This window comes from Daucus carota, chromosome 4 (assembly GCF_001625215.2).
Source record: "Daucus carota subsp. sativus chromosome 4, DH1 v3.0, whole genome shotgun sequence".
Lineage (NCBI taxonomy): Eukaryota > Viridiplantae > Streptophyta > Magnoliopsida > Apiales > Apiaceae > Daucus > Daucus carota.
The window spans coordinates 23,843,914-23,916,002 of NC_030384.2; the positions used below are offsets into that span (position 1 = coordinate 23,843,914).

At 32.2% G+C, this 72,089-nt stretch overlaps 4 protein-coding genes across 5 annotated transcripts; all 4 read left to right on the forward strand.

Moving 5' to 3' along the window:
• Positions 1-5,014: 5,014 nt before the first annotated feature.
• Positions 5,015-24,946, forward strand: LOC108218849 (NAD-dependent malic enzyme 62 kDa isoform, mitochondrial). Its single transcript, XM_017391980.2, has 19 exons — positions 5,015-5,408; positions 7,367-7,463; positions 8,525-8,643; positions 9,678-9,845; positions 10,226-10,354; positions 12,045-12,105; positions 13,048-13,151; positions 13,579-13,662; positions 14,079-14,185; positions 16,379-16,490; positions 18,128-18,241; positions 19,358-19,423; positions 20,397-20,469; positions 20,552-20,638; positions 23,545-23,599; positions 23,684-23,755; positions 23,937-23,999; positions 24,087-24,201; positions 24,584-24,946. The coding sequence occupies exons 1-19, from the start codon at positions 5,229-5,231 to the stop codon at positions 24,656-24,658; spliced, it is 1,881 nt and encodes a 626-aa protein (XP_017247469.1). The 5' UTR covers positions 5,015-5,228; the 3' UTR covers positions 24,659-24,946.
• A 5,328-nt stretch (positions 24,947-30,274) lies between these two features.
• LOC108218909 (phragmoplastin DRP1E) lies at positions 30,275-37,794 on the forward strand. The gene is made up of 15 exons (XM_017392071.2): positions 30,275-30,586; positions 32,078-32,141; positions 32,242-32,349; positions 33,062-33,163; positions 33,611-33,661; positions 33,749-33,810; positions 34,532-34,622; positions 34,727-34,791; positions 35,008-35,202; positions 35,288-35,407; positions 35,491-35,561; positions 36,099-36,324; positions 36,421-36,471; positions 36,583-37,026; positions 37,297-37,794. Exons 1-15 carry the CDS (start codon positions 30,446-30,448, stop codon positions 37,423-37,425), a joined length of 1,920 nt encoding a protein of 639 aa, XP_017247560.1. The 5' UTR covers positions 30,275-30,445; the 3' UTR covers positions 37,426-37,794.
• A 2,874-nt stretch (positions 37,795-40,668) lies between these two features.
• Positions 40,669-45,890, forward strand: LOC108219535 (UMP-CMP kinase 3). The gene is made up of 8 exons (XM_017393029.2): positions 40,669-40,921; positions 41,911-41,971; positions 42,534-42,588; positions 43,831-43,948; positions 44,490-44,646; positions 44,803-44,883; positions 45,397-45,504; positions 45,590-45,890. The coding sequence occupies exons 2-8, from the start codon at positions 41,942-41,944 to the stop codon at positions 45,662-45,664; spliced, it is 624 nt and encodes a 207-aa protein (XP_017248518.1). The 5' UTR covers positions 40,669-40,921; positions 41,911-41,941; the 3' UTR covers positions 45,665-45,890.
• A 1,195-nt stretch (positions 45,891-47,085) lies between these two features.
• Positions 47,086-48,982, forward strand: LOC135152109 (uncharacterized). 2 transcript variants are annotated; one of them, XM_064091946.1, is made up of 2 exons: positions 47,086-47,851; positions 48,893-48,982. In XM_064091946.1, the coding sequence occupies exons 1-2, from the start codon at positions 47,221-47,223 to the stop codon at positions 48,895-48,897; spliced, it is 636 nt and encodes a 211-aa protein (XP_063948016.1). In that variant the 5' UTR covers positions 47,086-47,220; the 3' UTR covers positions 48,898-48,982. The 2 variants fall into 2 exon arrangements, with proteins under 2 accessions (XP_063948016.1, XP_063948015.1); XM_064091945.1 differs by having other exon boundaries at positions 48,777-48,920.
• The last annotated feature ends 23,107 nt before the right edge of the window (positions 48,983-72,089 follow it).

Sequence of the window (72,089 nt, forward strand, 5' to 3'; positions counted from 1 at the left end):
GTGTTACGGCCCTGATTGTTCTCTCTCCTTATACGCAGGGGAACATCGTCATCCCTATCAGTCTCATCAGAGGAGTCGTAGTTCGTAACCCATGCATCATACTTGGTCATTCCACGAGAATTGCCTATATTAAGTCCACTTCCTTCAGCAGCATGCGGTCCTGTGTTTCGTCTTTGATTACATAAGGGTTAAGTTACAACGACAGTTGAGTAATGGAATCTTGTTGTCGCTGAGGTATTGGTCAAAATGGGCAAACTACCTATAATCAGCGGGATTAAAGTCTGAGGTTCGATGGTCTGACTACTTCCGGTGAGGGTCAACGTGACTTACGATTCTATAATTAAGGGAAATAAAGATCTAGCTCCTTGGGTGGTGAGTGTAGGACTTGCCTCTACAGTGGTCGATGTGGCTACCTGACTAGTGGGTGGATCCTGAGTGAATGGTGGTACTTCGGTCAGTATCCTCTCCGGATGATGGAATATGAACTTTTGAGAGTAACATTCTCTGTGATCTCATCATGGTTGTCGTTTTTTCCCACAAATAGTGCCAAATAGTGTGGGGTGAGCTTCGTGCTTTGACTACTCTCATGAGTTGGAAGTCAAACGGTCATTGCGAGATGCTTACGTATCTTTACCGAAGTAAGGAATCAAGTCAAAAAATGTAGTTTTAGTTTGAAGGGTAGAGTCCTTTACATAGATATCTCAAGTGTTTGGTGTTAGAGTTTGTGATAGGATAAAATTGATCTTTGATCATTATCCCGAGTCGTTGATGGTTATCCAAGACTCTTAATAGTCATCTCTGAAGAGTTAGAATTCATCTAAAAGTATGAAGTTCTGGATTCTTCTAGTTAGACTAGGATAATAGGATTCTAGATATGGCCTTGATAGAGTGGAGGGCTCGAGCCCTGAGCTGTGACCGCCCACATATCTCATGGATGTCCAATAGGTGTTTACATAGCATGTACTAACTAATTATGAAATTAATTAATAAATCATAATTTAGGCCCTTATCAAACGGGCCTCACTTTTTGGACCTTTTAATAATCTAATCATAATTAGAATTTATTCTAACCTCCATCAAGTTGGTTAATCGATTAATTCTGATTTTCAATCTCTACACCAAAGTACTATTTTATATAGACAATCAAACTTTAATTTATGTAAACTATGGAAATAGTTGGACCTATATCCGCTAGTTAAAAAATTAGCCTTTTTGCCAAAAATATTTTGTTATAGAATTCAAGGGTTTTAAGTGCCTAGCATTTTTTTTTTATATATATAATAGATTCGCTTTAGATATCGGTAATTCAAGATTTTATTTGAATATGATCACTAAAAAGTACCTGAATTGTATATATTGGATGAAGGATCCCGACACATCATTTTAATACTCTTGTAAAGCATAGATCTATAACTTATTTTTAAAATTTTCTTTTCAGGAATAAATATTAATATTTAATTTTTAAGCGGAAAAGAATTTTTTTTTAAATAGGATTCTGTTAAAAAAATGTTGTCATAAGAGTTTTATGTTAATGAGTTGTGATGAAATACAATATTGAAAGGAAAAGTTTATTTCATACTTGAAAATCTTTCATCTCTGATGGCATGCCGGAATGTCCCACGAATATTTAGATAAAAGAATTTTGATGTCTGAATTTTTTTTGGAAAAAAGCAAAATCCGCGGGTCAAAGAAAAAAGATGAGAACTTTTATTCAAAAAAGTCTACTGACTAACCAAAGATATGACTCTGGAAATTTAGTCAATAAAATATTAGTGACCTAAAAAAAAACCTAGTTAGACACATGATCCACGGAAAGGAAGAAAAGAAAGAGAGAGATAAATAAGAAGGAAAGAAGAAATCGAGCACAAAAGTTTGTGCCAGATACCGAAACAAAATTATCAAAATGACACAATCGTTAATTAACGACAAAACAATGTTGTCATATACGATTAAAAAGCTATTAACTATGACACTCCCTTGAGAGGAACACAATAATTTAAACAGATGATACAAAAAAGATTTCAACATAATTAACAATATACAACCTTATATATCTAGCTATATAAGAATCAGAATAATCAGATTGCAAAATGTATAACCAAATAAAAGACATATATTACACATACCCAATATAATATTTAAAAATACTAAGACATTGAATATGATTAAAAATGAATTGTTGTATCTTGATTCATCCCAATTACTTTGTCAACGAATCAAAATCTTGAAAAACCGAGTAGGTGATAACAGATCCGGTAAAAAATATTATTAAAAAATAAGAATAAATTAAAATAGATTAACTATTTAGTTTTTTTACCGGTGAAACCGATAAAACTAGCTGCTAATAAAAGGAGGATAAGGTTTTTTCAAAATTATAGTTAGATTAAATTAAATTTTATGTTTGACTCCGTCCCTTTTTAGTTGTCACAATTCTATTTTTGTTGGTCAAGTTGACTAAATTTTGACCAATAATTAGAAGTCACTCACTCATTATTTTAAAAAACTAAAAATTACATTTTAAAGTAAATTTAAAGTTATTTCCGGTGACATATTTCTTTTATTTTGTGAATAGATAAAATATTAATAAATTTTAGTCAAACTTTAGTCAATTTGACCGGTACAAAACCAAATATGATAACTAAAAAGGGACAGAGGGAGTATTTTCAGAGGGAATATTTTCTGGATTTAATATAACGATAGTTATAATAACTAGTGTTTTTGCCCGCGCTCCGCGCACGGGTTTCAAATTTTTATTGAATTTTGTTGTTATTATTTCACAAATACATTTAATAAATAATTATATTTGAATTTTCAAATAAAGTATAAAGTAGGAAGAAAAAAATTATATTAGACATAACTCTCTTATACTTAAGTTTATTATATATCAAGAAAATTCAAGTGAAATTATATGTCAAACAATATTAAACTAAAATTATATATCAAACAAAATATTATGTTAATACGAACATCAAAATTATACGTCAAATCGAATAAATAGATTTGAATGACTATCCACTATAATGATAGTTATACTACATTCTTGTTTCATGAAGTATTGGGCAGTCACAATTCTACCCGACCCGAGTCTAACTCGTACCGAGCGGATTGTGTTTTACAAAACCCAAATTATAGGGTTTCGGATAAAAATTTGTTTTTAAACCCGAATAATTTTCGGACCAGGATCGGGTTTGATTCGAACCCGACCTGAAAACCCGGAACTCATTTCGAACCCGAACCCGAATATACATACATACATACATACATACATATATACATAATATCTTTTATAATATATTTATTATTTAATATATAATAAAATTAAAACAAAATTAAGATGTTTATATTTAATATTTTATATATATTTAATAATTACTCGTGTAATATCCTTCAAGTTCAGGTTTAAGATTCCTAAAATTTTCAAGTTTGGGTTAAATTTTGGTATTTGCGAAACCAATTTCGACCGACCCGATTGCTATCTGTAACAGTGATACATATCTACTATGATCAAGGTGACCTACATAAAATGTTTAATACGTACTATTAATGACGTAATATTAAAATTTATAAAAATACTTTTTACAATATCTGTATCACTATGTTAAAAACTTTAATATATATTATTCCCAAAATTAAAAATTGATATATTTGTGACATAGTTAAATATTAGACGACTCCCGGATATTAAATATTAAATAAAAATATAATTATAAATTTCAATTTTAATTTTTAAACACTTTATTTATATATAAATTAATATAATTAATGCTTAGTTATATGATACATGATAAGCTTAAAAATTATGACAATATATTCAATATAATTATTTTCTTCAATTTTCATTAGTTGTGTACAAATTCAAAATTCAAAAAATGCTATGATACATGGAATGTAGTTATTGCATTACCATTCAAAATTTAATATAATTGTCAGTCATTGATTACGCCCAATTTTAGGATTTTTAGGACATGTGATTGGTCTAACATAAATATGGAATATGATATGACATTCCTAAAATTTAAAATAGGTGTTTTTGTCGTGACTTTTTTTTTTTGAAATATGTGGCATTGATGATTTGGCACTGTTCAGGATTTATCATATAATTTGGGTTGGATTTTGGTATTTGTGAAACCCGTTTCGACCGACCCATTGATTACGCACAATTTTAGGAATCTTAGGACATCTAATTGGTCTAAAATAAATATGGAATATTATATGACATGGCAAAATTTAAAATAGAGGCCATTGACTTGGACTTTTTTTTTTGAAATATGTGACATTGATGATTTGACATTGTTCAGGATTTATAATATAGTTTGGATTCAATTTTGGAATTTGCGAAACCCGTTTCGATCGACCCGATTGCTGTCTCTAAGTAATAGTACATATCTACTATGATTAAGTTGACCTACATAAAATGCTTAATACATACTAATTAATGACGTAATATTTTTATAAAAATACTTTTGATAATACTTATATCACTATGTTAGAAAATGTAATATATATTATTCCGAAAATTAAAAAGCAACATATTTGTAACATAGCTAAATTTTAGACGACTTTCGGATATTAAATATTAAATAAAAATATAATTATAAATTTCAATTTTAATTTTTAAGCACTTCATTTATTTATATATAAGTTAATATAATTAAAGCGTAGTTATATGATACATGATAAGCTTAACAATTGTGGCAGTATATTCAATATAATTATTTTTTTCAATTTTAATTAGTTCCGTACAAATTTAACATTCAAAAAATGCTATGATTATGGAATGTAGTTATTGCATTACCATTCAAAATTTAATATAATTGTCAGTCATTGATTACGCTCAATTTTAGGAATTCAAAGATATGTGATTGATTATTCTGATACGCTTAAATAAATAAGGGAAATTATAATGACATGGCAAAATCTAAAATATGTGGCATTGAGGTGGACTTTTTTTTGAAATAGACGTGACATTGTTCAGGATTTATAATATACATAGATTTGAGCGAAATCGGGTTTTAAGGCAAAACTCTCGAATTTAATAACGCGCTTTTTTGACTTTCCATTTCAACACACACTGTATATACATACATACAATCATCAATTCATCATAATTATAATTTTTGCAATAATAGAAGCATATTTGGATCCCCTCGTCCATCTTTCGATTTCACTTTCTCACTCTGAACGCTACTAGCACTGTCCTTATATGCTGCAGAAGCATCGAGCTAGCTATGTCGAGTATGAATCGTCAATTGCGCTTATCTTCGTATCTAATCAAGCGCTTGCAGCAGCACAACACCATCACTGCTAATGAAATCGCGTCCAGATCTTTCACCACCAGCGAGTGTCATCGCCCTACCATTGTTCATAAGCGGAGCATCGATATTCTTCACGATCCTTGGTTCAATAAGGTACTCATGGCTTTCAGCTCTGTATTTTCATTATTTGTTGTTTTCGGTGCTTGATTTTTGAGATTCGATCAGTTTTATGCGCTGTGTAGTTGTAGTGTAGCCTCGATAAGGTAATACATTTCGATAAATGAATGATTTCGATATGTTTGGTTCGGGAGGCTAAGAGGATTGGTAGTGATTGGAGTGTCAGTTGATTGTGAGACATTTACTGCTTGATTTGACCAAAAATCTAAAAGGCTATTACATTAGAAAGTAGTGGATTTGAATTTAGATACGTTCTTTCAAAATTGTGAGCTCTCTCCACACATAAATCGGTTGCAAACTGTAGAATTGAATACAGATCAAGTTTATTTATGGCGTGTTACTGCAAACTATTATATATAGATAGATAGGCTCATGTTTGGCAGGTCCCATTTCAAACACATGCCAGTAATTAATATACTTTACTTGAGATGGAATAGAGCAAGTACACCTTTTTTCCTCCAAAATTGGAGATTAGTAAAAATAAAATCCTAAGAGTTAGATTAATTAAATACAACCATTTATAAGATATTAAGGCTCTAGTGAATATATTAGTTCAAGTCACCTAGTAAACTTTTGGTTATATAATGTTAAAATACACTTTCAGCTACCTTTATTTTCAGAAAAATATTCAGTAAAAGGGAGAACATATATGTTTGAGCCTAGAACTCGCTTTCTTATGATTAACTATCTAATAACCAATTATGTAATTATTTTGGAGGCAATGGTGGCGAATTTTGGTGCTAGTGCTACTAATTTTAAAGATGGCACATGTTTTGAGGGACACCCGAATAAGAGAAATTAGGTCGTTTACTGGAATGGAAGGAGTATATGTCTTCTTGGGAAGTAAATTGTTTCTAGCCTACTCTGGTTTCAAAAATAATAAATGAAGTCAATTTAACAAATTTTAAATTGGAAAGTTGATGTTCTACATTTCAATATTTGTAAACAATCCTCGCAAGGAAATTATTGTTAATATTATTGCTCATTTATTGTTATAACCTTTAAATTATATTTTTTTATGATAATATCAAGGACATATTAAATTTGTACTTTGTTTTACATTTTTGAAGGGGGAGGGAATCAAACTCTACTTGTTTTGTAGTGGGATTATTTTCATGCTACTGAGTTCCTCCAGGGAATTCCCTGACCGTCTTTAAAGTTTTGAATTATACTAGAGTGAATTGCATTTTGCAATGGTATTATTGGTATAATCAATTCTTAAAACACTTTGATCTATAAATAATAAGATCTAACTCAAAAAACTTACTTCCTTCTTCAGGTAAATAATCTCTACGCATAATAGTGTAATTGGAACTTCTTGTAATTCGATCTCTCGTAATCAACCTCTCATCTCATATATGCCTCCTTGATTTAGTGTATTTGATGAAAAATGGATCATTGGATTAAGAGATTAGGATTTTACAAGGGAAGGGATGGGGCGGGTTTAAATTATAGGTAGGCTGATTCAATCGCTTTAACTCAAGAAAACTGATAAATAGATATGTAAATATCTATATTTAATTGTTGACTAATGTTAACGGTCCAATTTGACTGACAAGCATAAATTATGTGTAATTTGTATCGGATTCAATATTAATGAGATGTGAAGTGCAATTTCCTAAAATAGGTATACATACCATAGCTAAGGGGTGCAAAATGCAATTCACTGATTATACTATACCAATATGTTTGTCAGCGATTCAAACTTGATCATATATGTTGGCTTGTAAAAGATTACGATATCAAGAGTTCCCATTGTGCTGATAATGCGCTATGTAGCAACAGACGATTATAATTAAGTAAAATTATCTTTTCTGTTCTATTTCAAGTTCAACTGCTGCTTTGCTTTGCTCAGAATCATAATTTGATATATGATTGTTATGATCGAACACGTGTTTAAGTTCTGAAGTTTGCTTTTAACAATATTATATTAGGGAACAGCTTTTTCCATGACTGAGAGGGATCGACTTGATCTTCGTGGTCTCCTGCCTCCAAATGTTATGTCAAACGAACAGCAGATTGACCGTTTTAGTAACTATCTGAACTCCTTTTATAGTTGTGTATGTATATATTTTTTCAGAACAAAATTTACAGATGAAATATGTTGGAAGTACATCATTTAGGAGGTTGCACATACACGTATACATAGGAAACCATCGCAATACAAGAAGTTTCAAATTACTGTTTAATATGTATATAGGTCACTAGAGTTGATACACTTCATTTGAATCTTAACTAGTAAAGATTTGGTGAGTAATTAAAATAAATGAAATCATGGCAGTTACTATTTGGATAGGCTAGGTTTAGTAGACTAGATTACTGAGTGAAAATTTATATCCTCAAGTGTAAGGGGACATGCATATACTTTCAAGAATCAGTCGACAAATACATTGAATGTTTTTTAGTAGTAAATTTTTTTACACATTAAACCTTTATGTAGCCCTATTGTTTAAATTAATCCTGTGAATTGCTAAATTGTATCGAATGTTTTAAACAGAAATACTTACAGTATTTGAATTAAACATAATGGATCATTTTCATTCGATCAAGTCTAATGTATATGATTACATGCTTGGGCTGTGGATGGCTTTCTATTGTTCCTTGATATTGAAAATTACCTGACATTAACCACTAAATGTAACACTGTTTATTAACTGAGAAAACTTACAATACAGCGTATTTATGCATGGATATACAGAGAACTGCAGGGATATTCCGATGTTTTGATAGTAAACTACTTTAAAAAAGAGGATAATAAAAAATTTGTAGCTATAATTAAGGATTACAAGAAGCTTATTTGGGGAACAAATGCTCAAGAAATTTTAGAGGTCTGTCTATATGGTCCACCTTACTATAATCCAACAATTACTTTCTGTTATTACAACTGGTGATGAATTGTTTTGTCATGACTAGAGAATATATATGTGCATCACGAAGGAAATGCATATGGTATACAATATATGATACATATACTGCAATGACAGATAGGACTCTACCAATCCATAGGCAGTGCCATAAAATTAAGATGAATCCAATTATGAAATGCCTAATGGTTACTTGAAACACATATTAACCTTTCTTTTAAAAAACAGTGGCAGATTTGAAGAGGCTTGAAGTGAATGCAAGGGATGGACCATCAGATCCATATGCTTTGGCCAAATGGCGGATACTTAACCGCCTGCATGACAGAAATGAAACTATGTACTACAAGGTGAGTGGAAATTTTCATCTTGTCATGTTTGTGAACTTCCCATCTCATTTAGTGTTTCTTGTCTTGCTATATAACTTCCCTGAAAAATTGAAATATGTTAGCATCATCAGTTTCTTAATTCCTATGCTTATGAACTGAACTTTTTTCATCCTTATTTTTACCAATATCACAATGGTGTTTGCAGCAATTATTTAGAAATACAGTCATTACGTCTTCCTTGTAACAAACTAGACACAGTTTCAGTACTGCACTCTGTAGGAAAGCTTTTGCTTGTGGCAGTATGTGTCCAAGCACCATATCAAACTAAAGAGCTCTATTACTAAAGCACATATCAAGTATTAGACTCTGTCTTGATAAATAGCATAATTTATGCTACTGGCATACTCATGATTACCAGGATAGATTACTATTCATAATCAAAAAACTGCCATATGTCACTTGCTATCACATGTTAGGCATATTAACACAAATTACAACCCAAATTTGGCTGGTATACTTGGCTACTTGCTATTCAGATACACAGCCATTTCACTAGAAGGAAATGGTTCACCAGTGTCTATTTACTGTTACTGCACTGTAAGCCATTTGATATGCGAATTAGTACCTTTGCTTCTACTCTGTCTGTCAAGCATATAACTATTGAATTGTTTGGTAAATTTTCATTTAGTTGCTTTTATTATTATCAGTGTTATTAGCTGCAGTTTATTTGTTTGTACTTTCATGCATTGAGCTCAGAACCACGTGCATATTCGCAACTTTTAGCATGTTAAACGGGAAGGTGGAAACATGGGAAAGAACAAGTGTTTTAGTTGCTTTTTACCACTTATTATCGTTGACTGAATCTTGGCTCTTGAGGCATGTTAGGAGTACTCATACTGTACAGGTTCTGTTTTGTATTATTAGCACTTACATCAGTATAGATATAGTACTATTTATCAATCATATCTGGCTTCGGTACAAGGAACATTTTTTAATTAGAAGTAGTTTAACCATATATTGTGTTGAACCATGCTAATGTCCCATTCTATGGTCAGGTTCTGATTGCCAATATTGAAGAATATGCACCTATAGTTTACACTCCAACAGTTGGCCTTGTTTGCCAGAACTATAGTGGTTTGTTTAGAAGGCCTAGGGGAATGTACTTTAGTGCTGCGGATCGTGGAGAAATGATGTCCATGGTGTACAATTGGCCTGCTGATCAGGTTTGTCTGTCCATAATACTTCTGCTATTACAGTCGTATACATCTTATTAAAAAGATGATATCCGATGTGTATATTTTAGATAGAATTATGCTTTCTCTATGCCAATTGCTCGGTTAGTATAAATAATGTAGTTCAGGCTAATCCCATTCTATAGATATTTTAAACACATCTTTATCTCTGTTATATGTGCATTACATATTTTTTTGAAATTCTCCTTAGTTCCCGTCTTTGTTTTCCTTTCATAAATCCAACAATGTACATGTACCTCTTTGTAAATAATCAGCACGCTGTGTGGCTTGATTTTTCCTAGTTGTGCCATTCTGACTACAGTGAATCTGTCAGTCGTAACTAACAAGTCTTACTTTATATGTTAATATAGGTCGATATGATTGTGGTAACTGATGGAAGCAGAATATTGGGTCTTGGTGATCTTGGAGTTCAGGGAATTGGTATTTCAATAGGCAAGCTAGATTTGTATGTTGCAGCTGCTGGGATAAATCCTCAAAGAGTATGTTCAAGTTTATAGCTTGTATAACACACATGCTTGTGTTCCTTATCCCTTGACGTTCGTGACCACCCTTTTTGAGATTATGCTATACACATATAATTGTATAATAAGTTGATTTTTCATTTATAAAGTACGAAGTTTAGACTTTCACACAAAAATACACAAAATAGTATTATTTGCAATTATGCCTTCTATACACCTCCAATGCGCGAAAAAAATTAGTTAGATATTGGGACTTTTTTGTAAGATGAAGGGAATATGCTGTCATCTAATCTTTCCTAATATTATATTATACATATGTTTTTTCTTGTCAGAATTGTTGATTTTTTCTTTGCCCTCTATATACATGAAAATTTTACAATAATTAATTAGCAATTTATTTTATAATACTAGTGCTTGTTCGTTGAGCTCCTCCGAGTTCTCAAGTGATTTTTCAAATTTGAATGGTAAAACATTAATGCAAGAGCGTCCTCTCTGCAAAGCATCAAAGAATCTAGGCGAATATTCGTGCACTATGAGATTAGAATTTCGCCGTGTGAAAACTAATTTTAACTGTGTTAGCCGGATTCCTGTAAAGTTAAAGCCATATTCAACTATTCTTTCTCCTTGAACCCTCTTTTACATATAAATAAATTAGTCATTGTATATAGCTTTTGTTTGTTATGGTCTCCACTAATCTTGGTCGTTTTCGTTTGTGAATATCGCTTAAGATATTGGGGCAAAAATCTCAAATTTTGAACCTGCTTCACATTATAGAATTTTTGAATATCTCCCCGACCCCCTCCTCCAGCGTCCCCCGCATAATATTTTGGGCTATTTGGTCCAAGAGGAATAAAAGAAATGGCAGAAGAACCTTGCAGTTTGCCTGGTATAGTGTGACATAATATCAAGTTTTGGGTTTCTACCTTGCTGTACAAATTTAAGGTAGGTTTTCTGATCTTAAGGTATGAGTAGTCCTCTTTCGATCTTAGCTGGGGAATGGGTTGGGTTTTTGTTCTTTTTTGAGGTCGGTCTCTTGTTGGGCGTTACATGAGGTTCTAAATACATACGAGATGAGGTCAGCGAGGCCCTCTGTCTCTTCTTCTTGGATGCATTCTCGATAGTGATTCTCGTTGATGTATTACCTTGTATATGTTGTTTTTCTTATTGCCTTTATATTGGTCATTCTTCGAGAAAAGGCGTCTGGATATCAAAAATTGGAGTTGAAATGTCCTGAATATCATGTTCTGAAAATGTGGCCCTGAATATCACTCGAAGACACTACATCATGTAGCGTTAGGTTATAAGGATAAAAAGCTACACGATGTAGCGTTCCGAGGGATATGTTATATGGGCTTGGGCTTCAAATGTCAGATAAAGTAACGTTATAAAGTAATGTTACATTATCTAGCATTAGGTTTTTGAGGGTTTCTAGTTGTTTTCCTTATGGGCTTGGGCTAACATCGTGTAGCATTTCCAAAAAAATTATAAATGCTACACGATGACGTTATAAAATGATATTTGGGGCCATATTTGTCGGATCTGATATTTGAGGCATTATTGCTTGAAATTGTGATAAAGAGGGCCAACACCCTCATTCTTCCTTGCAAGTTATTTGCCACATTTTGATTCTTTAGCCTTTTATCCCTGTTTACCCTTGTAATTTGAGTTATTTTTATAGATATCTTATTTTGCAATATTTGCATGACAGGTACTTCCTGTAATGATTGACGTGGGTACTAATAATGAGAAGCTTCTTAAAGATCCTTTATGTAAGGAATGGTGTTTCATTACAATGTATAATCTCTATAAACATCATGATTTTGCATGTTTTTCTCCTCTCTTGACTGTGTGCGTACTATATATGCGTGAAAAGTGGTCAGGTTGGATAGTGAGTGAAGAACTTTTTGTAGTTACCAATTACTTCTGTTGCTTAAATGTGAGAAGTCATAATAGTTTTTATAGTCATTGTGTGACCTCTTGGTGCTAACCAACTTCCATGGAGAGCCTTCAGGCTTTGGCTAGGGCTCCAAAAGGTAGTGCGATTGTTGTGGTGAGTGGTGACGAATTGGGATGGGAAATTAGGCAATAATCATGATTAATTAGTTTGTCATGGGATTATTATCATTTAGCTAAAGCTTTCACTTGGTTAGTCTTGTTATCAGTATTCAGTATAGGAAGAGAAGACTTGTACCATATATCTTGTCCGGGGGTAGAAGATTCTTCCATTCTTGTAGTCCTTGCTTTTGTAGAAATATAGTAAAGATCGATGGTGCTCGTTAGTTACAGTTATTGCCAGAGCTGAATCATACTATATTCGAAATTTGGTTCTGGGATTGCTACATCTGAGCTGCAACACTTTTGGAATGTTGATGCCGAGTACTGAAATAACGACATTATGGAATGCGGATCAAAGTAATTAAGAAAGTAACTAATATTTTTTTAGTATAAATTTACATCTGAAAGTCCATCAATCAATTAGTAAGCCTGAAGTTCTAGGTCGAAGAACTTGTTTGTGTTCTCATTTATTGAATTGTCCCATTTTATGCTTGTAGACAGCAGAAGTTCCACTGGGGTCTTTCTATGGATGCCATTTCTTCACTTATCAGACCACTCATAAGACTACTCTTTGTTGTTCAGATGTTATTGACCTTTGCCTTTGAACCAGTGCCTACAACGAAGCTAATTGCTTTTGTAATCATTTTTCTGTCTAGATTTGGGACTGCAAGAACACCGTCTTGATGGAGATGAGTATATTGAAGTTGTTGATGAATTCATGGAAGCTGTGTTTACTCGCTGGCCTCATGTGATTGTGCAGGTGGGTATATGATGTTTACACATATTCCCTAATGTCATTAGATGATGTTATATGATGAATTCAAAAATATGTATAATTCTTTTATTCTATATTTTATATAAATTTTGTGGTTTTATATAATATGACATAATTTTTACGGGTTGATTAATTAGTTGGTGTTTGTGTCATGACTTCGATTTGTCAAAACGATCTACCTAAGCGTTCTGTAATGGAACTAGATTCTCACCCTCAACTTATTTCCCTACCATCAATTTTACACCATAAATCTGATATCTTAAGATAGATAACTGGGAAAGATAAGAATGGAATGGAAGATATATTTGTATAAGCTTCTGTAAAGTACACAATCAACATAATCTGTTTCTGGACAACAAAAAATTACCCCTTCTCTATTTTGTAAAGTTTATAATGACTTGATATCATGCAGTTCGAAGATTTTCAAAGCAAGTGGGCTTTCAAATTATTGCAGCGCTACAGAGACACCTATAGAATGTTTAATGATGATGTCCAGGTAAACCACATTTGTTCCTGTTTCTGTAGCTTAAGGGTGATTGATTTATTCTCTTTATCTGATTCTGTGAGGCCACAATGCCCCAAACAACTAAAATCTGTGCTAATGAAAATTATTTTTGTGGTCGGAAATGGTCTGGCATATTGGGGGGCTTTTGCTCTCCTGTTGGACCAGGTATGGCTATGGGAAAATAGCTCACCTTGTCCTTGTTGCTCGGTGGTTTCTTTATTTGTTTTGAAGTGTAAAGTACCGGACTTCTGTTGTGGTGGCAGTACGACATCCTAATGGATGTAAATGGGTTAATCTTGCCTTAAAAAATATTTGTTATTTTCTTTTATGAGATTAATTTAGGGGTCTGAATCAGTTCTCTTCTCCCTTGATCTTAGTAAACCTAATTTCAGTTTGTATAAATATAGGGAACAGCTGGAGTTGCAATTGCTGGTCTATTGGGAGCTGTAAGAGCACAAGGGAAAGCGATGATCAACTTTCCAAAGCAAAAAATTGTTGTTGCCGGTGCTGGAAGGTCAGTACTTGTCTTTGTACTACAGTACTAGACTACTAGGTCTACTTCCTTTGTACTTTCTATTTTACATAAAGAAATAAACGGTGTTTGCTGCACTTATTTTTGTTATATTTGATGCTACAAGCCTAGGACTACGTTTATAGTCATCTTCTAATCTTTAGAGAAATATTATATGTTTAACTTGTAACTGGTTTTTGGAGTATGGCTTGATTTAATTGAAAACCTACTTGCCAAAACATGCACATGAAGATGTATTATAAGAATTCGCTGTGATATAAAATCTTGGGGCGCTGGAGAAGACTAGAAATTGATTAATGTTGAACGATCAAGATATTTCAGAAGGATTTTTGAATTGATGGTAGATAAATAAAAAAAACCATTACAAGCAATAGTGATTACTTAATTAATCTCGACTCTTGGAAGGGAGCTAAGTTGCTGAATTTCACCGTGGACCATAAAAGTTTGATTTTGTCAATTGAAAAAGGTGGTAGTGCAAAGGGAGTAAGAGATAAGATTAACATAAAGACTATTCAATAAGATAAACAGACCAAGTATGTTCTACAGAGGAGTATGGTCTAAGGGAATATATTTTGGCATGACCCCAACTTTTAATATTTTATGGAAAGGTTTAGAAGGTGTTCACCAGCTATTTTATAGTTTCAAATATACGATGATACTAACAATTCTGTTCATCACCTTGTTTCCCTCATAGGTTGAGTTGGGGGGGGGGGGGGGGGGGTTATGGTGTCATCTTTGCAAGGCTTCGAAAGATACTGGCAATGATTATATTGGAAATTGCTGAAAAGTTGTGATTCACGGTGGTTCCACTATCTTATATGACCCTATTGTGACTCAAAATTCGAAGTAATATAAAAGTACTGTGTATGTAGACATTTTCTTTTTAAAATGGATATTGCTGATATACATTTCCTTTTCTTCACTTTAGCTCCAAACTTGGATGAAATATAGGGCTGTAAATAAACCGAGTTGGTCATTAAGAAACTCGGCTCGGCTCGACTCAGTTCGTTAACGAACTTGAGTTCGAACAACGCAAAATTGTTGGATAAGCTTATTAAGTCGAACCGAGTGTAGCCCTAATGAAATATATCATACGGGATTAGATATGAGGATTATGTTATGCAGATAAATAGGGTTTTATATCAAATTGCCCGCCGAACTCACTAAAACATATCAAGTAGCTACCCAATCTCCACGGCGACTCGCTTAAACCACTAAAATGCTGTTATATATCATTCCGTTAACTTTTTTTAAAAAAATTAACAGTAAACGTTAAGTTCAAAATGTTGCCAATATCTACCCTGCTGACATGTCATACATGTGTCAATAACTAGGTCCGAAGTTACTAATGCAATTATACAAATTTCCTCTGAAGGAGCTTCACAGAAGGATTTGCCCTGAAACACAAAATGTAGATGGCAGTGATGCAACGAAGAGTTACACTCTAAACCAATTTTTGATGTTGTTTTCTGGAGCTATTTTTTAGAGTGATGCACATGCTTTGAGGTCTGTGCTTAGCTTTACGGGAGTAGAAGAGGGATTGAGGGGTCATGTAGTTGTAGAGATTAGTGGCACTGATAGTCCTTTGCTAAGCCAGTGTTATATATTGGTGTGTATCTCTGATTATAAATAAAATAGGCAGTGTCCAGTACTTACTCATCTGCCGCTTCAGCAATCTGTTAACACATCAGCATCATCGTTAAATTTGTTTTTAAAAGTTAACGGAATGATATATAATAGCATTTTAGTGGTTTAAATGAGTCTCCGTGGAGATTGGGTAGCTACTTCACTACTTGATATGTTTTAGTGAGTTCGGTGGGCAATTTGATATAAAACCCCAGATAAATATGCATTTTAAATAAAGAAATGAACAAACTATGGTAATTTAGTAAAGATTCTGAAACCATGCATGAATACAAATATGCAGGGAAATTTTACTGTATTGAATATTAACATAACCTCAGTTATGTTCCTGTGGTCACATTTGGGTAACAGAATTTTGTTGCATTGATATTGTGCATTTACAGAATTATATTTATTTACTGAGTACTGATCTTAGACTCTGGTTACTAATGCTTGAATTTAAGTGTGCATCTTGATTGAGATAGAATTAGTCCAGTTTCTCTAACAATCTACTATATATTATCTTTAACATCAAGTTTTTGATTGCTACAGTGCAGGAATTGGTGTTCTTAATGCTGCTAGGAAGACAATGGCAAGGATGTCAGGAAATAATGAGCTTGCTTATGAGGGTGCCCGAAGCCAATTTTGGGTAGTTGATGCCAAGGTGAGTGATATCATGATGTTCTGTACCTTGCATTTTTTTTAAAAAAAAAATGCCTCCTGCTCATTCAACTGATTAAGATCATTAATCTCATAAGCCAGCTACATATATCTTTTGATTATTAATTTTAGTAGTATGAATAAAGTTCTTCAACAGAATTAAGATAATAGCCGCGTAACGCGTTGCGTGCTTAAGAAGTGGATACAAATAATAAATGTCATTAGGCAAGTGCTACTTAAGTGAAAAATTTCATATGTTGTCTTAAAATGTTTAGATCTCAGTTATATTGGCAGTGATCTTCCTCTTGGATTATTCCGTAAATAATTCTATGATTCTCTCTAAGATGAAAGATGGGCACACTTGCACGCTAGTGTCTTGATGATGAAAAAAAGTGAAAGCAAACTAAGCTACATGAATATGATTTCGTTGTGGTCGTTTCATGCTGCTTGTTTTCCTGATGTTTTGATAAATTTGTATGCCTAGATTGTAGTATAAGACGAGCCCATGATATTCTTCTTAATTTTTTCTAGCCTGAACATTGCTTCACCTTATAAAATGCATTAGACACATGGATTTTATCATCAATTGCTCTTATGGATCTAATGAATCTTAATTTCAAATGGGAACAAGTATGTGCTATAAACCCTGTTGTGAACGTGTCCTAAACCCGAACCAGGTCAAAACCATAATTCTCTCCCCACCCCTCTTCCCTGTCCTGGCTATTCCCATGGGAACAAATATGTGCTATAAACCCTGTTGTGAACGTCTCCTAAACCCGAACCAGGTCAAAACCATAATTCTCTCCCCACCCCTCTCCCCTGTCCCGGCTATTATGCTATATGTAGTTTGGGAATCCACATTTCTAATAATTACAATAGAAGTATCAACGCAACTATCAGAATTTAAAAAAATTCTAAGAACATGATGAGCTCTATGGATATAATTTTGTAGACCGTCCTTTCCAGTATGCTCTTCTTAGTACTTCTTTTCATTTGGATTCTTTTTAAAGTGATGTTATTCACAATCCGTGTTTTAGAATTATTATAAGAGTTTCTATTTAATTATTTTGGATAACACCTTAGATAGAACTGGGACCTTAATGATCAGTGATGAACATATAAGGGTCCTATATGAATAGTGAAATAAAATTCCTTTCATGAGTGTGAGATAGTATTTTAACCTCTAAATAAGATGGATGGCAAGGTGATAGTGTCGGTGCAAAACAAAGTGCTTAGTTCCCTACTTTTATTAATTTACTCGAACTAAATGCATGTAAGTATCACAAATAAAATATTTCTAGCTATGCCTGTAATAGGTGTTAGGAGAACAGAAATATTTAGGTAAAGGAATCTAAGCACATGAAGTATAATTAGTTTTCTCCTCGGACCTGTGAGAGGTTAATGTTAAAGAAACTTGAATGAGGTTATAACAATGTTAGATGATGGAACTAGCAACTTTGCTGAAATTTTGCATGTCTTTCAACTTCTATCATATAATTTATATCTTTGGAACCTTATCATCTGGAGGGTATTCTTATGTTTTTGCTGTGGGAAATGAAATTTGAATGTCATTCTTGAACTAAGGTCCCTCATTCTTTTGGACATAGACAGTTTCAGCTAAACTGTGATTTGTGATTTTAGGGTTTAATCACAGAGGAGCGAGAAGATATTGACCCTGATGCGAAACCATTTGCAAGGAAGTCGAACGAAGTTGGGCGCCAAGGACTGAAGGAAGGAGCAAGTCTTGCAGAAGTGGTGGGTATATTATGTTTAAGATTGTGGTATTTCCTGATACTGTTTTACCATCCTATATGAACAACCACTTGTTAAATTTGTTATACTTGTACAACTGAAGTAGCATATGTCTAAATGAGCTAACGCTTTCTGTTTGTATATGGTTGTTTGATTATTTACTTAGTTCCGCATTAGTAAACAAATAGTGTATCCAGCAAGGTAAGGAATTTACAGTCAACAGTGCTGTCTGTGCATCATTGTGTGACCTGTGGAAACTTGCTAACAACCCGCCTGTTATAGCAGTGTGTTTCAAACGGAACAGATCCCCATTAGAAAGACTGGCCCAAAGTAAAATTATCTTTAAACTCTTATGGTTAATTTATATGTGATTCTCTATCGTGATTGTTTCTGTTGTTTTTGCATTAGTTCTTGAACCAACATAACTGCAATGTACTACCACTATGGAAGTGAGAGTTTAAAGGAATAGAGATTGGAGAACAAAATTTCATTACAATTGCCATGGCCTATACGTGGTAGTATACTGCAGTACCTTGGTGCCCAATGTGGGTTGCAGACATATTTGTTATAATTTCTAGGTACTGCAATATCTAGTTCCTAACCTATTTTCAAGTGGGCTAAATTCCATTTGCCTTCTTTCCACCTTGAGGGTTGTTGACATGTATCATGTTTATACACTATCATGATTGGTCCTGACTTGTTATACACTTTTACTGACATCTGCTTGTAGTTTACATTTGCATTTGAGTTCTCTTACCACCTCGTCAACTTTATTTTGCTATTGGGATGATCCTAGCATAGCAATGTTACTTTGAGATGCTATATTTTTATACTAACTTTACATTTAATTCGTAATTTTGAGGCCATGCGATTTTTAGATATATTAGGTTTGAAGGTTTGATAGATTCTTATTCGAATAAGTTGACTCGGGAATTTCTTCGTTCTTAATTGACACCTCAGTTACCTACATTTCTCTTTTGCTGCTATATATTCATTTTTCTGTGCTGTATATTCTCTAATCACGAATTGCTTTTACTTGATATGTCTGTATGCTGAGATGGCTTCTTGGCTGGTATTATAGATAATTGTACTAATAAAGAATATATTGTCTATGTATAGGTACGAGAAGTGAAGCCTGATGTACTTCTTGGTTTGTCAGCAGTGGGAGGATTGTTTAATAAGGAGGTATAAAATGTTGTAAGACAAGTTAACAGTTTATCAACGTTTTGCCTTTAATCGAATAGGTTCATTAATGTTTTGCCTTTAATCGAATAAGTCACCGAGGCCTATAAATATTCATTGGCTCTTTTTATAGTGACCAAGAAAGGAATGAAGAGAAGAGCAACCCGAATAAGTCACCGAGGCCTATAAATATTCATTGGCTCTTTTTATAGTGACCAAGAAAAGAATGAAGAGAAGAGCAATCCGCTATTAAAATTAATACTATGAGCTACCATAAGCTCAGAGATCCTCTACATTCAACGAACCTAACTTGCTCAGTCTCAGTCTGGAAAATTTCTTTTGATGTCCCAGAAATGTGGATAAAACAAACAATAGGAGGAAGGATTTTAGAATTAGTTTAAGACACGCACTGCACTTAGCTCCAAACGCATCTGGGATCTGGATACTTATGAAGTAAGGTACAGATCTGACCTATAAGATGGAAACAGGTCTCACTCTCTGAAAGGATCTCCCCAATCAGGTCCTTCAAACCTCAATGTGAGTGGTGATAGAACCTAGAACCCTGAAAGTATTTTCTCCAGTCAAATTGTCTAGTCTCTTTATTTTTTCTGAGACCTAATTTCAAACAAAACAGTAGTCTGCATAGAAAGACTTTAGGCTACTAGTTACTTGATGCAAGCAGTGAGAAGGCATTCTTGTTGTTTGGAGCCTAAATCAATACCTTGCTTTTAAGATAGTTTGGTCTTTTCAAAGAGCTTGAAAAAATAAGTAATAAAATGAGTCCGTGCAATGCCCATAAAAAAGATAGCAGCTGACTAACTTGGTCGAGGCGAACGAAAGACAGTTATGATACACTTCTAATGCAGCTAGATAAGCAGCATTTTGCTTCAATATGTTTGCATTTGTTTTTTGAAGTTTGTTCTGTATGCTTTACCATTTACCCTTCAGCTACTTAATTCATGCCATTCCAAAATAGGTTTTGGAGGCCTTTAAGAATTCAACTTCGACCCGACCTGCAATCTTTGCAATGTCTAACCCGACAAAAAATGGTAAGTTTGAGTTCTTACAAATTAAGAAGGTCAACTAAGCATCTTTCTATGATTGTTTTTGTAAATTTAAATCTTTTTGCAGCTGAGTGCACTCCGGAAGAGGCATTTACTATTGTAGGTGACAACATTCTATTCGCCAGTGGTAGCCCATTTGGAAATGTTGATCTTGGTATGTATTTTTAGTCTACATGTGTTTTTTTCATGTTATGCATAATACATTACTACGTTACGATATATATCACAAGAGATGATAGAAAGGCTCAATTCGCAGAATGCGATTAAATGCATTTATTTGCCAGGAATAGAACTAGTGACTATCTCATATACATACATACATGATACATACATATATGGAGTACCAATTGGTGACCAATATATGGAGTACCAATTGGCTCAATTTGTTTTATATTCTGGTTTAAATGGAGTTTGCAGACTCTGTGAGTGTAGGTTCCGATTTTACTAGTTTTTACAGAACATATAATGCTTTTTAGTATCCTGCACTTTTTAATTTCTCATGCGAGTTGTTGGGATATAAAGTTTGACGGACACAGATTACTACTACGGTATTGTTCTGCATGTTTTTAGGAGCATTAACACTGAATAATTAGAAACTAATCTTTTAAAAAGAATGTTAGCCGCAGGATATGATTTAATTTTTTATAAATGGCCATAGATGTAGTCTCCATAGACTCCAATAAAATTGGGTCTCCATAGAACCCAACTCTACAGTACTACACTGAAACAAATTTGTTGCTCGTTCAAATTAGAAGTATAACAGGATGTCAATTAGTCTCAGACATGATGGAAATGGATTAATGGATATCAATCGACCAAAGTTTAACAGTGGAAATGTTTAAATTGGTTAGGACCTTAAATTCTTCTCTTTGCAATTCTCTAGCTTCTGTTTGAGGTCAACAAAATAGCTCTTGTGGGTGTAAGATCTGTACGTTGCTGGTACAATTTCTACACATAAGATCATTAGTCGAACTAGCTTATGACCCGTGCGGTTATAATATTTGTTATTTTATCGCATATATTTTAATTTAAACTTATATTAGTGTGAAAATATAATTATGATATAATAATATGATTAAATAAATCTTTTATTTAACAACTGATAAATTCTTAATAGTTAAGTCCATCAAATGGCTAATTAAAAATTAGGTCGAACATATATATTTTACTGAGAATGTTAAAATATGTTTTTTTATGTTATAATTTAAGGAGATCTATAAAATCAGATATAAATCAACCAATCAATCTTTTAATATTTCGTTATTGATAACTAATATTATAGTATAGAACATATTATAAGTTAAAAGAGACACGTAAAACCAAATACTGACCCATCATACTAACCTAATTTTTAATATTTTGGTTCAATAGATAACAGAGAATATATTATAACATGTTATAAATTAAGGAGGTTCGTGGGTTGAATACCAACCGGCTCACCGAACTCGACTAACCGACTGACTAATTGAACTTTTCATGTTTCAGCTTTAAAAATATAATAGTATATTATAGATTTATAATATTACTTTTAAAGTGAGGCCATTAGAGTATTTAAAAACAATGTTAATGTATTTTGGTTGAAAAATTTCACAGGTTATTTATTAATAATTGTATAATAAAAATATTTTATTTTTATCTATATGTAGCCCGTGTTAATTGTAGAAGATCCATTTTTTAGTTTAAAAAATCTAAAAAAGATAATGTGGTTTAGTTAAAGGTAATTACTATGTTGCTTGATGTTATTTTAAATGATGGAGTTTTTTTTATTTAGAAAATATAAAAAAGATAACATATTTTAGTTTAAAAAAATAATTGTTTATATCGATAAGCCTGTATTTTGGACCAAGTACCGACTGACCAAATTTTCAATGTTTCGGCTTTAATAGCATAGTATAGATATATTATATCTTTTTTATATGAATGTTGCATGTGTTATTTTTGGAAAATCAATTTCTTAGTTAGGATTCTAAAAAAGATAATGTGTTTAGTTAATAAGGATAGTTGCTATGTTGTCCAATATTATTTTTAAAAAATTGAGTTTTTCTAGTTAGAAAATATAAAAAAGATAATAGATTTAGGTAAAAAGATAATTGATTATATAAGTAGGGCACATAATTTGGCCCAAGTACTGACCGACCAAACTTTTAATGTTTCGTCTTTAATAGTATAGTATAGATAGGATTAACAGATTGACTTATTACCTCTGCATGGTATGTTCAGTCTATATGTAGATACTAGTAGAGGGGCATGCTGGGTTCGTTTTACTTTCCTCTTAGCGCAGGTAAACTACAAATCCCAAAATTAGACGTAGAGGTGACAATCGTTTCGTTTCGTATACTTTCGTTTTGTGTATTTTTGTGTTTCGTGTACTCGAAGGTGAAACCCGTATTCGCCCGTTATTGATTTCGTGTACCTAATCTGAAACCCGTATCCGATCCGAAACGTTTCATGTATTTTTAGTGTACTTTTCGTGTATATTATATATATAAATATAAATATAATTTTAATCAAAAAATAGTTTTATTATATATTTTCCTATATAATTTTACTAAATATGAATGATATATTCATGCTTGCATACAATTCTCTACAAATTTGTTAACGTATCTCTAATATATATTTACATATACATATAAATATATATATTTTACACAATTGTTTATATAAATATATTATAACATATATATAATAAAAATTATGTACAAATATTTCGTGTACTTTCATGTATTTCGTGTACCCAAAATGAAAACCCATATCCGACACGAAATCTGTCGTGTAATTTCGTGTTCGTGTACTTTCGTGTTTCGTGTATGAAAAATCAAAACCCATATCCATTTTTTTCGTGTTGTTTCATTTCGTGTTAGCGTGTTACGTGTCAAATTGCCGGGTCTAATTAGACGTCTATGTTCAAATGACCTGGTAAAAAAGTAGGTGTAGCCCCCATCTTGTAATGTACTTTGAAGTGCTAGCTGGAGTTTTGTTTCTGTGCAGTAATGTATTCAAGTGCTGTATTCATTTGAATGTTTATACCTTTATTAAATGTCTCATTAACTTCCACAGGAAATGGTCATATTGGCCACTGCAATCAAGGAAATAATATGTACCTGTTTCCCGGGTTAGTTTTTCTTGCTTAAAAAACTAAACAATTTACGCTTATGTTTTTTCCATCCTGTAATATTAAATGTGTCTGACCATGCAGGATTGGACTTGGTACTCTGCTATCTGGAGCTAGGGTTGTTTCAGATGGCATGCTACAGGCTGCAGCTGAGTGGTAATGCTCTTTTCTATGTCCATACTTGAACTTATATATTATGTATGTTGACATTTCTGAATCAGGCAGTATTATATAGCAAGTATATCATAGATATTGTGCAGTATTTACATAAATGGTGGCATGTCTCCTGCATTATTGTTTTAAATGTTTTTTGCCAACTTCCTCATTAAAATAATAGCCTAGCTGCATACATGACGGAAGAAGAGGTGCTCAAGGGGATTATATTCCCTTCAATATCGAGGTAAATATATAATATGATATATTTTTTTTGGCATTTCAAAGGCTCTTAAAGTGCTTTCTTGATCATGTTAATACTTAAAATGTACAGCATACGCGAAATAACAAAAGAGGTAGCTGCTGCTGTGATCAAGGAAGCTGTAGAAGAAGATCTAGCAGAAGGATATCGTGATATGGACCCTCGAGAGCTCGGTAAACTGAACAAGGTATATTTGTGTGCTCAACCCATTTGTCATTTTTGTAGAGTAATATATTCATTATAGAAACTTGTGAATAAAACAAAAGAAATAGTTGGCCTGCTGTGGGAGTGAAAAAATTGCGATGAGCCAACATGTTAGTTGGAAAAAGCTGGGTGACTTAGATCAGCTGAAGAGTGTCTTTCCAATTAGGCACTTATCATCATTGATGTCTATACATCTTCTCTGCAAACTTATATTAAATATGTTTTGAGACTTCCAGTAACATCCAACATCATTCTTGTGGGTAAAAGGATTAAATAGAAACATAGAAGATGACCGATGACACCTTAATGAACTGTCGATCTCCATTGAAATATATTTTCACAATGCCATGATATCTTTGTTGCAGGAAGAACTTGCTGCCTATGTGAAAAATAACATGTGGAACCCGGATTATCCAACATTAGTTTATAGACAGGAATGAGACATAATCATCAATTAACACATACAGCCTTGCAAAATGGAAAGCCGAAGACTCAATTAGTGAAGGCTCGTGCAAAGATAAAAACCGAACAGATGGGAATGCGACATTACTTGACCGATCTTTACGATCACCAGCCTTACACAAAATTATGACAACAATATATAGCGGTTGTAATTCTTGTAACTGAATGTCAGTTTTATTTTGGTAATAATTAAACTACAGTTATTTGTGACATGTAGAATATATTTTTGAGAATGGTGTGAACAAATAAAATGTGTGGTTTGTATATTTATGTGCTTTTAGTTATTGTTTGAGATATTAATATTTATATTATGGCTGTCTTTGTGTTAATATAACACAGACTTAGTAACTACAGAGTTTTTGTAACTTCAATGAATTACCTTCTTTGATTTGATCCTTTGGTTACAAGTTCCTTGTAACGTATCGGGTTACTTTGTTTGATGATTTTAAATACATACAAAGAAGCCTGTAGTTGCTACGAACCAAGGAACCAAGTTACCTATGGTCCTCATGATTGCCCCAAGTTATATTACATGGTTCCTTATGGTCCTCAAGATTGCCACAGGTTATATTACATTTGTTTATGAGATATTTTTGATGCTACCATCATGAGGTTGGTTTTTTCATATGGTACAACTACATTTTATAGTTAAAATGGGTTTTTCTTTATAATACATATTTCTGCTTCTATACATGATACCCTTTTGGTATAAATATTTAATTACTGATACACTTTTATTGGGATTAAACGTTAGTCATACGTTAATGCTATTTGTAAAAGCATCGAAACTGATTTTTGGCGATCCTTCGTGTAGTAATAACTTCTTTAAAAGTAATAAAGAAAGCAAATAACTCTTCAAATATTCTTAAATAGAGTTTCAACCAACAATAAAGTAGCATGCAAAAGCACCAACAAAGTAGCATTCCTAATTTAAGTTTCAAATGAACTAGTAATTCAAGTTGGAAAAAATTAAGACATCAAGTTCAGTTGGCCAAGAGTTCTTAAAGTACATATATCAAGTTCTCAGTGACAAAAGCATGATAAAAATGAGCAAATGTGTTTATGAAGATTTTAGATTTCTTGATGGGATTGACGAGTTATAATAGATGGTTGAGATGAACTCTCTCAGCTATTTCTTTGGCTATTCCAACTCTTATTCACTTTCCTTTGTCTGATCTCTCGTTGTTGGATTCCTCACTAAGAAACGTTTAGTAGTCTTGGGTTCTTTTCTGGTAAGACCTCCTTCACATGTTCTTGCATTGTGGCCAATATGATCACAATTTTTGCACTTGACAATTTTACTCTTCTTCTCTTTTTCGTTTTCACTTTCATCTCTCCTCTTATTTCTACTTGGCCTACCCACCTCCCACCTTTTTCATGTAGGTGGCATCATAACAGGAAGACCATCATATCTTGGCCAATGGTCCTCATCAGATATAGAGTTTATGTTATAACTATAAGTCTGCTTGTGGGTTGCGATAGAGTACCAAGAATTGACTTTTTTTTTTGTGGGTCTATCTTGCCATGTGATTTATCTTGGTGAATTCATGTTCACTAGGCTTGCACATGTAAGTTTTACAACTGATGACTCATTTGTTGATATCCAAAACTTCAACAATTTTTGGACATATACCATCCTTACTTTAGTTCATTGCAGTTACACGGCTCCTACTCACATAGTCACATGTAAAACCTTAAATATTGATTTAGGTTTGATGAGAAGTGTTAGATTAACACAAGATTAGGTTCTGTTTTTTTGACTTTTACTTTAATTTTGGTGGAGCTCTTATCTTTGCCTTGTGTGTGAGACAGTAAGTATCCTCCAAATAATCAAGTCCACGGAGGTCATTGTTCTCTCCAACCACATTTTCAGTTGCAGGTTTTCTATTGGATTCATATCGCCTCTTCATATTTGGAACCAACTTGTATAAGAAGCTTTATTGCAAAGTCATCCCGGCCCATGTGGTAATGGTTTCTTTATCATGACACCTCTCAAATATTTTTCAACCACTAACTAATGGTGCTCCATCTTAAACACATAATAAAATGTGGGGAAATGATAATTAAACCTAATCCCATGCTCTTTACCTTTAGTTTCATAATCAGCCATAACATCTAATACGGTACATTATTTATCTATCTCGACTTTAATGTCAATCAGTCAATATGCCTACTTATCCGATCAAATCTCAAAACTTTAAAAATCATCATCCATTTTTTACGAAGAAGAGCCCTAATAAAATAAAATCACACATGTATGTTTAAAATGTCAAAGGCATAAAGAGTCTGAAAAGACATTGAACATACTTTCCCAATACCCACTTGAGGTTGTTGATCGAAACTTGAGGTTGTATCATGTGTGTACCCAATCGAGATTGTTCGAAACTCATCGCGGCAAGACATTCTTTCTCTCGCAAAACCTCAACCCCTTGTGTTATTATTAGGGGTGAGCAGGAAAAACCGAAACCGCAAAAAAAATCTAAAAAAATCGAAAAACCACACCGAAAAAAACCAAACCGCAAATAAAACCGAAAATAACCGAGACAAAAAATCGAAATTAGTGGTGCGGTTTTATTTTCGGTTTTATGTTAAAACCGCACCGAAATTAACCGAACCGAAATATATATACATACATACATATATATATATATATTAATAGTAGTAGCAAAGCACCTTAGTCATTTTAAAACTTCACATCTAATTTTATATGGAGGTTCTTCTTCCACGGACCCGTTCTTGCATAGTTGCTGAGTCACTTAAATAACCGGGCATCCAAATATTTGGAGGAGCGCTTGATCGAAAACTAGGCTATTGTGATTTGCCACAAAGCAGAAATATTTCTGCTTTTGATCTGCTGATCAAATTTTATTATGAAATATATTCTACTTTTTTTATTTATGTACTTTTTATTTGAATTTCATGATTAGTTGATTTTGGATAATTTTATTGACTTGACATCATCTAATTTCTTGTCAAAATATGTATGTGTTTTAGTTTTTATTGTGTATTAAGGTTTTTTAGATGAAAGTATGTAATATTTCCTATATCCTCATATAAAAACAGTAGTAAATAGTAACCGAACATATTGTACATGTTGAAGAAAATTTTATATTTCTTTAAAAAAATCATTATGCACAAGAGTAGCAAATAATAGTGGAAAAACCGAAAAAAACCCGCAACCGACTAATGGTTAACCGCAACCGAAAAACCGTTTTAATTGGTGCGGTTACGGTTAATGATCATTAACCGAACCGAACCGCATTCATCGGTTTGGTAACGGTTAATGTCCGGAACCGCACCAAACCGCACCATGCACACCCCTAGTTATTATAACATCTGTAATATGTGTACATAATTTATTATTTTTAACTATGAAATTCAATTTTTTAATCATTATGTGTAAATAATATTTGTATAACGTTTCGACTAGCGGATGAATGGCCCAACACACTAATTAATATCAGGATGGTATCATGTATATTGGTCAGAAATGCAGTTGTACCATCGGGAAAAACCGATTTCACGATGGTACCATAAAAAATGTTCCTTAGCTTGTTATATTCAGATATTTCAATATAAATCATTCAACTTCGTGTTTCGCATTCAAATACATACATGATTTGTTATTTTGCACATAGTTCAACCAAATTCCTACAATAATTTTAATGTTATTTTTCAGTGTTTGATTTTTGTTACTAGTTTGAATTTTAGAACACCTCCAAAGAAATAATAATTTTAATATTAATATTTTAGTGTTTGATTTTATTATTAGTAATTTAAACTTTAAGACATTTACAAAATATTTCGAGAGTGCTTCTAGGTAACCTCGATAGATGGTTTTGTTTAAAACAATGCTACACTTTATTATTCTGATTCATTTAATTGAAATTTTATTTAAAAAATATGTGATTCTTTGTTTCACTATTTCTTTTAGCTGAAATTATAGATTACTAATTTTGTAAATAATTTGGACAAATAAACTAGAAAGATCACGTTCAATAAACTAGAACTTCTTGGAGAATTAATGAAATTAATAAATTTACTTCACGAAGAGTATCTCTTAATATGATCACGACATATCTTGAATAGAAAATATGAATAATACATATAAAAAAATGGACACGCTAATGGACCATTTCTCTTAAAAAATATTTAGTCAATCGTTGCATATTATCTAGCGAGGTACTCCTGTTTAGTAGATCGTAGCTGGACGGGAGGAAATGTTCACCCTTAATTTTTATTTGTTTTGTTGAATGATTTGAGAAGTTAATAAAATCGTCCTCTCATGACACAAAAAAAACCTACAGTATATATGACCAACATCGAGAGTCCTCTAGTAACATCACATGCAATCTTTTATTTATATGTATATCAACAATAAAAACAATTTCATTATACTAAATTTTCTATTTTTTATATATACAAAAAAATCTATATACTTATATAAAGGTAAAGGAGAAGGGAGTTGAGATGACGCCTTCCAAAGAGCTCCGTTATATTTTTCTAATTTTCTGAAATTTCTGAATTATAAATATTGAAAATAAAATTTACTTTTTAGTTCGACATATTGGAAGAAAATTTCAAAATTATTGGAAGGAAGTTTCAATTAGTTTCAAGTATATTGGAAGAAAATTCGAAACTACCGTTTTGGATTTCGAAATTATTGGAAGGAAATTTTAAATTGTTAATATTAAAAAATATTTTATGGTGGAAAGTTTCCAAATGGTAAGAGAGACTATCGGAGATAAGTTTCAAATCAAAAAAATGATATTAAAATATATTTTATAGTGAAAAAATTTCAAAAAAGTAAATTTAATTTAAGTTGTAAATAATATTCGATAAGTTATTAAATAGCTCTCACCTATTTTTCTAATTTTCTAATTTGCCTTTAATATTGGAATTTTAAATATCACATACACAAACTATCTCTAATTATTTTAAATTAGTTGAGAAAATATTAATAACGTATTTGAAAAAAAATCATAATTATATTTTCAGTTCTAAACTTTTTAAAACCGAATTTTCAAAATAGGATAGATAATATTGGAGTATATTAGTGAAAGGAAGTTTCCAAATAGAGATTATAATATAGAAAATCAAATTATTTTTAACTTTGAGTTCTGTTGAAGAAAACATGAGGTCACCTTCTCAAATAACTATTTTTTCTGTTTTTTTTGAATGTTTGAATTTTAAATATCAAAAATAAAAACGGAAAAAAGTTAGAAAATGATATTGAAATATATTTACTTTACGAGTTTAGTTTATTCAAATTTGATTATATTCTCAAATTTCATATACTATATATGAATATAACAATACAATTCCACTAAAAATATATAAATACATTAAATTGTGTGATTTATTCATGATCAAAATTTGTAATATATTATTTTAAATAATCTCTATTTAATACTATAACATAATAAAGTATTTATTTACTTACGAATTCATTTAAAATTTATTTACTTACGAATTCATTTAGAATTATAAACTAGGTACTATGATTAAAAAATGTAAAAAAGAAAAAGAAATAAAGAGATGGTGAAATATCTGTCGGGCGTAAATAAATGACAACGCGCTGAGACACAAAACTCGGCATCAATATAGGCAGCGTCTGTAGATCCACACGCAGACAGTGTGTGTTTAAATGAAGTAACCATTTCAAACCCAAAAAAACCAACTTTATATACAAACACATTTTTGTCTCTATTTCTTTCAACTTCAAGTCTCTTTCTCGCCAACTAAACCTTCAGATCTGATTCAAAATGGCGAGTATGGAGAGTTTGATCGGCCTCGTCAATCGAATTCAACGAGCTTGTACTGCTCTCGGTGATTACGGCGGTGGTAATAACGCTCTCTCTTCTCTCTGGGATGCTCTTCCTTCTGTCGCCGTCGTCGGTGGTCAGGTCTCTCTCTCGCTCTCCCTCTCTCTCCCTCTCTCTCTCTCTCTCCCCCTCCCTCCCTCCTTCTCTCTCCCTCCCCCCCTCTCTCTCTCTCTCTCTCTCTCCCCTCCCTCTCTCTCTGTGTGATTTGATCTGGAACTTTTAGTATGTTGTTTGTTTATTTATCGTAGCTGATGCTGTTAATTTCTGTTTTTATATATTTGTTAATGTGATCTAGCAAAAAGATTGTTTATTGATGTGATTTTACTGTTTTATTTGAATTAAGAGGCTGTTTTATCAAATTTACATTAGGTTTGATTGGTTTGTTTGCTATGTTGTGGTTTAGAGTGACCGACGTGATCTGGAACCTTTTCCTATGTTGCTTTTTCGTTTATTTTAGTTGATTTTTATTAATGTAATGTTGACTCCGTATGTTATTAGATTTGAAATCGTTTATTATGTATTTGGAGGTGGTGGTTTCAGAGACTTGGGAAGTTAATTTAAAATTTTGTGATTTAATAGATTGCTAGATTCGAACCGTTACTTCTTCATTGATATATCACCACTTTTTATCAAATAGATTGCTCATTATGAATATTGTTTGAATTAATCAATGTAGCTAGATATTATTGAGTTAGTTTAAATTTTTAAATATTTTGGGAGTTCATTTGCAAGTTATAGGAGAGCTTGATTTGTTCTGGTATAATTATGCCTTGTCCCCCCACTCACATACAATGTTGAATCTGTATATTATTAGATTCGATGAATCTGTTAGAGGTTCAATTTATAGAGTTATATAGTAGGGAATGATTTTGTCATTTTGTAGATTTAAAGAGTTGATTTGGAGGTTTTGTACTTGAGAGAGTTCAATTTGATCCGTGACCGTAACTTCTTGGATGATTTTTGCTGGTATAGTTGTAAAATGTAATCTTACACATATGTCTGGCTAAAGCATGTGCATTGTGTATCTGGTTATATTTTTAGGTATAGTTGGTGATTTAGGGGTTGATTTTGAACTTCTGTGTTCTATTAGAGGGTTTGATCTGGTCCGGTAGTTCAATGTACTTCTTCAGTCATTATAGTTGATGTCTTGTTGATGTTGATCAGTGTAATGGTACACATTTATTTGTAAAAACTATAGTAGAATGTTCAACTTGTATGATATGAGGCTGAATTGTTAAATATAAAGTGGCGATTTTGTAGATTTAGGGAGTTTTTTGGAATTTTTATGATTCAGAGAGCATAACTCGAGCTGGAATTATAAAGTATATGATTATTGGATTCTTTTTAAGTCTAAAGAGATATGTAATGAAATCTTTCTTTAACTGTTTTGGTAGACAACCAAGATACAATAAATGTTTGTCATGCCAATGTTATTGGTTTTTTCTCTTTTACTAAACATTTAATTATTAAGAAGTATTTAACTTTTGTTGTTTTAGTTGTGCACTTGTTCTGCTATATTAAACCTGATTAATGCCTTTTTGTCTGACTTTCTTTACTTGTTTCTGAGATCAGAGTTCCGGGAAATCTTCGGTCTTGGAGAGCATAGTTGGGAGGGACTTTCTTCCTAGAGGATCTGGTTAGGATTCTTATATATTAAGTCATACTTATTTATGAGACATTACATCTATCAAGGTTCTGTGTTCTTCTATTTCTGATCATGTAATGGGTCAATGCAGGCATTGTCACAAGGAGACCTTTGGTATTACAACTGCAACAAACAGATAAAGGACAGCAGGAGTATGCAGAGTTCGGTCATATGCCACGACGAAAGTTCACTGATTTTGGTATCCAAATCTGTACAGATATTTTATATATAAAATAATTGTCACAATTCCATGGTCAAAATGATTCAACTTTTGTCATTTGGATATATACCTAATTGAGGTTTATAAAAGTAGTTTTCTTGATAGAAGCGATATATAAATAGTATAAGGAGCGTCTTCAATTCTTTTTTCTATATGTTTTAACAGGTTTTTGTCATAGACACATGGAAGATTGAAAGTCAATATTTGGTAACGACTAACCATATTAAAAAATAAATAACTGGATCTGCTTTTTATGTTAACTAATCTACCCTTTTTAGTCATCAAGGACCGGCAACATTAGATTGCATTTTTTTTGAAAATTTGATCTTCCATCTGTGTAGGCATTCTCTTCCTCCTACATCTCATCATGTATAGAAGGTCGGAATAGGCTGTAACCTCTACTGTTCAGTATTATCTAAGGCTACGATGTATGAGAATGAGTTTTATCATTGACATTTTGTGGACAGTCTTGTTCTCTAATCTGATCTTGAAGTAAAATATTAATGTTAATTTCATGGATGTACTCTAATGTCTTTGGTAAACATAGCAGTAGTTATTCTTTTTTTTGAAACAATTTTGATGTCTTGGCTATAAATTATAGATGTTACTTCAGGAACAAGCTGATTGATGTGCATTTGGTGTTTAATGATGTGTGATGTTTAAACTGTATTTTCCACATTTTCTGATGCAGCACAAGTTCGCAGGGAAATTGCCGAGGAAACCGATAGAATAACTGGAAGGACAAAGATGATTTCTCCTGTCCCAATCCATCTTAGCATTTTCTCCCCTAATGGTAAGTCATTCTATTCTATGGTATATTTTATTGAGTCGAACTAAGGTAGCTTTATGGAGAGGTTGAATATTTTAGAAGTAAGGTTATTGTTTTGACTGTGATGGGGGAAATGACAATAGTTCTGATGATTCATATTTTTATTAGCTCCATACTAAAAGGATAGTAGAAGTTTGACGCTTTTTCCGTATTTCTTAAAGTCTGTGAACTATACATGCTAGAGCAAGGGGCAACAACATTTCTTTAGAACCATAACAGCATTCTTCTAAGAATATGATGCACCTTATAACTATGTTTGTGAGTAATTGGTTTTGTTGTGTATAATTTCTTAGAATTGCACCTATGTTTTATTAATCTTCTCTTATCACAACAACATTACACATGTTTTATCTCTTTTCCTGTTATGCATTTGTGATAACTCCCCTAACATTATTTTTTTCTGTATTGCAGTTGTAAACTTAACATTGATAGATTTGCCGGGTTTGACTAAAGTTGCTGTTGGTATGTGTTATTTCCTTGTTATTTTTGATTCTATTCTCTTTACAGTTCTTGAGAGTTTCATCTGACATGTCATATCGTTATTTCCAGAGGGACAATCTGAAACTATTGTTGAAGATATTGAAAACATGGTTCGAGCATATGTTGAGAAAGTAAGTAAATACTGCCTGCATAGACAAATGTGATTACCATGATTCATGAGTCGTGACATAGATATATTGCCTATTATTCGTTTTTATAACCTTAAAAGTGCTTCAATTTATTTTAGCAAGTCATTTATCTGTTCATATGTACAATTTTAGCTCAAAAGTGTGACAGACTTAGTCAGTTTTGTTCATGTTTGAATGCATATTGTGCCTCTAATCATCTATTATAGAGTAATGAAACTGAAACCTAGTATGATGTAACATATCGAAAAATAATAAATAGTAGTGCTTGTGCTAGCCACTGAGAACATATGAAATTATATAAATTTATTTGTGATACAATACTGAGCTTGGTAGTGCTGCACTAAACTGAGCTTGGTCAAAGCTTGAGCGAAGTTTGTACAGCCAAATATAGGCTTTGTTTCAAACTCAGTTTCACTTGGCTATTTTATAGATATGTTGAGCTTGAAGGAGTAAGTAGTAAGCCAAAGCTCTCTCAGCCCATCTTTGAAATACATGATTTAAGTGGGGTAAATAAGGAAGGACCATGCATTCTTGAAAATGTGCTATTATAGACCTTATTTCTGCTATTTTTTACTGGTTCTAGAAGCTCTGAGATAAAGCATACCATTTTTTTTGAAATATGTACATATAATCTTCGTTTATTTTTTTAGTGCATAATTCCATCTCAATTCATGCCTAACTGCTAAGTATTTGGCGTGTCTAGCCTAACTGCATCATATTGGCAATATCTCCTGCCAACCAAGATATAGCAACATCAGACGCAATTAAGCTTGCCAAAGAAGTGGATCCATCAGGTACTCTAAGCATTTCTAATTTTTTATAGTATATTTGTTCAAGTATATTTTCTGAAAAGAAATTATGTGAGCCTACTTACGGGATTTTGTGACAATATAAACAGGAGAAAGAACATTTGGAGTTTTGACAAAGCTTGACTTGATGGATAAAGGAACTAACGCTATAGATGTACTTACTCTCTCTTGTTTCTATTTTTATTTCATAAGTCATAAGAACGATCTTTTTTTTAACCGAACCGAACAAACCGAAGTATTTCGGTTCGGTTTGAAAGACAAATTCGGTTCGGTTCGGTTTTCGGTTATTTCGGTCCCCCCCCCCCCCCCCCCCCCCCCCCCTCCCCCTCTCTGAGATGCTGATTGTGGTTTTAAATTTTGTCTTCAAAAGGTTCTTGAGGGAAGAGCTTTGCGACTACAGCAGCCATGGGTAGGAATTGTGAACCGCTCACAGGCTGATATCAACAAAAATACTGACATGATGTCTGCAAGGAGGAGAGAACAAGAATATTTTGCTACAAGTCCCGACTACGGTCACTTGGCTAGTAAAATGGGTTCAGAATATTTAGCAAAACTTCTATCAAAGGTGTGTTTCGCTTCAATAAGTATATAATATCTTCTCCTAAACTAGACAAGATTTATATCCTTGCTATGGGTACATCTAATTTCAGCACTTGGAGTCTGTCATTAAAGCAAGAATTCCAAGTATCACAGCTTTAATTAACAAGAGTATTGATGAGCTTGAAGCAGAGATGGATTACCTTGGTAGGCCTATTGGCATTGATGCTGGGGTAAGTGGTCTAGTTGTACTCGTGAAAGTTCGTTCCTGTTGTCATATGTGAACTATCAACCTTAGTATGAGTTATATTTGCAGGCTCAGTTGTACACTATCTTGGAGCTTTGCCGTGCTTTTGACAAGATTTTTAAGGAGCATCTGGATGGAGGGTAAGTGGTTTACCTTTTTTCCTAGAATCTGGTACCTCTGAATCTCTGATGTGAAAATTTAAGTTTTTTCTTGTTGCATCAGAATTTTTTTCCCTATGCTTGTGAATAAATGATGTGCTGTCTTAGGTTTAGTCTTTCATTTCTATTTTTTCATAATCTAATCTATACTTCATATAACTTTGACCATTATGAGGGACTGATTGTCCTGATCTAACACTTAAAAGTCTGCTTATCCACACCACGGGCATTTCATTCCTGCAAGTAAAGTCTGCATCAGCTACAGGCTTTTAAGGATGGGATAGACGGTCCAATTTTCTTAAAATTACTCTGTCAAAGAGAATCTCTATTTATTTATTTTTTTGTGAGGTTGTTGGGGTTGAGAGGGGCCACCTTTTACATCAGTTCCTGATAGTTGTTCTTTGGTAATGGCCTCAACAAGGACAGTTTACTCAAAGTTGTACGTTAATTGTTAGCTTCATTCACTACGATTTTCAGCCTGACTTTTGTCCCTAATATATTACTGTTTCCAATTATCAGGCGACCTGGAGGTGATAGAATATACGGAGTTTTTGACCACCAGCTTCCAGCTGCATTAAGGAAATTGCCTTTTGATCGACATCTTTCTTTACAGAATGTGCGCAAAATTGTTTCAGAGGCTGATGGTTATCAACCTCATTTGATTGCTCCTGAGCAAGGCTACAGACGCCTTATTGAAGGATCACTAAGTTATTTTAGAGGCCCAGCTGAAGCTTCTGTGGATGCTGTTAGTAGCTATATTTTGACTGACACAGGATTTTTTTTCCTTAATTCTATCTATAAATAAGAGAAACATGCTTACTGACTATGACATCATTAATAGGTGCATTTCGTCTTGAAAGAACTAGTAAGGAAGTCTGTTGGTGAAACTCAGGTGAGCTTTAGGATGTTCAACAAAAAGTTTTTCCCTTTCTTCTGGGTGCCGGACACTGTTCCTCTTTTTTTTTTTTGGGAACTGGCATTAAACACGTACTCATGAAAACAGGAGTTAAAGCGGTTTCCAACTCTGCAAACTGCAATAGCTAATGCGGCCACTGAGGCATTGGAAAAATTCCGAGATGAAAGCAAGAAGACAGTTACAAGATTGGTGGACATGGAGTCTTCTTACCTAACTGTGGATTTTTTTCGTAAACTTCCCCAAGAAATAGGTAACCCGCCTGCCATGAGAATGGAGAAAGGGGGAAATTCGGCTCCCACAAAAGGGGATAAAGGAGATAAAGGGGATAAAGGTGGAAGCCCGGCTCCCATAAATGTGGACCGCTCTGCAGAGGGTCACTTCAGGCGGATAGGGTCAAATGTATCATCGTATGTGGGTATGGTGTCTGACACTCTCAGGAGTACAATTCCCAAGGCTGTGGTCTATTGTCAAGTAAGGCAAGCCAAACAGTGTTTGCTCAATTACTTCTATATGCAAATAGGAAAACAAGAGGTACCCTCCATTTACTGTACCTTATTTTTTTTGCATGAAAGGTGTGAATTGCACACATTTTATATTGGGATTTAACTTGCCTAACAACTTAATATTTGATAACTGCTCTTTTAGTATACATGATGAAAAACCATTGAAGAATGTCTATTAAACTGTTCAATATTTTAACCCATCGTGTCATAAATTGAACAATTATTAATTGGGCCGTGTAGATTTTTTCGTGCTGTTTTGGTTGAATATTGAAAATTTTAGTGGTTGTACTTGTTGCAGGGAAAGCAGCTTGGAGTGTTGTTAGATGAAGATCCAGCATTAATGGAGAAAAGACTACAATGCGCAAAGAGGCTTGAACTGTACAAGGCGGCCCGGGATGAGATTGATTCTGCGGCATGGGTTCGGTGAGAGTGATGGTGACATTCTATGGATGGCAGTTCAGATTATTCACGATTGTCGCTGCTAGTCAGATTATCTGATCTAACTAGCAGCTGACATATTCTTTATTCACAGTTTTTGTGACATGTACCATGAGCACTACATTTTGTTGTGTATTACGTACATGCCTCTCTATACAGATGTTTTATACATCTCCAGAATTCCACTTACAGACTTGAATCGAAAGAAGTTACTGTGTGCCTTCAAATTTCTTTCTGGATTCTTGATGGCTCAAGAATTTCTTTAAACTTTTGCGGGCATCATGATGCACACTATTTTTGTGTGTTTAGTTAATTCGAACAGGATACTCAGGAACTAATTACTGTGCCAAGTTCTGCATCTTCTGGCCATCGACTGAAATCATTTTGCTTTTTTGTTCATCAGTTCATGTATAATATGTTGATGCTTGCTGTAAGAAAATACAAATCTAAGATGGTATACAACATAGAATTTACCTCTAGATTCTTAGGACGGCAAACACTTCAAGATTTTGAGCTTTTGAAGTTCAAGTGAGCTAATATATCTTAGTGCATTGCAAATGCAAATTATAATGCCACACACAAAAGACGAAGAGTTTGGACAATGTGCAGCAATGCAAAAGAAGCTAAAGAAAACCTAGGAAAGATGGACAACAGGCCAAGAAGATAACATACAATTTTTTTCAAAAGAACAAACGAAAAGTAATAGCAACATTCATTCTAACATATATCCCTCTCATTTCTCTACGTTACTTTTCGGCATGCTATTCCAACTCATTTAAAGTATAGTTTCATAATATATTTTTTTAATTTTTTTTTCTGAATAAAAATTTGATTTTTAAACTTTTATTCAAAAAAAGAAAATTTTAGAAAAAAATTATACTCCCTCTGTCCCCCTCATTTCTTTACATTACTTTTCGGCACGCTATTCCAACTCATTTAAAGTATAGTTCCATAGTATATTTTTTAATTTTTTTTCTGAATAAAAATTTGATTTTTAAATTTTTATTCAAAAAATGAAAATTTTAGAAAAAAATTATACAACTATAAAGCACTTTATATGAGTCTCAAAATGCGTGCAGATAGTGAACGTAAACCACCACGGAGACGGAGGGAGTAATGAATTTTGGAGAATATATCTGCACATGTGTAAATTGGATAAGTTGCAACAAGGTTAGTGAGATATGATGATATGAGTGATGATGCCATTGGAAGTCGGACACAGAAATAAAGAATGTTGTCTCCTATTAATTTCTTCTGTACTCATTTGTTTATTGACAACCATCACATACCAAATTTTTTATTTAAGTATTATTGTTGCATCTACTTGATCATATAAAAGTAATAGTATAAATTTCCCATGAAATCTCCAAATATCGTTTTACTTTAATTTTTCCAATGATTTGGGAGAAAAAATTCTCCACTTTTTTCCTAAACAAATACACAAGGAATACCTTGATTTTCTTTTAACTTTTATCCTTTTATCATGGTCGGATACTAAATATTTTTTTTAAATATATAGAATAAATATAATGATAATTTCATAAGATAAAAATTTTAAAAATTATATCAATAATATATAAATATATCATAAATATATGTAATTGTGCAATGTAAATTCATATATTATAAGTCATATATATATATATATATATATATATATATATATATATATATAGATTTTATTTTATTTTTTGAATAAAAGATCTAAAAACAAATTAATATTTGATAACTAATATTAGATCGACATGAGAACCACTTCGGGAATGAGGAGTAAACTACTATATATTTCGTTAATATAATACGGGTACATATATAGATGACCAAATGTAGGAGGGTTTAAGAAATATATATTAATTTTTAAAGAAAATATATATCTATATTTATATAATAAAATTGCATAAATAATGTATAAATAATTTATACTTGAAATTATATATTAATAAATTAATTTTGTATAAAAAATTGTGCGACGCATAACACTGGTGTGACTAGAGTCGGCAATCATGATCATTGTGCAATATCGTGTATTTATACATATCATATATGTATAAATATCGTGTCATATAGTGTCATATCATATATGTCTATATTTTTATTTCGTGTACTTAATTTAAAACCTGTTTTCGATCCGAAATGTTTCATATTAGCATGTATATTATATATAAAAATATTAATATAATTTTAATCAATAAATATCTTTAAAATATTTTTTAATACAATTTTTTTATCATGTAATTTCGTATTTCATGAACCTGTACCCGTATCCTCCCATACATGATTCCACAAAAACCTGCATCCTCCACATGATTCCACAAAATCCTTTTGTTTTTAATTTGATTTTTCTCATCAATCAGTTATTTTTTTTTAAAATTCTATTTTACAGTATATTTCTTCATCTCTCAATAATCAATTTGCATACTATATTTGATAGATTTCGATGTGATTTATAAGTATTTTATTTTGATTTTTAATTTTTATACCAAAAGATGAGTATCACCTATATATATATAGGCACTTGCTTAAATGAGAATTTTCTTAAAATGAGAATCGTGAGAACTTTTTTAATTTATCAAAATCTCATTTATTTGAAGGGTCCCGCCAGAGGCACCTTCACAAAAAATGTATATCATTAAGGTCTTCACCTAGCTAGCCAAAAAAAAAATAAAAAAAAATCACTGATGATGTGGCAGTGGACTTTTTTTTTGAATTTTTTTTGTGACTAGCTAGGGAGAGACTAGTTTTATATACATTTTTTATATTGGGTTCCCACTAGTTTGATATTTAGATTAGCCAAAATATGATAAATTAAATAAGTTCTCACATTTCTCATTTTAAGAAGTTCTCACTGGAGTAACCTTTTATATATATATATATATATATGTCACATATCAAATTACATGGCCGAGTTATGATCCTAATATTAATAATTACTCCATCGGTCCCGTCAATAGCATATATTTGGAACGGGAATGCGACATGTATTTTAATAGTTCAATAAAATATAGTTTTTTTAACTTAAAAAGTTACAAGAATTTTTGTTTTTATGTATAAAAATATAATATTAATATTTTTATAAAATAAAATTTTAAAAAAGTTATGAAATTATATTTTAAATTTTTTTTAAAATACGTGTTGAGTATGGAAAAATAACATATATAATTGAATGAGACGGGGAAAGTATTATACTGTATACCAAAATTATGTACACATGCCGAGTCCTGAATGGACGGTGTGATTAAACCTGCAAGAAATGGCGTCAAAACTACGAAAAGCTTCCCTGTAAATACTCTCACCGACGAAACACCCATTTTATTACTTCCATTTTGCAATTTGCGCACACCCCTTTGCCGTTTTTCCAAACTACTCCCTCGTCCCAATTCTCCTATATATACACTCAGACATACACATACATACATAAACAAAACTCCCCCGAGTTCCTCGTACTTGTTTTCTTATTACCCAGATCTCATTTTTGTCTGCAAAATGTGAGCTTCTATTTCCTTTTCATTTACCCATTTTATGTAATTAAAATTTTGTTCTTCTTTCATGATCTTGGTTTGATTTTGTTTTTTTATGTTTGAAGATCAATGCTTTTTTGTTTTTGTAAGGGATTGTGTGATCTGGATGTTGTACTTGATTGAATTATGTTATATATGAGTTTTGAATCTATTTGATGTTGGATCTGTTGTGTTTGTAATGAAATGTGTGTGATCAGGGTGGTATTTTTTTATTTTTGAAATGAGTTTTATGATCTTGATTTTATATTTTTGTAATTGATATATAGATGTTTTGGATTAGTATTGCATTGGATCTAGCTGGTTCCTTTGAAATTGATTTTGTAACATATCTAATGGTTATGGAGGGATTCTTTTTCTCTTTGATTTAGGTGTTTGTGTTTGCTATCTGTCTAGAACAATTTGGATAATGGTATTTTATTTATGTTTCAAGTAATAAATGTATTGCGGAATTGGATGTATTAGGATAGCAATTGGGTTTTTTAAACTAGAAGGTAAAGTAGAGATGGTGAATTATGTTATCAAAATGTGTTTTCAATTGCGATCTGATCACATGATTGTTCTGAGGGCTAGATCTTGGATTTCAAAGGAAGTCTTGTTTGTTTGGTATCTTCCTCATTCATTGTTAGAGTTTTATGTATATGATTAATGGATTTTCAAGGGCACACCCTAACACCCCTTTTTAGTTAGGTGGCGGTTTTCTACTGGTTCTAATTCCATTAATAATGATGGGCTGATGGCCCTTTGCATGCACAAAAATCTCCACCAGTTAAAATACTCTACTTAAATAAATGTAGTTGTCTAGACCCTATGATTAATAGTACTGTATGTGATTTTAAGTGATTAGTTCATTGGTACTTGTGTAAATTATTAAGAGTTGAGAACAAAGATATACTCTAAAAAGACTTCTAATAATTGCCATTGTGGTGTTTACTAATAAGTTTCACGGGTTTATGCAGATTTTCTTGGAAGGCATAATACTTCTCGAACATGGGGTCAGTTGTTGATTCCTCAAACAAGGTAGTCATGGTCTCAATAACTTGTTATATTAGTCGTATTTTAAAACTCTGTTCTGGGAGATATATGTCATAGTCATACCAAACTTTAATTTACATGGATCTGAGATACTGACACACCCTATTAATAGTTTCACTTCGAGGTCTATCCTGTTGTTTTAATATTCTGCAAGTTTCAAAATGCAAGTGAAGTTCAGAACTAAAGGAAGAAAAGATTGAAACTTTTATCTTATTGCTACTTAATATTTTAGAAAATTTTAGAAACTAGTAGTAATTTACAGAAATTTGTCCTACTTATCTAGTGGCGTGTAAGTTTTCTATAGATCATACATTTATGTCTGACATACAGGGTCATATGAGAAGTATATAATAAGAGTTCACTCTTCTCATCCAAATAATCCAAAATAAATTATCTAGGCTGTAATGGTGATTTTTAATGGCACCAAGTCTTCTAAATGCTATGTCCTCAGGCATAATAGATTCTGTTATGATCTACTAATATATATCTATTGGATGAGATACACTTTGTTTAAGTTCTGATAGAGTGGCATTTTTGCTGATTGCAGGAGGCCAATGGAAGTGCACTTGCTAATAAGAAGGTCACTGTTATTTTTGTTCTGGGTGAGCAACTTGAATTCCTTACCTACATATGTAGTTGCACAATGAGCCGAATTATTTGTACTATTAAAAATAATATTTGCTTTGCTACTCCTGTAATGTGGAGATCTTGTATATATGTAGCTTTCACCTGTTTAGTAGCTTAACTCTTTCAGCTGGAAAAGGTTCATATTTGTGAAACGTTTTAGGATTACTTCTATTCCTAGGAAACTGACTTCATTTCCTGTATGAACACTTGGTGGAAGGCAACAGATCTAGTCACTTTTCTCGTTATGAAAATCTAGCAAGAAAACTGTGCTTTACTTTCTTCTTCTTGTTGCATTGCACCTGTTCTAAATTTCTATGTATTTATTGTATTGAATTTGTTGCTGTGAGTTCCTAGTTCCATGTATTTTTTTTCTTGAAAAAGTTACTGGTTCCTAATTAGTTTCTGCTTTGAGCCTGAAGAAATAGTGTTTCTACCTTTTAGAAAGCACTGGATATAACAAATACAGAGTTTTGACTTAATAACTCTATTGTTCTTACGTAGGATTAAAATTAAGTGTGTAGTCAGTCTGCGAATTGCATTATCTAGTGGAACTGGTTGTAAGTTTTTGCTCAAAATGAATTGTTTTGTTGGGTCATGTTCCACATAGAACCATTAGGCATAGAACCCTTACCTTATTTTTAGTATTAGTTAGGGTTCTGCAGCAGAACTTTACATGAAAAAAATGTCTTATTTATGTATTATATCTTAAAATTATTTTTAAACACACACAACGATGCAAAAAAACATGTATTTAGATTTAGATCCTGAAAATCTATTGAAAATACAGGGTTCTGCAGCAGAATCTTAGTGGTTCTATGGTTCTATTTTAAGCATTGGTTCTCTCTTGAGCGCGACCCTTGTTTTGTTTTTTGTTACCTAGACTTAGCTGAATGTGTCAACATGGGTACGTCAAGTGAAGCACTAGTTCAAAATTAAAATTTTAACGGAGTTCAAATTTTTATATATTTCTGATGATTGATTGTCAATATATCTAATTGTTGAATTATCATTTCTACCATATTTGTTTGCCTAGTTCAAGAAAAGCAATCACCATTAGCTAATTATCACTTTTACTGGAGTTTTAACTCCATATATATATGTTATAGGCCCTTGCCAGTTTCTATGGATTCCGGTCGTCCTCAATGTCTCAGTTTATCTGTTTTGTCCTCTATGATTAGTGATGTTATTGCTGATGTATTCTTAATTCAATTGAGCAGGCGGCCCAGGCAGTGGTAAGGGTACTCAGTGCGCAAATATTGTACAGCACTTTGGATACACACATCTTAGTGCCGGTGATCTTCTCAGAGCGGAAATGAAGTCTGGTTCAGAGAATGGGTAATTTCTGTTTCTCCATTATACAGCAGATGATTCCCTGCTTTACTCCATAAAAGATACGACATTGGGGTACAAAGTTCAAGTATTACAGATCCTTCTGTAGTGTGTTTTTGTGGGATATTATTTATGATTCTTGTTGTAATTTCAATTTTGGGTTTTGGGCATATCTTCAGTGGTGGAACCAGGAATTGAAAACACCCAGGAAGTTAGAATAATAAACTTTTAGTGATTGTCCAAGATAAGGCGGGGCTCAGATATATTGATTTATTGATATACAAGGATAAAACATGTCTAATTTAAAAAAAATCACTTATTCTTTCAGCTTAGTCGGGGCTCTAGCCCGGGTTAGCCTCCCCTGCATATCTTAGGATGTTTCCATATCGGGCTTAAGTGTTATAAGTCTAAACTTCATGGTACAAGTCATGAAGAATTATTTTGAGGAACCCTGATTTTTCTGTGATAAGAGGAAGACTGCTTTTTTATATCATAACTTGGTTGTGTTCGTATGAAGTTTCTGAAATCACTTTTATCTCGATATTAGGGAAATGATTCAGAACATGATTAAGGAGGGAAAGATTGTTCCATCAGAGGTGACAATCAAGCTTCTAGAAAAAGCAATGCTGGACAATGGTAATGACAAATTTCTGATTGATGGATTTCCTCGCAATGAGGAAAATCGGGCAGCATTTGAAGCTGTTGTAAGTTTTTGTTGCATCCACGGCTATGTGTTCTTTTTCTCTACTATGGATATATGTATATATATGTGTGTGTGTGTATATATATGTGTGTGTGTATATATATATATGTAAGTTTAAGATGCATTGATTAGTTCTGAACAATTTTAAATGATGCAGACTGGAATTGAACCAGAATTTGTCCTCTTTTTTGATTGTTCTGAAGAAGAGATGCAAAAGCGCCTTTTGGGCCGAAACCAGGTTACATAAATGAGTTTCATATGCATTATAGTATATAAATGTGAGATGTTGTAAATTGTATTCATTGCATAGAATCTACATAAATTTTTAAAATAAAAAATTAAGGTCAAGCCAACTTTATAAATAGTAAATATCCTTGAATTCTGCTGATAGCTGCATAAATGTATTCGGATTATAATTTACAATTATAATTAAATGATATAACCCCATGAGTCTTGCTACCATAACGAAAAGTGTAAGGTATTCCTAGTAACGTAGTCGCATGATATTTAATAAACGTCTTTAAATAATAAATGAATTACAGTTTAGAAATATTTAAATTCTTCAATTGCAAATTAGTTTTTGTTGGTACTAATTTTTAAATGCTATGCCATCTGTTTGTTCATAGTTCTCATTGCTTAAAATTTGTAGATTAAAGCTTTTCACAGAAATCCCCGACTTCATTTCTTGAATTGTATTGACTCTTTTTCTATAATAGCCAGCTTCTTAATAATGTTCATTTATAATATGAAGGGAAGAGAAGATGATAATATTGAAACTATAAAGAAGCGGTTTAAGGTGTACATGGAATCTAGTCTTCCAGTTATCGAGTATTACAATGCCAAAGGAAAAGTTCGAAAGGTATGTTTTACTATTAGTCTTATCTAAAAAACATTGCGGCTCTTCAATTGCAGCCACTGAATCCAAATTTTCTATTTGCTCACAGATTGATGCTGCAAAGCCCGTTGAAGAAGTTTTTGAAGCAGTCAAGGCTTGTTTCACTCCCGTCGCAGCAAGTTAAATTAAATGTGAAGAGACATACATATTGAATTAAAAATCGTTGAAGATGTACACACATCTGATGTAGTTGATATCTTGTATTGTTATATCTTTTTTGCCGTTATGTAATACCTCATGAACAATCAATTCGATTTAGTTACTTTTACAAGGAGGTTACCTTACCTCTTCTATGTATGTTCCGTATATTCCATATTGATTTTTGGCAATACGACTATCAGCTTTGTTGAGATCTCTCAAGCAACATAACATATTAGCGGCTGTACTTGTTTGTGTTGGAGAGGATACTCATTTTTTAACTTAATAGTTCTGTAGAAACTTGCATTAAGAAGTAGTTAGAGGTTTGGTCCCTGTTTTGAGGCTATTTCCGAACTGTCTCGATTACTCAATATAGATATTACCTGGTTTTCGAACTGTCACAATGAAATACAGATAAGCTGTGCGCAATTGCGCATTGATAAACAAGATTTTAATTTTTTCTATATCAAATATTGATAATTTTCGATGTCAAATATAAGAGTCATTATAATACCTACGTGGCGGAAAAAGTTTCAAAATTAACATCTATCCAAACATAACTTAACGGTATTCAAAATCATTTTCAGTTCATCACCTGATTGTCTATCCAAACATAGCTTAGCTGTATTCAAAATCATTTTCAGTGATTATCTCGTGATTGTAAGTTTTTATATGTTTAAATATATGAAAACATCCTATTCAAAATTTGACATGGTTATGCTTTTATTTAAAGAATTAGAAATCTGACGATTATATTTGAACAAACTAATCTCCACTAAAATAAAAATTTCTCAAAATAAAATAATACTCCCTACATCCCATTTTAAGTGTCCACTTTGCAATTTTCACACATATTAAGAAACAATTAATGTAATGTTTTTATCATCATTTTTCCACAACTAATCAGCTTAGTTTTCATACATATTAATTACGTATCTCATTAATTATCGTGTATTGGACCTTCTCTCATTTCAAATTACACTATACATTCATAATGCTTCTAAATATATTTATGAGGGCTTGTTGGTTGTATTTAATACTATATTGGAAATAGTATAAATTTTAAATTTTACATGGGTTAAAGAGTATGACACATATTATGGGATTTTTTTTTTTACAAAATGGACACTTAAAATGGGATGGAGAGAGTAACAATATCATTTGATACAAATTCATTTTTGGATCACTACAGATATATGTGAATTCTTCGTAGTAAGGGGAGTATTCATGATCATCTTCTCCTATGAAATTGCTGATACTAATATTATAAATTCACATATTTTTAAAACATATTCGTAATGCTTGATTTTATTTATTTTTAACTAATTTTAATGGGAGCTCGCGAAGCGCGGGCATAATTCCCTAGTGCACATAAAGAATCCTACAAAAGCTCAAGCATGTTATCCACAAAAAACCTATTAGCACTAAGCAGAGAAATTCAAAAAATAATATGAGCGTTACATATATCCTAGGGGGCTAGTGCTGTGGACTGTGGTCATCGTAAATCACAAACCCAGCGCCTGTTGGTTTTCTTGAACCCAAATGGCCAAAAATTCGAAAGCTGTCGATCAAGGTCCAGATGAAGAACATGCAGCAGAGCCTCAAGAAGATGAATCACTTGATGAGACAGAGGATGAACAAGAGTCTGGTGATGATGACTCCCAAAAGTCCCTCCCTGCTTTGACTCTTGTTCCCAAACCCCCTGAGCCCAAAGCGCCTACTAGCTCCAAACCTAGCCATACAAAGCACACTGTTTCCAAGATTCATAAGAAGCGGTCCGCGGAGAGGGCTGATAAGGTTTCAAAGAAGAGGAAAGTGGACAAGGGTTTGAGAAACAAGGATAGGAGTATTAAGAAGAAGGATAAGAAAAGGGTGAGTGAGGCTAATGGGAATGCAAGTGTGGTATTGGATTTTTGGGGGTTGTTTCCGCGCTTATGTGCCTCACTCGAAACAGAGGCAGTGGGGGATTTGAAAGAGATTTTGGTAAGAAATGTCAAGGAAAATGTGGAGGGGATGATTCGGAGGATGGGTGAGGCCAAGGCAAGGGAACTCGAGGAGGGGTGGAAAGCTGTGCATGAAAAGGAAGGGAAGTTGTATGTTGAGAGGACACGTTTGATCCAAATGCAAGCTGAAGATGCCGCGGAGTCGCTCAGTAGGACTCTTCGTCGAGGAGGTTAAAATATTTATGATGCATCTTGTGAAAAGTTAATTTATTTTGTTACCGTGAATGATTGGATTTTAGGTTTGAGAATTAAAACTTGTGGTTATCTCAGAAACTTTTAAGCTCAAGTTGTAATTTGGTATTGCAATTATGGATCCCTGCATTTCAGTTTGTGTATTATCTAGTCGTTTTTATTATTTCCGCATAACCTCTTACTAGTAAAGTTACCTGATTTATTAATTGTTTACTTTGTAAGAGTAGAATATCCTCTAGACTTAGTAAGGGATCAGAAATTTCTTAAATTGTCGCCAGTTGGATGAAATTGTATACTTGCTTATGTCGCTTGCCTGTCACTTTCAACATTGTTCAAATTTCTTTGATAATGCTGTTCCAAGTTTTCTAGACCGCTGATTTCTGCAAAAATGCCTTTCACAGCATGAAGCTACCTAGATAGGGAGTCCACACAAGTTAGGTGTATGACTCATTTCAGTCTTCAGAACTAAACTAAAAATATATACAGAAAAAAAACCATACTGTTTCTGGAGATTTTGCGTTCTTTCTTTGCTCAGTCGAACTATATATAATATAATATTTCTCTCAGTTCTGTTTTACTCTAGCGGTTTCTATTTCCCTCTTTGATCTCCTTAGTGTTTATAATGTACTATGATTATAACATTACCACAGGATCAGGGTATAAGGAATAAAACATTTTCTACATATCTATGGTTCACATTTTCTGATAGTACGAGATAACTAACAAAGTCACAGGGATTATCAGCTTGTTCATCCATCCACCTACATGTTTACTTTCATTTGACATTTATTTGCATATATAATCTCTTTATAATCGTATTCTATGGCTCTATGTTGTACTGTCCGTCTGTCCCCGTAACTCTCTTTCATCTTAATTTAGTGTTCTGATCCCTGATGAATATAGGCTGGGTGCATGAATAAGACACCCAACTTAATTTTCTGTCCCTGATGATCTCTTTAAATTAATGACCTCTCTGCTGGTGCCGCCGAGCTGCTATTCAGATTGCTATTTGCTCACAGATTGATGCTGCAAAGCCCGTTGAAGAAGTTTTTGAAGCAGTCGAGGTTTGTTTCACTCCCGTAGCAGCAAGTTAAACTAAATGTGAAGAGACATACATATTGAATTAATCTTTGAAGATGTTCACACATCTGATGTAGTTGATATCTTGTATTATTATATCTTTTTTGCCGTTATGTAATACCTCATGAACAATCAATTCGATTTAGTTACTTTTACAAGGAGGTTACCTTGCCTCTTCTATGTATGTTCCGTATATTCCATATTGAATTATTGTAATACGACTATCAGTTTTGTTGAGATCTCTCAAGTAACATAACATTTAGAGGTCGTTTGTTCGAGTTTCGCTGGTATCAGGTATGCATTTTGTTCATTTCAGACTCATATATCATATATGATGTTTGGTTAAAAAATTTCTTTCATCAAACCTATTCCTCAAACCCACAAGGTATGAGATTTTCATACCCAAGGAGGAGGTGGGTACATGGGTTTCAGGAATCAATTTTTTTTTCTTTTAATTTCATTACTATTTATATCATTTCATGTAAATCATTAATACAAAATGAAATTAATGACTCATAGATATATATAAATATTAATTTAATGATATTTTAAATTAATTACAATTACTAACTCATAAATATTATAATTTAACCATATTCATTCCAGCACTCAACTAAACACCTGAAATCAGAAATGACATTTCAAACCCATACCAACTTAACCCGATTTCTATTCCAACCTCATACCCCTCTCAAACCAAACGATCCCTTAGTGGTTGTACTTGTTTCTGATGGAAATACTGGGGATCAACCAGAGGATACTTATCTTTTAACGTAAAAGTTTCGAAGTAGAAACTTGCATTAAGAAGTAGCTAGAGGTTTGGTCCCTGTTTTGAGGGCTGTTTCCGAACTGTCTCGATTACTATTCACAGATATTACCTGATTTTCGGACCGTCTCGATGACTAAAATAGTGTAGATAAGCTGTGGTGGAACAGGAATTGATAAACAAGATTTTAATTAATATTTTAATTTTTTTTATATCAAATATTGATAATTTTCGATGTCAAATATAAGAGTCATTATAATACCGAGATAATACTATAAAAATAGCCTATTCGTGACACAAAAAGGCTGAAAATTAATGTCTACACATTAAAGTCAAACATAAGTACTTAACGTACTCAAAATGTTTTTCGGCTTAATCTCGTGATTGTAAGTTTTATATGTTTAATTTTTTTTTTTGTCACAAGATATTTTCACATACGATGAATTGTATCAAAATACAATAGCCGCTCCCAGGATTTCATTTCGTTCAAGAAAGTTTACCATTTAACCCTCGGACATGCAGAGATGACCGGGGACGCTTAGATAATAAAACTTTAATATTCGATAAGAAAACACTCATAAAAGGTCCCGCTATCGTTCTTTCTTCCACCTCGCGTACCCTGAAAAATACAATACAAATAAAAACCATAATAAGTTCATACAGACAAAATAATAAAACTATATAAAATGAAAGATGAAAAAAGTCAACAAACTCATTAAAAAAATATGAATATAATATAATATTTTAAAGAATAATGAAAATAATATAAAAACTAATATAAAATAAATCATTTAAACAATCTATACCAAAAAGATAGTGAGATCTCTGTGGTTAGATACATAATAAAATTTTAATCCGAACAAAATAACTAACGATCAATTTAAAAAACATCAAAATATAAATAGGAAAATATAATTGAAAATTTAAAAAAGATCTAATATATATCTACTCAAAAATAAAACAAAATCTTGACAAGCAAAAGTATCACGATTTTAGCTAATTATCATTATTAACTCTATATAAATTTGGCATACACCAATCAACAAATCAACACTTAATGGCGCAATAATACCTCATTAAGGCACAATAAAACCATCATATATAACCCCATGAATTATGGAATTGTACAATAATCAGTAATTATCAAATTAAACACAACAATTATCTTATCAAATTATATTCTAATTGAAACACAGAAATTCAAATTAAAACATGGAGAGAAAATTCAAATTTCAAAGATAAGAGAATTTAAAGAAAGTCAACTTGTCATTCAAAAAATAACTAATATTAAGGTATACAATTACTACTATTAACAACAAACAATATCTAAAATTACAAAACTAAAACAAAAATCATGCAATAACATTAGTCAATCAGAATGATCTACATGCACTAATTAATACACCGCTATACCACCTCCATTGCCAACATCCAAGAACTGCAAACATTTCTCATGGATACTAGCGAAACTAAGTATCGAAGAAGAGGATAAAAAACAAATAAAATCTAACTAAACAATATATAAAAATGACGAAATATGATACGAAACAACTCATAACATAATAGATTCAAGCACACATTTATACTTAATCGTGAGGAAAAAGAAATATGAACCACACAACAATGATATATATATTGTAAATCAATAATAATCACATAATCATAATCATGTAATTTTATATTTTGGAAAAATAACACCTGTTAGTACGTTGCAAGGATATTGTCTCATTAGATGGACCCATGTGAATGATCACCTCGCATCTCCGATCGATTTGATGTAGTGTCAACACGATGACAACCGAGACCTAACTAATTTGATTTTTCACTCGCCGGACGTGAAGTGTTAGAAAGCGATGATTTTGTCCTTCATATCTGTTTGCTGGGCGGGGCTTTGTTGTTTAGTAGGTAACACAAATTGAAACCACACAAACAAGAATGTCTCTAGTATTAGTAATGACCATCTCTGTGAATGTGTGAGAGGGGGAGGTGAGAGGGGGAGGGGGAGGGAGAGCAAGAGAGAGAGAGAGAGCGCTCAACTAGATTATTCTAAATGAATATGAATTATTGACAAGACAGGACTTAAAGTTGTATCCAACTTTAATCAAATATTGATAATTTTGGATGTCAAATATAAGAGTCATTATAATACCGAGATAATATTATAAAAACAGCCTATTCGTGACACAAAAAAGCTGAAAATTAATGTCTACATATTAAAGTCAAACATAAGTACTTAACGTACGCACTCAAAATTTTTTTCGGCTTAATCTCGTGATTGTAAGTTTTATATGTTTATGTATTTAATTGAATTTTTTTGCTTGATATATTAATTGAAAGTTTTAATAGTCTTAGTTTTTATATTTTAATTATTTAATTGAATTTGTTTTACTTGATATGTTAATTCAAAGTTTTGATAGTTTCAAGCTCCCTCCCGTATATTATCAAGATAATAAAAAGTATATTACCCAGATTGTATCATGAAAACATGCTATTTTACATAGTAAAGTTTTTATTGAAATAATCAGAAATTTGACCATTATATTTGAACTGAGAAAAGTTCTGTGAAGACCACTATTTCATCGGAGATCTTGGAGACCACTTATATTCTGCAATTAAAACAATACAAAATTTATTGTTTTGCGAAGTATTTTCTATAAATATCAGTATTTCATTGAAAATGTTTGAAAATTATTTATGCTAAACAAGCAGAACATGTATGTTCTGCAAGATCAACAAATGGTCTGCACACTAAACATGGTTTTGCAAAATAATATGTTTTTTAATGTTTTATTTGCCAAATGTATAATATTTGCAAGATTGTAAATAAAATAATGATCTTTGTAGAACATGATTCGAAAAATAATACGTTTTGCAATGTTTTTATGGAGTATTTTAGTTGCAGTACATAAGTGGTCTCCAATGAAAAAGTGGTCTCCATAGAACTTATCCCGATTTGAACTAACCAATCTCCACTATATTAGAAATTTCTCAATATAAAACAATAACAATATCATTTGATACAAATCAATGTACATAAAAATACTCTACTACAAAACCTCAAACATATTTATCCCAATAAAATAGAGTACCTATGAGCACCAAGTACAAAATTTCAAACAATAAATATGTTATGAGCCATGACCCATAACTCGTTATCTGAGGATATACACTATGCTATAATATTGTGGCATTTTTGCTGATTGCACACAGGCCAACTAAAGTGCTCTTGCTAATAAAAAGATCGTTTTTATATTTTTTCTAGATAATTTGGAATCATTTCCTCCCTATATAAATTGTATAGCACTATTAAACATAACACGTTATATAGAGTCTAGAAGATAACACCTTATATAGAGTCTAGTACAGAACAAAGTTGGTTCCCTCTTTGCCTTTCATGATTCTGTCCCTGGAATCTACTTATCATCTTGTGTTGTTATTATTATTATTATACGGTGAAATAAAAACAATTTGAAGCACTACACTCATGGTGTTATGTATAGTGTGGATGACTCTTGTGTTTTCATCATCTTTTGTATTCTCTCATCAATAGCCAACTTTTGGCTTTTCACTATCCTTGTAACTTAATCTAGAGGGCCTATATATAGAGCCATTTGTATAAGTTTGTGAGACACAACAAAATGATAATACAAGCCTTTCTTCTCCCTCTTTTCTATACTCTTTTAGCTAGTTATATTGTAGTTATTTTCATAACACGTTAAAGCTAGAACCGGGTGTAGCAAGAAGAGAAGTTGTTTTAGCAATTTACAAGAATTTCTTATTAACACAAGGACAGGTAATCACTCCTTCTGGTGTGTTTTGTGACAAAGATTATGAGGCTGTTTGGGTGAGCTTAAAATAAGTGCTTCTTGCTTAAAATAAAAAAGTGGAGTAGAAGTTAGAAACAAGTTAAGACTTATAAGTGATTAAAATGTTTGGGAAATAAGCACAAGCCCTGAAACAAAAGTTAGCATTCCTAGCTTTTTATAAGTGCTTCTTGATTTTTTACACAAACGGTACAAACAAGTGCTTCTAACTTGTAAACCAGAAGCCCGGCTTAAAAGCCGGAAACAAACACCCCCTATGTCTGTCCTTAGTATACCATGTATGAAGAATTTGCTAATTCTCGTTCTACATCACATACTTGTCGGCCTGTCTTATTACAATTTCAAAACTTAAAAATATATAAGTGCATGCTTGTAAACTCTGTGCCAGCAGTTAAATGGTAATTGTGATCAAGCCTTTTAGATTTTTGTGCTTTCTTGTTGAAACTTTGTTTATTGGTAGCTTTTTCATGTGAATGATATGGCATATATCCCTGTGAGGTCTAATCGTAACCGTGTCAGCATTGCTTTAAGAGATAAGCACTAGGATGTCACCCTGACACTGTATGGCCTTACGGCAACACCAGGGTTAAGAGATAAGCTGCACTTAAGAGATAAGATGCACTTGACATTTCTGAAGAAATCGAGAATCATGAGCCTAGATCGATCTATGAATGTAAAAGAAGAAATGATTGGCCAAAATGGAAAGAAGCTATTGAAGCATAACTAAAATCACTTGAAAAACGCCAAGTTTTTGGACCTATTGTCCAAACACGTGCATGTATAAAACCCGTCGGATATAGATGGGTATTTGTGCGTAAAAGAAATGAGAAAAATGAAATTGTGAGATACAAGACACGCCTTGTTGCTCAAGGCTTGTCACAAAGACCGAGAATCGATTATGAAGAAACTTATTCCCCGGTAATGGATGCAACAACATTCAGATTTTTAATAAGTTTATCAATTCTAGAATGGCTCCGAATGAATTTAATGGATGTTGTAGCTGCCTACTTGTATTGGTCACTCGATAGTGACATTTACACGAAAATCCCTGATGGATTAAAAATTCCTGAAGCATATAGTACAAGACCCCAAGAGATTTACTTAATTAAATTACAGAGATCATTATACGGATTGAAACAGTCGGGTCGTATGTGGTACAATCGTCTCAGTGAATATCTTTTGAAAACTGGATATATTAATAATGTAATATGTCCATGTGTTTTTATTAAAAGGACAAAATTGGGGTTTACTATCATTGCAGTATATGTTGATGATTTAAACATCATTGGAACCCCAGAAGAACTTCATGAGACGATTGAATTTTTAAAAAAGGAGTTTGAAATGAAGGACTTAGGTAAAATAAAACTCTGCATTGGTTTTCAAGTTGAACATTTATCTAAAGGAATCTTTGTCCACCAGTCTTCATATATTGGAAAGATTCTTAAACAGTTTATTATGGATAAAGCATATCCTGTGAGTACACCTATGGTTGTACGATCCTTAAAAAAGAGTAAGGATCCATTTCGCCCAAGAGAAAATGGAGAAGAATTTCTTGGTCCTGAAGTACCATATCTTAGTGCCATTGGTGCACTAATGTATCTTGCCAAATGTACACGTCCTGATATTGCATTTTCTGTTAACCTTTTGGCAAGACATAGTTCTGTTCCAACTCGAAGACATTGGACTGGTGTGAAACAAATATTTAGATATCTTCGAGGAACAATGGATATGAGTTTATTTTATTCTAAAGACTCAAAAGTGGAATTAGTTGGTTATGCAGATGCAGGATATCGGTCTGATCCACACAAAGGGAGATCTCAAACAGGTTATGTATTCACATATGGTGATACCGCAATCTCTTGGCGGTCTACAAAGCAGACTCTTGCAGCAACCTCTTCAAATTATGTTGAATTATTGGCACTACATGAAGCTAGTCGGGAATGCGTGTGGTTAAGGTGTTTGGTCCATCATATTCGAGAATCATGTGGTCTTTCAGTTAATAAAGGAACTCCAACGGTTCTTTTCGAAGATAATGAAGCATGTATCACTCAGACCAAGGAAGGCCACATTAAAGAAGATCGGACAAAGCACATTGATCCAAAATTCTTCTTCACTCACGAACTTCAGCGGAGGGGAGATATTAATGTTTGTCAAATTCGCTCATGTGAAAATCCAGCAGATTTGTTTACAAAAGCACTTCCAACATCCTCTTTCGAGAAGTTAGTACACAAGATTGGAATGCGCAAACTTTGGGACATCTTGTAGTTGCGCAAACTATGTACAACACATGTACTCTTTTTCCTTCACTAGGGTTTTTCCTTAACGAGGCATGCTGTAAGTACGTGTCATCCAAGGGGGAGTGTTATGTATAGTGTGGATGACTCTTGTGTTTTCCTCACCTTTTGTATTCTCTCATCAATAGCCAACCTTTGGGTTTTCACTATCCTTGTAACTTAATGTAGATGGCCTATATATAAAGCCATTTGTATAAGTTTGTGAGACACAACAAAATGATAATACAAGTCTTTCTTCTCCCTCTTTTCTATACTCTTTGAGCTAGTTATATAGTAGTTACTTTCATAACACGTGGCTGATTTATGATGTAGTATATTGTAAGGTGCCCTCAAACTTTACTCTAGTGTATTACAGTAATTTACTTGACTATTGTTACCAACTTTATGGTGCACCCTGCACCTAATTAATTACTCCCTCTGGTTCTTAAAACTTTTCCCCTTTCATATGTCGGGACTGTTCATGACATGAGACAAATTACTTAACTACGTTTAATTTATAAGACTAAATATAGTCATGAGTGATCTTGTTGAATTCGTATTTACGAGTAATTTAATACGGTGAATATTTTATATTTAATACTAATACAAAATTAAAGATATTAATGATCAAAAGTGTGTCTTGGCAAACGTGATAAACACAAACAGGAAAAGTATTTAGAGATGGAGGGAGTAACTCTTCTGTATAGCCGTGGCATTTTGGACTATATATCCTAGTGGATCTCTCACTCTAATTGACTACTTCCCCGTCTCTCTCATTTTCTTACAGTTTTTTCACACTGCTCGACACGTATTTTTAAGCAATGCAAGTGCTATTTTCTTAAAAAAAAAAAAGCAAGCTCGGAGACGGTAAGTTAGTTTATATGTAATTGATATTTTCTTTCTTCTGTTCTTTTGTTGACAAAAAACTTGCCCTTTGATCTTCATATCCATAGAATGGACATATTTTAAAATAGAATAGGATATTAGCTCTTATTTATAAAAACCTCTTACATATTAGAACTAATAGAAAATAGATCACTTATTTATTCAAATACATACTATTTGTAGAAAATAGATTTTTTTGTCACTCAACTTATTGTGTTTTTAGAAACTTACCACCCAACTAAATTTGATTACTAGCATTATGATAATTTTTTTTTTGTCACCGAACTTATTGCATCTTCAGAAACTAACCACTCAGCTATAATTTTTTATTTTATTTTACTCACTAATGTTAGGCTCAGTTTTTTTTCCTCACTGGAGTAGGTTCGGATTTGATTATTAGCATTGCGTTTTCTGTGTAGTATTATTAAAATATAGTGGTCGTCTGTAATATTTTGATGATTTGTAATATGTTTGTATCTTTATATATAATACTTTTTATCTCTCCAAGGTGGTTTACCTTGGTTGATAAGAATTTTACACATATTTTATGCCTTTTTAAAAGTTTCATAAATAATTTTATTTTTTTTCTAAAAACACAATAAGTTGAGTGACAAAAAAATCTATTTTACCTACTATTTTTACACACTTTTGGAAAGATTCGGGCATATTCATTAATTCTACTTTATATAATAACAAATAGTTGGTTGATATAAGAATGGACAAAAAATAATATTTTACTATATTTTAAATGGATAAATAATTTTATTTGGAAAATAAAAAAATTATAACAAATATGGTCATATAGATACTATTATAGTTACTGATACTTTTATAGGTAACTAGAATTTATAGCTTGCGATGCCGGGCTATTTTAAAATTAAAAATATATATAAGTTTTTGGATATTGTTATTTAAATTTATAGGTAACTAGAATTTATAGCGGGTTCACTAGAATTTATAGCCCATTCATGGCTGAATATGATTTGGCCCGTACACTCAATATTTTCTTTTTTTAGAAATATACAATTCTTATTTTCTGTTTTTTTAAAACTACTAATAAATAACTAAATAATATCATTTCCAGTTAAAATTAATCTTTTACTTAATATATATTCACGTTTTCAAAAATGAGCGTAGTAATATTCACACTTGAATAAACCTTGTTTGTACATGATAAAACAAACTCTACGACTATATTTCTATAATAAAAATATACACATATTTTATATCCCTGGCATCTCATCTTATGTTGCACATATTTCTATATTTGTGATCACAAAGTCACCACCACTCCATCAGCAAATAGTAGGAACCTGCAATAAATTTAAAATTATCTATTTAAAATTTCTAATTAACTAAATTTCTGCAAAAGCATTTAGAGTTAAGTGACAAACTTAGGTGGTGTTTGTTTGCAAGAAGCGGAAGCTTATTCTAGTTTCTACTTTTCTTAACCCAAGTAGAAATACTTTTAAGAAGCTACGAATGCTAACTTTTCTCCCACAAATTCTGCTTCTTTTCCAAAATCTTTATTAACTTATTTATTTCTCAGTACTCCAGTTCTTTTAAGTTAACCCAAAGGGCCTCATAGTAAGCAAACATGGAACATGAGTATATTTTATCTATGTTTAAGTATGACCACCTCCTTGAATCTTGTTCTTGAAAAAACTCCTTTACCTTCTCTGCTTTCTTTAAGATCAATTCTTTTGCAATCTCGGTAGTTTGTCACCGCTCCTACGATATCATCATGTCATTTCTCAGCAGGACAGCTCCACACCTCTCCCTGAACATAACAGTAACTTTTTACATCAATGTATCAAATATAAAATTTCAGCCTGTATTCTATTTTATCTCAGATAGTCTTTATGTAATTGCCTTTTCTTTTACTATTGTACAACTCTCCCATCTATGACTACTCGGTGAATACGTCCAAGCTGTTTCATTCAAGAAATAACCAAGTTTCGATATAAGAAAATATAGGAACTAAATGTTTAAAAACTCAAATTTTTAGAAAGCCGTTGAATTTAGACAAATGTTTATAAACTCATATTCGGTGCCGTTTTAAATAAACAACAAACAAAAATGATGAGTAGGAAATAAAATTAGAAATTTCATGTAACTAACCATCAACACATACATGACATAAATATAACTAAAATCTCAAACTATTTTATAGTTGAAAGGATTATTATTGCAAACACATATTGTTCAGCAACCAAGATCCAATTTCCTATAAAATACAAACATTTAGACATGACACATAAACGTATATGTTATTGACTTGTAGTTTGATTATAAATACAGACACCCACGAAATGAATGTCAAATTTCCAACTTTATGATTTAGCTTGACAAAATATGTAGGCACGACATAACATTATCGTTGAGTTCTTCATATGTGCATACATAGTCATATAAACTAAAACAAACATAAGTACTTAATTATAAATATCGAAGACACAATCTATGTTTCAGTTAAAAAACATGTGTAGCAGTAATTCACTTTTGTGTTCATCATCCAACTTTTATCATTTTTTTTCTTTAAAACATATCATCAAAGAATTTATGAACGAATATTCAACATGCAATTAAAAATTGTAATTTTTTTTAATTACTGGAAAGAAATTTACGAATATAAACATAAGAGAGCTTACTTGGAAGAACAGGATGAGGAAGAATAGTGCAGAAATTATGAAGAGAGAGAGGAATACTTTAGAAGAGAAATACAGAGAAGAAGTTTTAAGAATCATAATGTAACAAATGTTATATATATGGGAGAAGAGAAGTGTGAGATTCTTTAATTTGAATCTCAATTCATTCCAATCTCAAGTCTTCCTGTTAGTGTTCACGTGGTTGATTTTTAAATCTTGAAAGTTTGGCACAAGCTAGTTTCTAATGTCGTCTTGGCATTTTTGCAAATATTATGAAAAGTAGGGGTGAAGATTTAGTATGATGGAGTTACTGTTTTAAACAGGCTTCAGCAACTATTATATAAATAGATAAATAGAAATTGATGTTTGTTAAACAACAAATGTACTTAGTTTGTGACTTTTTTCCAACGCCAACTTGTCAAAAACACCCTCTGCAGAAAGAATGCTTCTACCTCTAAATCATTGCTCTTAAAAAAGGCAATCTCAACTCATTTGCAGAAGACCTCTAAATCATTGCTCTTAAAAAAGGCAATCTCAACTCATTTGCAGAAGGAATGATTTGTTTTTCAAATTTACCACCTATATATGATTTAGTGAATTCATTCATGATTTTTTATTTCAGCATCATCGATTCGTTGATTTTCTTTATTTTTTTCACATAAAAAGGAAACACTACCTATGTATGTGCATGAGTGATTGGTTCGAGAAAGTACAATTTACTTTTTGTGCATAAGGTTTTCATGAAAATAAAGTTTTGCCTATAATGTTTATAGTCTGTTGTGTTATATGCATAGATGTAATTATTTTTGAATTCTATGAATTGAATTACTCATTAAGTTATTAGGATAGCTATAGGGTTCTTTAGTTTCAAGGGTAATATAAAAATGAAAAATTATTTTTAAAATGTACTCGTATGTAAACTAGAGCTTGGATTTTAATTGAAGTCTTGTTTGTGTACTGTATATAATCCTCATTCATCATTAAAGTTCTTATGTATGTGATAAGTACATCTCTTAAGTGTTTGGTTTATCTTTTGGGCCCTTGGCACTTGTGTGAATAATAAAGGATAAGAGAATAACAAAAAAGGTTTTAAATATAACAAACACTGGTGTGTTATTCATAAGTTTTATGGGTAATATTCAAATTTACATGAAACACATAATTTGTTTTGCGTATGGGGTCAGTTATTGATTCCTCGAACAAGTTGGTAATTCTAGGCTCAATAAGTTGTTATCTTCTTCAGCATTAGCTCATTTCAAACTCTAATCTACAGGGATATGAGATTCATGACCCTATCGATGTGTTTCTTTTAAAATGGATGACTTCATCCAATTGATTTTAAATTCGGTAAGTTTTAAAGTGCGTGTGAAGTTTTTAACTAAAGGAAAAAATTTGTAACTTCATATCTTAAGAACATAGATAATTAGCATGTGGTGCTAAAATATTCTAAAACTCTCACATGAAACCAGAGGCATATGAGAAGTAGAACAAAAAAATCCCCTATTGCATCCAAATAATCTAATATAATGGTCTAGGCTTTTATAATAAATCTCAATATATGCCAAGCTACAATATACCATTTTTCATGCATAAATAAAATATTTGTCCATGACCCATAACTCGTTATCTGAGGATATACACTATGCTATAATATTGTGGCATTTTTGCTGATTGCACACAGGCCAACTAAATTGCTCTTGCTAATAAAAAGATCGTTGTTATATTTTTTCTAGATAACTTGGAATCATTTCCTCCCTATATAAAATGTATAGCACTATTAAACATAACACGTTATATAGAGTCTAGAAGATAACACTTTATATAGAGTCTAGTACAGAACACCTATACACACACATAAAATTAGTAAATTAAAAAAAAATACAATTTCTGTTATTTTTCCTCAAAAAAGATATTGAAAATTAATTATAATATAAAAAAGGTTCTATAGTAAAGCCCTATTCATCCAAAGTGGTTTCACAGTAAAAAAAAGAAGTAAAAATTAAATTTTTTACTTAGCTCGTATGTGTTAAATTGTTTGTGCATGTTATGTATGATCAATAATCTACATTAGTATGCATATGTATGACTAATTTTAAAATTATTAATGAGATTTTAAAGTAGTTACAAATGATTCTCCATGAGACTGTATAAGATGGTTCTCTATGGGACAATTGTATATATATATATATAAATAACTTTTCTCTATATATATATATATAATATATATATATATATATATAGTTCTATGGAGTACAAAAAAAATTGGAGTATTGGAGTACAAAGTTTGATAAAATGTAATCTAGTCATCTAAATTTCAATTTTTTTTGTCCAATAATATTTGTAAATATTTGACAACCTGCACATTATGTTCTGCAACATAAACATCGTGATCAAATGGTAGAATAATTACTTTTATAAATCATAGGACTCTATGTTCTGCAATATAACTAATAAGCAAAACAATAATCTTAATACTTGTTAAAGTTGAAAGATATTAATGATTAATTGACAATTATGTGCAAGACAACTTATTATAAATGATTGTATCAAAATTTGGATAATCAAAGATATTATATAGGATCAAACTAAAAAATTATGATTTGTACTCCGATACTCCAATGTTTTTATTTACTCCATAGAACTTAACTCTCTCTCTCTCTCTCTCTCTCTCTCTCTCTCTATATATATATATATATATATATATATATATATATATATATATATATATATAATTGTAATTAATAATTTTAATCAATTAAAATACCTTATTGCTAGCTAGAAATTTTAAATTGAGGCAATGTAGTATTTTGTGAATATTTTTATTTAGTCAAAGATTTGATTATCGATAAATCTTTGTCCTATCTAACGGTGCATTATTATATTCCGCAGTAAGAGTTATATGGTGAATAATAGACTGATATATGTAATCTTATAAAAAAGTAAAAAGAATTCTGGAATATTTTTATTTTTTATTGAGTGACTACATGGATACTAATAGATCCTTTAGTCATATGACATATATGATGAATAACTAGTGAATAAATATAACTATATACGTACATATATTGCCAAGATACATAGAATATACGAGGGAAAATATGAATATAGGATTCATAGAAAAAGAAAAAGAATTGACGAATATCTTTACTTTTTATTATATCTATATCTATATCTATCTATCTATTTATCTATCTATATGTATATGTATAGGAGACAAAACAAAGTTCCTGAGTTGGTAAGAGTTGGTACTATAAGGTGATAATATGTATAGCGTTCTCGTCGTCGTCGATGACATAACATGTCTATTTGTACTCAAAGCCTGCCTCGAAAAATGGAGTTATCAAGGTAAATTATTCGAAGTTTATTCTATTGTCCAATTACATACCAAACTTTCTATTGTATAATTCATTACTTTACTCTTGTGTGAGATTCCATATTTATTTTACAAAGCCGTTACGTTGGGGGAAGATTATTATCTGGAACGAGAGAAATGTTATTATAATTTTTTAGTAATTTGTTCTTCGATATTTGATAACTAATTTTTTGATCAAAACAGATGTACATGTTTATAGCCTAGCAACATCCGATAATCACTCTTGTAAGAGTCAAATTGAATTCCTGTAGTATTTTGTTAAGATCTTGTTAAAGTTGTTATAATATATATATATATATATATATATATATATATATATATAGAGGATCAAATAAAAACTTTTTTAAGTTACAAACTTACAAACTTTTTTTTGAATTTTTTTTATTCTCCCATCGTGTTAATGCTTAGTTATAGAAAGTATCCATGTTGAAAATTCTTGAAAAAACATCACAATTTTTAAAAATAACGCATAAATAAATCGCGCATTCAACACATTTGTAACTGGGGTTCAACATCGGGCGTAGAACACTAATTATCATTATGTTGAATATATCTATAAAGATACTTAAACTATACCTCTGGGGTTTGGGTAGGGTGTAGAAACATAAATATTAGTTATATAATATGTTCAACTTAGTTCTTACATTGAAAAATTAGTTTATGTACTTCTTTAACATAATTTTAATCGATGTTCAACAAAATATTTTAATAAAATGTTGAACTCAAATTATATATGTGTTGAACGCAAAAAGTTTGTAAGTTTGTACCAGAACCCACCCTATATATATATATATATATATATATATATATATATATATATATATTTCGAAATTGGTTTGACCTCTTAATTTGTTGTGATGGTATCTCTCTCGCGACTCTTAGCGGATGTCCAAGGTCCTAATCTTGTTAAATACGAGACGTGTGTATGATTCTAGTTATTGTTTTAAATCATTTATGAAATGTAATGATAACATCCTCATTTTCTATTTTTTTCCTATATAACATTTTATGCATAGAGTATATAAATGTAAAAATTAAAGGATCCTATTTGATAATATTATATTACAAATTTTAGTGACAATGGTGAAGCACGCAAATGAGGCTCTAAACATGCCTGGGAACAAATCTTTCGACCTGGTTCTAACAGACGTGCATATGCCAGATATGAATGGTTTAGAACTTCAACAACGCATAAATCAAGAATTCAGTATTCCTGTTATTTGTGAGTCACTATATATATACATATCTAAATATATTATCTTAAATACTAGAAGTCATAACCTCTTGGTTTTTGTAGTATTCAAAATAATGTGTCAAACTCTATAAATAATATTTTTATTTCTTGAACTAAAATTTAGAGGTACTTGGTTGATATTTATTATGACTTTAATGATTAAAATGATACCCTGTTAAGATCAGTGAGCGAAGTGATATATGACCTTCACTTCAATGACCAATTTGATATAAATATATATATATATATGTATGTATATATATATGTATGTATATATATATAAGTATATATATATGTATATATATATATATGTATATATATATATATATATATTTCATCAATAGTCTATGTAATAACTTAAATTGAACTTATGTGGTGCAGTGATATCAGCAGATACTAAATCAGAAGTTATGTGCATGAGACTCAAGAATGGGGCTCAACACTTCTTCGTGAAGCCTATAGTAGCCGATGACTTGAAAGACATATGGCAGTTTGCTGAGTGGTGGAAGAGAACCAAGAATAATAACTCAGCTCCACTTCGACATATTAATGAAAACTCTCAAAAAAGTGTGACAATTGTTGATAGTCACAATGGTGACTATAATATTTCTCTAAATGTGTTTTTTTATACTTATGAAAGTACTTCTCTCGATAATATAACCGGAAAGAACACGCAATGTAGTATAATTGTTGATTTTCAACACAGGGGGGGAGTAAGAGGCTTTGTTGGACTATGGACCTCCACAATCGTTTCGTGGAAGCTATCTTACTTATTGGTTATCATAGTAAGTTCTCATACGCCTATTTCTGCAATCATAAGTTTTTCTATGCAGGGTAGAATCCAAAATTTAATATCTTAAAAAGATAATTTTGAGAAGGTATCCTTGTAAAAACGATATGGAGCTAACTCACTTTATAAAACAACTTTTATGCAGGAGCTACTCCAAAGGAAATTTTAGAAGTCATGAATGTAGAGGGACTAACTGGAAGCCATGTAGTGAGTCACCTGCAGGTTTCCTAATAATATAGCATTGTTATGTGACCGCGCCTATATATTACACATTTCTTAAGCTAAATTAATTATATACATGATTCAATGTATCTTCAAGACAAATAAATTCACTAATTGGAAATTAAAACAAGAGTATTATTGCAAGGAATCACTATATATATATATATATATATATATATATATATATATATATATATATATATATATATATATATATATAATGTGTGTGTATGTATGTATATATTCTTGATGTTACATATAATACAATTACAGAGATATGTGGATTTCCTCCGAAGCGTATTGGAGGGGAAAAAAAATAGTTTTCCCGTTGGGCGGATCTTAATTATCACTCAAATTTGTATATGGAAATCCAAATTTACTGTTACTTAATCAACTTAAAGATGAGCAACTAAAAGAGAAGCTGGGAGTCGACAATCATCTACAACTACCAAATCAAGAAAACACTCGAGCACCTAATGGATCCTTGTCTTCATTCCTACGGTTACCACCATATACCGTAGGTGGTGAGCTAATTAATCTCATAAATGTTTGTAGTTTAAAATTTTACAATAGACAATTTTTTTAACTAAATACTTTTTTCTGTCATTTGTGCAGAGGGGTCCTCACGCCGAAGTATAAATGCAACTTTGATGAAAAATAATGATTCTTCTGCAAATGTAGCTTCAAGAGTGCTCAGAAGTGCTACTCTACCAAAAGCTCAGAACGAACATATGCGAAGCAGCAGTTCTAATTTAATTAATAACCTGAGTTATAGGACCCATCAGATCGATTATTGTGATCAAAATAGTCTGGCTCAAGAGAATAACAACAATTCCAGAAAAAGAGGAGCTAACAGTATTATCTTGCCTTCTGCAAAAAATGTTACTGTGAACCGTCAATCAATGAGGGTGAGAAGGAAAACAATAATATATTCTCTCGAAACAACTTCAACACCCATCAGTTAACTCAGGTATGATGCATAACATAGCTCCTATATATATACACTATGTTTCTTCCTAGTAGTATTATTCTTAGTTAATTCATTCACCTTTTAAAATGTATGGCTATTTCATATGTGCATTTTTTTTTGGAATCGCCTCAACTATGAATTCACATGTATGTATACTATAGCTTCAATTTATATCAAACATAACCGAAAATTATCTTACACCACCTTCTAACGATACATTTGATGCGTAGTTAATATATTAAGAGAGTTACCTCTAAATCAAATAATTAGTTCACTTCCATTACATATGTAGTTAAAGTTTGTTATCGATCTGTTTTAGTAGTCTATAATCTTGTTAATGTACATAAAATCGTGTTAATGTACAAATGATCATGTTAATGTACATGTAGGAAATTGATAGTGATAGAAAGACTCATGGAAGGTGGTTCAACAATTGTGGGAGTAAGTTAACCAAACCCAAACCTTATTTAATGAAGTATAAATTCAAGTTCAACTGATTGAATAAATATTTTGATTATTTATTTCAAGAGAAGATGTCAAGGACTACTAGTTTGATATTGAGACTGACGAGGACGAGGACTATAATCCTCAAAGGAATTTGAATACATGCGCAAGTTAAAGTTTGATCCATTGTTAGGTTGTTTATTATACTTGAAGTTTTGAACAAGAAAAACCTTGCTGTTTCTGTGGTGTCTAGCTTTCTTCAGTTGAATTTTTATACATTGATGTGTTGTTTGCTTTACATGGATTATAAATAAGAACAGCCTTGCTACTTATGAGTTGGTGTTTTATTATTTGGAAATACATTATAAAATTCTCTTGGTTATAATTTCTTTTCTACTTTAGATTTCTTATGAGTTATGAGGTTAACACATTTTATGCTGTGTTTAGCAACCATTGTTCACTGTTCCCATACTCTTCAATATTTGGAAATACATCTTAAGATGGTTTTAGCTATCATGTCTTTGTCTAGTGTTTCATGTTCTGTGGGTGGTCTACTTCATATTAATTTATGAAAAATAAATAGCTTGCAATTTCTGTGTTTAGTGTTTTAATTTTTGAAAATATATTTGAAGATGGTCTTTGTTAAACATTTATTTTGTACTTAATATAGTGATTCAGAGTGAAAAATTATTCTAATGTCATTGACAATTTTGAACTTTTATATTTATTAAAATCATAAATTATTGCGTTATATTCAAGATGAAACTATAATTTTTTTTTTATTTAATATATGATATATTAATCTTCGAAGTCGTGGGATAAAAGGCAAGTAACATGCACACGTTTCTATCATGTGAGACTATCGTACATGGCATAATCTAGGGCTTTGAGATGAACGGCACCATACTTTAGATTTTTGTTTATTTTTTGACATATGATATTTAAACCTTCAAAACTAATCGACATGCAAACATTTCTATTATGTGACAGATGATCCAAAATGTTCTTTTTGATGATCCAAATTTCGACCGGATTTATTTTCGACCGTTTACGGTCGAAATAGCCACCGGTCGAAATTATCCGGTCGAAAATAGCCGCTTTTCTTGTAGTGACATTTCTTTCACAGGATGAACCTAAAGTAATAGAAGATGCTCTCAAAGATGCTGATTGGGTTCTTTCTATGCAAGAAGAATTAAATCAATTTGAGAGAAACAAAGTATAGAAGCTGGTACCTAAGCCTAAGAATAGATTAATTGTAGGCACAAGGTGGGTATTCAGAAACAAAATGGATGAGAATGGAGTTGTCACTAGGAACAAAGCAAGGCTTGTGGCTAAAGGATACTCTCAATATGAGGGAATTGATTTTGATGAGACATTTGCACCAGTTGCAAGATTGGAAGCCATAAGAATCTTCTTGGCCTATGCTGCTCATGCAAATTTCAAAGTCTATCAAATGGATGTCAAAAGTGCTTTTCTAAATGGTGAACTGGAAGAGGAGGTGTATGTGAGTCAGCCTCCTGGTTTTGAAGATCCAGATTTTCCAGAGTATGTTTACTTTTTATTAAAAGCACTTTATGGCTTAAAGCAAGCACCAAGGGCATGGTATGACACTCTATCTCAATTCTTATTAGATAATCATTTTTCTAGAGGAACTGTGGATAAAACATTATTTTACAGAAATGTAAATGGTGCTTTTATCTTAGTTCAAATTTATGTAGATGATATAATTTTTGGTTCTACAGATGAGAAACTTTGCAAAAAGTTTGCTAATCTAATGAAAAGTCAGTATGAAATGAGCATGATGGGAGAGCTCACCTACTTTCTTGGATTACAAGTTAAACAAGTAAAGGAAGATATATTCATAAATCAAACTAAGTACATCTATGATCTACTTAAAAAGTTTGATTTAATGGATTGCAAAGAAGCTAAAACTCCCATACCAACTGCCACTAAATTGGAATTAAGTCCTAATGAGAAATCTGTGGATATATCTAATTATAGAGGCATGGTTGGTTCTCTTTTATACTTGACAGCTAGTAGACCAGATATTATGTTTTCTACATGCCTCTGTGCTAGATTTCAAGCTGATCCTAAAGAATCATATCTTATTGCTATCAAAAGAATATTCAGATATCTTAAGGGAACACCAAATCTTGGTATTTGGTACCCTAAAGACTCTGGATTAGATCTAATTGGATATTCAGATGTGATTTTGCAGGATGCAGAATTGATAGAAAAAGTACAACTGGCACATGTCAATTTCTTGGAGATAGGCCGATTTCTTGGTTTAGCAAAAATCAACACTGTGTTTCAACCTCTACAACTGAGGCTGAATACATTGCTGCTGGAAGTTGTTGTGCACAAATATTGTGGATGAGAAATCAATAACTTGATTATGGTTTAAATCTCTCAAAAATCCCAATATTCTGTGACAACACCAGTGCTATTGCTATAACTGAAAATCCAGTGCAGCATTCAAGAACCAAGCATATTGACATCAAATATCACTTCATAAGAGAACATGTGATGGCTAGTACAGTTGAAATGCATTTTGTTCCAAGTGAAGAACAGATTGCAGATATTTTCACAAAGCCTCTTGATGAATCCACATTCACAAGACTGGTAAGTAAATTAGGTATGTTAAATTTCTCCTAATTTATAGTAAATTTGTCTGTAATTTGGCAGCCAGAGTTTGACTGAATTTTAATTTCTTAAAATTAAATTAGTTATGACTCTGGATAAGATATGTAATATTTCAACTGATGAACTAGTGAAATTGTTTCAACTGATGTTTGAAACAATACTCTTCTGCCTTGTTTTTCTTTCAACTGATGACATAAGTTGAAAACACTTTCAACTGATCATCATCAGTTGAATAAGAAGTTTAAAGAGGCGCCTATTTCATCCATTAAAACTATTAACAGATCTGAGTCGTTGAAATTTCTTTTATCTCTCCTCCACTTTATACATACGGTCGTGTGTGTAATTTTTGTAGAGTTAAATAAAAGTTATTTCTTCTCAACGGTAATTTCTCAGCCAATCACAGCAATTTTCTGAGAAAGTATATAAGTGTTTTAGTTTATTTTTATTTCTTTTCATCACACTCTTTCGAATTCACAAACCCCCTTCTCTCTCTCTGTGCAAAGACAAGTTTCATTTTCGTCAAGATTTTTCTGTAAACTGCAATGGCGCCAATGAAGAAATACACATCTCCTACTAACTTCATCTATGAAAAGAACAATTTTGCTTCTTTTGTGGACACCAAAGCTGTGGAAGAAAAGGAGTTTCACAGGATGATGGAGTTCATCAAAGCCAGTCAACTCTCCCACGCCATGCTTTCAACTCCACTGTCTACATGAAGTTGTGGAAGAGATATGGACTACGGCTGAGTTTAACAGTGAGGATGACACTATCTCTTTCTCTCTCAAAAATACTGTTCATGTAATTAACTGCGATGTCATGAATGTATGCTTTAAAATTCCTGAAAACACTGTTACATCTTTGCCTTCTGATATTCAGTTAGTCAATATGCTATATGCCATGAATTATGTTTTGCCTACTGATGCCTTAGGTAAAATAGAGAGGAGAGGTCTTAAGAGAGAGTGGAGTTATCTGTGTGATGCTTTTGTTAAATCCTTTTCTGGTAAAATTAGTAATTTCAATGCTGTTACATCTCAGATTTTGCAAATGCTTTACATGTTTTTAACAAATGAATATTCTAATTTTGGTACTTCGATGATCCATGAAATTGGAGAGAAGTTAGGTGATAGGGTTGATAGACCTAGAAATATTTACTATGTTAGAGTTTCTGATGATGCTGGCTAATCATGTTGATGATAAGCTAGTCATCTCTAACAAGGAAGCCAAGCTTCCAAGTTTTGTGGAGGAAAAGAGGGTGTTCAAGGACCTCTTGAGGATGAATCTATACCCCTCTTTAGAGGTGGTCTACCTGCCAATAATGGAGGCGGGAAAAGAAAAGGAGGTACATGGCTTTCCTTCTACTCCTTCTTGGTTACTTTAGGCCTGGCAAAGACTCAAGTTCAATTTACTTTCCACCAGCCAGGCCTGACAAGAATGAATACAAACTTCTGGGCCAAGAAATCAAGAGCTACAAAGATTCTACAGATGTGGCTTTAAAAGCTCATTTTGCCATCATCTACAGAGAAGGCCAAAAGCTATTCATTGGAACTGGCCATCCTCATTATTCATTTGCAAAAGCTGAAGAGATGGCCAGAGAATGTGAAAGAAAAGAATATGAGTCTCAACTCTCTGAAAATCAAGAAATAGAGGTTGATGAAAGATATGCAATTGAGCTGGAAGAGGAGTTGGCAGCTGAACTTCAAAGTGAAAATAAAATTGCTCCTGAGAATCCTCCAAAGAAGAAGAGAGTCAAGTCTAGATTAAAGATGCCTGAGGCTGCTAAGAGACGAGAAGAAGGGCCTGAAAAGCATGTTCAATCATCAAAGCCTTCCTCTCCAATCAAAGACACCACAGTTATGCATCCAGATGTCAACTTCCATGATGAGCCAATTATGCCTAAGGAGGAGCCAATTGATCTTGATAACATTCCTGTACCCGCCTTTCTCTTTCAAGAACCTTCAAAGCCTAAGAAGAAAGTGAAGAAAGTGGCAAAGAAACTGGCAAATCCTCCAAAGCCCCCTAAGGAACCTGAAAATCCAGATGACTATCTTGTCATAGCTAATATAGAAGAAATTTCTGAGTTGGAGCTGGATTTGGATGATCTTCAAGAAGTAAGAGGAATAGAGGCAACTTCAAAGCTTTCTGAAAGATTGATATTCTCATACAAAAGCAAAGGTGATGTCACCTGGCCTCTTCACAGGGTTCTGAGTTCTGAAGGATTCAGCTCTCTCACAAAGATCTATGCTTCCATGAAGAGAACAGGAGGATTCACACCACCAGCCAAACAAATGGTATTAAAGAGAATTCTTGAAATCAGGAAGGAGTGGAACTCAGATGCTAGTCTACAAAGAAGGCTGAAAATCCCCTACACTGGAAAGAAAATTCATCATGAGCCAACCCCAATTATGGAGTTCAGGGACAACCAAGCTGTTAGAGGACTTTTCAGACCTAAAGATCAACTCAAGATTGCTAGCCTGAATACTCTGAAGACTCTCCAATCCAAGCTCAACAGACAAGACAGTAATGAAGAGTTGTTCTACAGGATTTTTTAGAAACAGATTGATATACTTGAAGAAAAACTTATGTCCAGAAGAAGAAGATCTTCTAGGAATAAGTAATCTGCTCAGTCTAGAGGAGCATAATCATCTGTAAATTTTCTAACTCTTGTATTTAAATTCTGTATTTTATTTTATTTGTGTTTTGTTATCATCAAGTGTAGAATTTATGTCTGCATCTTCTCAAGTCATAAATTGGGGGAGATTGTTAGGAATCAATAATTTTTGATGATAACATAAACACTTTGTAACACATTTTATTTAGAGTCTTTATCAAAATTTCAGTTGTAATTGTTATACTTCTTGTCCTTGAGAATTATCAATGGATGGATAGAATAGGGTGGCTAATTATAAATATCCAATGCCATGTAATTTTCTCTAAGTGAAGGATATTCAACTGATGAGATGTAACTATTCAACTGATGAAGACTGGATCATGTTTCAACTGATGAAAACCAAGCATTCAACTGAAGACAAAGTATTCAACTGATGATGCTAAGGAATTCAACTGA

What these genes read in the sequence shown, in the direction of transcription:
- LOC108218849 (XM_017391980.2), top strand. Translation starts at nt 5,229, where the DNA reads ATGTCGAGTATGAATCGTCAATTGCGCTTATCTTCGTATCTAATCAAG. An exon ending in ACAGCAGATTGACCGTTTTA is followed by an intron (nt 7,464 to 8,524) that starts GTAACTATCTGA and finishes TTTAAAAAACAG; the next exon opens with TGGCAGATTTGAAGAGGCTT. An exon ending in CTACAGGCTGCAGCTGAGTG is followed by an intron (nt 23,756 to 23,936) that starts GTAATGCTCTTT and finishes TTAAAATAATAG; the next exon opens with CCTAGCTGCATACATGACGG.
- LOC108218909 (XM_017392071.2), top strand. Translation starts at nt 30,446, where the DNA reads ATGGCGAGTATGGAGAGTTTGATCGGCCTCGTCAATCGAATTCAACGA. An exon ending in TTTGACTAAAGTTGCTGTTG is followed by an intron (nt 33,662 to 33,748) that starts GTATGTGTTATT and finishes CGTTATTTCCAG; the next exon opens with AGGGACAATCTGAAACTATT. An exon ending in TAGCAAAACTTCTATCAAAG is followed by an intron (nt 35,203 to 35,287) that starts GTGTGTTTCGCT and finishes ATCTAATTTCAG; the next exon opens with CACTTGGAGTCTGTCATTAA.
- LOC108219535 (XM_017393029.2), top strand. Translation starts at nt 41,942, where the DNA reads ATGGGGTCAGTTGTTGATTCCTCAAACAAG. An exon ending in TTGTTGATTCCTCAAACAAG is followed by an intron (nt 41,972 to 42,533) that starts GTAGTCATGGTC and finishes TGCTGATTGCAG; the next exon opens with GAGGCCAATGGAAGTGCACT. An exon ending in GGGCAGCATTTGAAGCTGTT is followed by an intron (nt 44,647 to 44,802) that starts GTAAGTTTTTGT and finishes TAAATGATGCAG; the next exon opens with ACTGGAATTGAACCAGAATT.
- LOC135152109 (XM_064091945.1), top strand. Translation starts at nt 47,221, where the DNA reads ATGGCCAAAAATTCGAAAGCTGTCGATCAAGGTCCAGATGAAGAACAT.